The sequence below is a fragment of the Rousettus aegyptiacus genome, unplaced genomic scaffold, assembly GCF_014176215.1.
Source record: "Rousettus aegyptiacus isolate mRouAeg1 unplaced genomic scaffold, mRouAeg1.p scaffold_m13_p_14, whole genome shotgun sequence".
NCBI lineage: Eukaryota > Metazoa > Chordata > Mammalia > Chiroptera > Pteropodidae > Rousettus > Rousettus aegyptiacus.
The window spans coordinates 52549922-52620150 of NW_023416289.1; the positions used below are offsets into that span (position 1 = coordinate 52549922).

The 70229-nt window shown below is 45.4% G+C and overlaps 3 protein-coding genes and 1 long non-coding RNA gene across 12 annotated transcripts in view; 2 read left to right on the forward strand and 2 right to left on the reverse strand.

Annotated features, from left to right (window-relative positions):
- LOC107514183 overlaps positions 1-1512 on the reverse strand; it is a 2685-nt gene extending 1173 nt beyond the window's left edge. The window contains exons 1-3 of the long non-coding RNA XR_001597716.2: positions 1426-1512; positions 1273-1342; positions 711-892 (exon numbers count right to left, since the gene is read on the reverse strand). This is a non-coding gene — a long non-coding RNA (uncharacterized LOC107514183). The remainder of the gene's footprint in view (positions 1-710; positions 893-1272; positions 1343-1425) is intronic.
- A 15517-nt stretch (positions 1513-17029) lies between these two features.
- On the forward strand, positions 17030-51542 carry DET1 (DET1 partner of COP1 E3 ubiquitin ligase). 5 transcript variants are annotated; one of them, XM_016151639.2, is made up of 5 exons: positions 17030-17159; positions 21205-22297; positions 25051-25238; positions 29756-29947; positions 32857-33514. In XM_016151639.2, exons 2-5 carry the CDS (start codon positions 21215-21217, stop codon positions 33044-33046), a joined length of 1653 nt encoding a protein of 550 aa, XP_016007125.1. In that variant the 5' UTR covers positions 17030-17159; positions 21205-21214; the 3' UTR covers positions 33047-33514. The 5 variants fall into 5 exon arrangements, with proteins under 5 accessions (XP_016007125.1, XP_036087864.1, XP_036087863.1 ...); XM_036231971.1 differs by lacking the exon at positions 32857-33514 and adding an exon at positions 48980-51542 and having other exon boundaries at positions 17042-17159; XM_036231970.1 differs by lacking the exon at positions 32857-33514 and adding an exon at positions 43197-45024 and having other exon boundaries at positions 17042-17159.
- A 3975-nt stretch (positions 51543-55517) lies between these two features.
- On the reverse strand, positions 55518-65906 carry MRPS11 (mitochondrial ribosomal protein S11). The gene is made up of 7 exons (XM_016151650.2): positions 65812-65906; positions 65553-65700; positions 65295-65423; positions 59995-60093; positions 57985-58114; positions 56644-56709; positions 55518-55917 (listed from the first exon to the last, which is right to left on the reverse strand). The coding sequence occupies exons 2-7, from the start codon at positions 65615-65617 to the stop codon at positions 55810-55812; spliced, it is 597 nt and encodes a 198-aa protein (XP_016007136.1). The 5' UTR covers positions 65618-65700; positions 65812-65906; the 3' UTR covers positions 55518-55809.
- Positions 65896-70229, forward strand: part of MRPL46 (mitochondrial ribosomal protein L46) — an 8935-nt gene continuing 4601 nt past the window's right edge. The window contains exons 1-4 of one of the 5 annotated variants that reach the window (XM_036231974.1): positions 65896-66231; positions 67535-67721; positions 68957-69037; positions 69143-69316. In XM_036231974.1, coding sequence (XP_036087867.1) covers positions 66004-66231; positions 67535-67721; positions 68957-69037; positions 69143-69316 — 670 coding nt within the window. In that variant the 5' untranslated portion in view covers positions 65896-66003. The remainder of the gene's footprint in view (positions 66232-67534; positions 67722-68956; positions 69038-69142; positions 69317-70229) is intronic. The other 4 variants (XM_036231975.1, XM_036231972.1, XM_036231973.1 and 1 more) reach the window with 4 other exon arrangements.

Consider the following 70229-nt stretch of genomic DNA (forward strand, 5'->3'; position numbering starts at 1 on the left):
GAGGGGTCCTCCCAAGGAGACTAAGACCCTCTTCTCCCCACTCCCCAGTGGGGTGCTGGCTCTTCAACCCTAAGCCACAGGGAGCTGAGGACACCCCCCTAAAAAACAAACAAACAAACAAAACAACCAACCAAAGAAGAGAGAGGAATTTGTCGTCTTTTCTTTCCTTGAAAATAGCAAGAATAATAACTGCTGAGAAAGAGCTGGCACCTCACCCTTGGTGTGTGGCCTCAGACAAAGCCCCGAGTGCTAACACGAGAGAACCAGGCTAACTGAGGTGCAAGGCATTAACCAGCGGGGTTAGGGACCTTAGAATTCCTAGGAAAACACGCCTTCCTCAGGGATCCCTCAGGTAAACTTCACGTGGTGATAGATAAACTACGATGTGTTCCAAAGAGCTTAGAGAGAATCTTGCTGTAAGCTCGCCGCGAGAGCGGGGACCCTTCTGCTCATTCTTCTTTCCCAGGGTCGGGCACAGACACCAGTTGGCAAAGAGGTAGGGTTCAGAGATAGAGTAGGATCTTTTTCATCGGCTCTTTCCTGGCAGGACTTGAGCCTGGCCATAGGCCCCAGTTTTCTAAACTCTCTCTGGGTTGGGGGGAAATCCAAGTAGCAAGAGAGGCTGCTCTAGTCTCAGGGAAACGTACCCCGAACAAAAATGACCTTCCCTTGAGCCCACTGACTCCCTCTTTCCACTTCTAGTTTCTTACCTCTGAATTTAGAGCCATCCCCTTAGCAACGCTCGTTTCCATGGTTTCCGTCCTGACAATGATCTCCAAGCCCCTCCTCTTTCTTTCTGACGGTAATGGGTGATAGGGATCCTCTGGTGTGGCCACTCCACATAACCATGGTAACGATTAACTGGGCCTCCATTTATCTTTTGTGAGGAGAGCTGGGGAACATGAAGCATTTGGAAGGCAGAGGTGGGGGAGGGCCCAGGCTAGAGCCATCACCGTAAAGAGGACCTTAAGAGACGTGTCCCAATACTAGCCGGTAGGAGTCAGTTCAAACATTTGTCGAGCCCTTATTTTAAGCATGACTATGCTTTAGGAGAGCCAAGACATAACCCCTAAAACCGAAGGGCTTATAGTCTAGCACTGAGGCTTATGGTCCCGCTGAAACCCTGGCACACATGGGGCCACTAACGGAGGTGGCTCTTGACAGTATTGTCATGATCAAGTGTCTGCCCACGCCCAGCATCTCCTCCAGCCAAGAACCAAGAACGCACTGACCGGGGGTGGGGGGAGGGGGGGAGGGAAGGTCTGTACTCACTTAAAGCTTCTCCAGGGCTGTCGTTAGAGAGCTTCTGTCTTGGAAGAGAGAGGGCCGTGATGCTCCTTCCCTTGAAAGAAGTGAAGATTAATGCCAGCATCCCTCAACAGGACTGCTTGGTGTAGGGAGAAAGAAAGAAATGGGCCTGCCCACCTCCAGTGCCACGAGGGGCTGCGGTAACCTCCAGTTCCAGAGATCACCATCACCCGCCTGTCACGAGCCTTCCTGGGAAGTGGCTCTTACACTGAATTAGAGGGTCGTCGCCCCCATTCGCCCGGCTTTTCTGCTTGTCACTGAAAATGCGGGCCGAAAGCGTAGCTGTGAAGAATTAAAGTAGAACGACAAACAAGCAAAACTACCAGGGGACACTGGGCAAAGTGAATTCAAAAGCTGAGACATCTTTTTGTCATAGATAACACAGCTCTTCCTTCTTCTAGGTTTTCATCCTCATCCCCAGACATTTTCACCAAACCCCTGAGGGTGGAGACCAGTTCTGTAGTTCTAGGGGAAATGACAAAGGTCCCTGGACCCTTCGAGTGCTCATACCAGTAACCTGCACAAACTTGGAAAGATAATCATGATATATTAAAAAAAAAAACAAACAAAAAACCCAACATAGAGCAATGTATTATTCAGATGTGTTCAAGTAAGCAACAAATAACAAGGTAGCAAATTTTATTCTTGCAAGTCATATGTAATCTGGATTATCCAAAAGAAATCTCAACCTCTGGGTTTTAGAAATCTTGAGTCCCATCTTTTGCTACTGGACAGAACTAAGGCAGAGTCAGTCATCCTGGGTACCCTGCTCGCTCGGCTAGTCAGAAAAAGATAAATGGCATCTTCTGATTGGTGAACAAGGCAATACGCACCAACCAACGACAAAATGATTTTCCCTTTCTGACCAATAAGATCTCAGTTATCTCCTTGAAAAGAAGGTAGACCTTTTGTCTATAAAGAAAATGAGCAGAAAGGGATTACTAATTTTCTTTAAAGTTATGGGACATTATCGATGTAATTGACGATGGCTGCCCCAGAGGATTCATAAATGAGGCCCTTCTTTGGGAAGAAGATTTCAAAAAACATACCAGCGGCCTGGTCTGGACTAAAAAGAAGCTTCTATAGTAACATGAGAGGAAAAAGCATTTTAATGTAAATGCCCCCAAAATGATATCTGGCCTTTGACTTAGATTGAAATTATACTTATTTAATTTTTTTTTTTAATATTAGCAACAGGTGAAAAAATATGTGAATGAGAGAAAAGGAAATAAACATGCTTTTACTGATACAGAGAAACACAAATAAAGCTATGCTAGTCACGGCAGGAAACAGAGGTCTCCTCCAATCCCGTGGCCTCCCGTGATAGCCCCGCTTAAAACAGGGTTTTGTCTGGTAAAGAAAAAAGCTCATGGCTCTTACGTATTCTACACGGAAGAGTGCACGGAACGCGGGTTGTTCTATGGCCTTCTTAGCAAGTTCCTCTAAAACCGTTCTGAGGATGTTACAGTTGCCTTTGGAAAATTAGGGGCAAAATAACTTCCCACCCGGGTATGACAGATGAGCAGCGGCAGGCGGGGCTGACGAGGTAAAAAGCAGAGTCCATGTTTGTCCATCAAGGGAAATGGGAAAGATGGGAGTATTAGCATAAGTGCTGTCTCTGCTCATTAGGAAGGCAGTTCTGGAGAGGAAGGAAAGAGGACCAGATGCAGCGGATGCTAGTGGCTGTTGGCAGAGGGAGCCCCATTTCTACCTGCCCGTGCTTCTGCGTGGTCTGTGGGGAGCAGTAAGAAGGGGTAATCTGGAGTTCAGCGTGCCCCCCCCCACCAAGGGGGGTGTTCAGGGACGGAGGAACTGCTACCAAACCAAGGAGAAAGCCTCTCTTTCCCAGAAAGACCTTTGTTAATTTCCCCATCCCTCTCCTGTTCACCCGCGAAGAGCAAATGTTTTAAGGGTAGCCGCTTCACCCCGCACCTTGACTTAAAAGGAAACATTCCCCCCAGCCGATGTTTTAAAGAATCAAGGTGCTCACGGATAATTAGTGGCCCAAACTCCTCCATTCACTGCAACCAAGGCAACAGGAAGCTGGGGCTGGTTGCCTGGTAACCGCACTCCAGTGCTGGGGTCCTGTCCGCTCTCCTGCTCCCCCACCTCTGTTAGCCCTTTTGTGATGATGTCTCCCTCTCCTCCGCGGCTTCTTTGCTCCGTGGCAGAGCAGTCCTTCTCACACAAAGAGCGATTTGGGCTCCTTTGGCTAAAAATGCGGACCTCGGTGTTCGTTTTGGAAAGGTTTCATCTAGTTATTGCGACCCCGGTGAAATGGGCTTCTTACTTTGGCCCCCGATATCGATCTTCTCCACCCCATGAGTTTCCCTTCATTCAGCCGCATCACGGCGTATGCAGATTGTGGGGAGAGGGGGAGGAAGAAGTGAGGAAGGGAGAACACGACTTGGACGTGGCGCCCTGAGGGGCCCGGTGCATCCACTGTCCGGCTTGCCCCGACGCTCACGCCTTTCACAGGCGTGCTGCTTTTTTCTTTGGCACCAAGTTATAGTTATTCCAACCCGACTCCTAAATCCCTGCTGAAACGGGGAAAATGAGTCCCCCCCTCCACCCCCCGCCTTTTCGACGGATCCTGCCTCACTCACCTCCTGGCCTCCTGCGCGTGGGCCGGGGCCGGCGAGCGCGCAGGGCCGCATCCCAGGCGCTGTCGGGCCGTGGCGCTGTCCAGCCTCTGGTGCTGAAGCTGGAGGTTCGGATTCGCCGTGGAGGGGCCCTGAGGACATTGAGCAGCCACTTCTGACCCGAAGGGCACGCGCTTTGTCCGCCGGTGAGAAAAAGGCGACGCTAGGACGTATCTGCGCCAGATGAGCTTTTTCAGCAGAACTGGCTCCCAAGGGTGCGCAATCCCTTGTGCCTCTCCTTTCCCCTCCCCGGGTTAGAATTATTTGCACCAATAGCAGAGGATAGGAAAAGCTCTTTGCACTGGGCTGCCTACCCAGGTTCTTCCGGGCACTTCTCACGCTTTCTCCTCCGGCGCCGGGCTCCCTGGGCGTCCGCAGGCAGAGATCTGGCGGCGGGTGGTGGCGGTCGAGGCAGGGAGGCAGAGGAGGCCTGGGACACCTGACCGCGCCGCTGTCCCGCACGCAACAGGTCCGCTGCGCCTGGGCTCGGGGAGGCTGTGCGCGGGGAGCGCGCGCTCCCGAGGCCGTGGTGCTGCCCATCTCCGAGCGGGCGCCCGACCGAGCCAGGAAAACGCATCGTCTCGGGGGCGGCTACGAGGACTAGACGCCCCCACAACTCGCGCTGGCGGAGCACCCCACAGGAACGCTCAGGTGCCGGGCTGCGGAGCCGCCCCCTCTCTTCTCAGGCTCCTTCATCACCTTCCCTCCTCCTAGGGACTGTGGCGGCGAACAGGGTGCCCTGGGCAGATGCCAAGCTCGGCTGCCCCCTAAGGGGGCCCTTCAAAACAGCCCCGAGTTTGGCTCCAGTCTGCTGCGCCTCCGGTCCAGAGCCCTTGACCTAGGCGGGGGAGGGTTGGACGAGAGACCCTGGTCGGGACTTTACCTGGCACAGGGGCGCCACAACTCGGAAGGAAGACCTCTGCTCCCCACTTCTTTCTGGAAGAAAGCCCGCTCACCACCCCTCTGCCGGCTCGTCGCGTCTCTTTCCAGAGCTGTAGAGCAGGGGAGGGGGGCGAGGGGCGGGGTGTGGAGACCATTGGGAGTCGAGGAAAATATTTTGTGAAGCACGCCTTGAATACTTGCCTCTCTTGGGCAGTGCTCTGGTCGGAGCAGTGGCCGCGCTGCCAGGACGGGTCTAGAGTCCGGTGTGGTCTCCCTCGTGCAAACAGTCGCCCGGCTGCGGGGCCTGGAGAGGACAGCTGCTTTAAAGCCGAGACCAACTCACAGCTGGCCTATCAGGGCCACTGACGTCCATGACGTCATCCAGAGGGGAAGTGGGGGATGTCACCGGGCTTCACAGCCAAGTCCCCCCGTGGTCATGGCAACAGCTCTGTGAGGTCCGTGGGCTGGCAGCTGGCCGCCTTTTCTCTTTCCTGCCGCGTGGTTGGGCTCCGGGATCTCGAGCTCCTCCGGGGTGGAAGCTGGAGTAAATGCATCATTATTGCTGAAGCCAGCCTTACCTGCAAGGAGGAGGCACTAAAGCTAGTCCTGGGTCCGCCTCTCTGGCCTCATGGCTTTCCTGCTCCTGGGCTGAGCAGGGCAGGAGAGGGTTTGTCTGACTCAAGAAAGACTCCCAGAGGATGAGCATGAAGTAGCCTTTATTTCCACAGGGATGTTTCTTATAGTTCCCCTTCCCTGCCCATCACACTGTGAGAGAGAGAGAAAAAAATCAACCTGTACTTTACACCGTATACAAAAATTTACTGAAAAATGGATCAAAGACTTAAATATAAGAGCTAAAACTACAAACCTAAAAGAAAACATAGGTGTAATTTAAGTCTTCGTGAAATTGGGTTAGGTAAAGGTTTCTAAAGCATGACACTGAGAGTACAAGCAGCCAAAGGAAAAAGTCGATAAATTGGACTTAATCAAAATGAAAAACTTTTGTGTTTCAAAGGACACTACCAAGAAAATGAAGGAAAAAAAAATCCACGGAACGGAAGAAAATATTTGCAAATCATGTATCTGATAAAGGCCTAGGATCCTTAAGGAATTTTTACAACTCAATCATAAAAAAGAACCAAATTTAAAAATGGGCAGGGAATTTGAATATACAGTTCTCCAAAGAAGGCATATGCCAGCAAGCGTATAAATAAATGTTCAACGTTATTAGTCATTAGGGCAATGTAAATCAAAGCCACAATGAGATGTACCCACTAGGATGATTTTATAACTGGACAAAAACGAGTGTGAGCAAAGGTGTGGAGAAATTGGAACCCTCATACATTGCTGTTAGGGGAATAAAATGGTCCAGCTGCTTTGGAAAACAGTTCGGCTCTTTCTCAAGAGCTACCATATAACCCAATAATTCCACACGTAGGTACATACCCAAGATAATTGAAAACGTACGTTCACACACAAAAACTGCACACAAATGTTCATAGCAGCATTATTCATAACAGTCAAAAAGTAGAAACAACCCAAATGTCCCTCGGCTGATAAATAAATAAACAACATATCCACATACATGGATATGTGGTATATCCATATAATGGAATATTATTTGGCCATAAAATGTACAAAAGTATTGATACATGCTACAGCATGGATGGGCCTTGAAAACCTTACGCTAGTGAAATAAGCCATTTGCAAAATAATGTATGATTTCATTTATATGAAACTATTTCCAAAACAGGCAAATTTATAGAGACAAAGAGCAGAGTTGCTGGGGACTACAGGGAGGGCAAAATGGGGAGTGATTGCCAATGGGTGCAGGGTTCCTTTTTGGGGTGATGAAAATGTTCTGGATTTCGATAGTGGTGATGATTGCACAACCCTGAGAATATACCGAAAACCACCTGCACAAAGTTGTTTGATGGTAGGAATTGACGTTTGACCTTGGGGAGCCCTTCAATTTCTACATCTCAGGTTCTCTTTAGTCAAATGGCAATGGCAACCATTTTTTTCTACCTGATAGGGCTCTGGTGAGCCTCGAATACGCTCACACAGGAGAGCACTTTGAAAACTATAAATTTTGCTTAATGCTGATACTATTGTTGTCACATAAAATGAAATGGCAAAAACATAATGAGCTAAGAACGGCTTCACCTGAGATTTACAACTAGAGCACACTCTAATTTTAAATTAGGTTATAGATAAAGAGAAGGTACTCAATTTCCTCTTCATGTGTCTCTGGGGTGTTCTAAGCAGTGCAGATAAAGGCCGCTTGCCCAGGGAGGTGATTGAGAAGGCCCTGGGCTTGACAGTGAGCATCGATCACTCCTCTGGCAGAGTACTGGACTGACTGTCCGTCAGAAGAGCCTCTAAGTGGAAGGTGGCAGAGGAGGCAACTGAAGGCAGCTTATAGAAGCGATCAGTTAGTTTGTCACAGAGGCAAATCATTGGAGAGAGATTACAGGTGAGTTCTTGGCATTCTTGGGACTGGGACAGGAAGTCCTGCCAGGCTCGCTTCTGAGCAGCTTATCTCTTCCTGCCCTTGGGAAGGAAATTGATGAGTTCATTAATATGTAAGGGAGATGCAGCCCTGGCTGCTTCTGATCTCACTATTGTTACTAAAATGATCTGAGCCTTTAGGCTAGAGTGGGAGAAAACAGTTTCCTGGGGGAAATTTCAATAAAATCATTGTTTTCTTATCATCGGTAAAAATCTTGTTAAGTGCTCCAAGGATCTTGATTTTATGGAATTGTGTTCCGAAGCCCCTGGCAGCTGTAGCTAAGATTTCATTCTGAAATAACATTTCCTCCTAGTAAAAAATGTCTCGTTGCTCCAGGCTCTGGGGCTCAACGACCTTCACGAGTTTTTTGAGTCTAGGAGACCCAGGGGTGAAGTGGAGGTTTACAATTTTTGCCAAACACACACACACACACACACACACACACACACACACACACACACACACAATATCTTAGCTGGCCTACAAGATGAATTAGGGACATCTGTTGTGCTGTACATTCTGTGGGTTTTGACAAATCTATAATGACATGGATCTATCACAAAGAATAGTGTTACTACCCCCCAAAATCCTCTGTGCTCCACCTTTTCATCCCTCCCTCCCCACAACACCTAATCTTTTTTACTGTCTCCATAGTTTTGCCTTTTCCAGAATGTCATACAGTGGGAATCATACAGTAGGTAGACCTTTCAGATTGGCTTCTTTTGCTTAATGGTATGGTGAGTAATATTCCGTTACCTGGATGGTCCACAGCTTATTTATCCATTCACCTTCTGAAGGACATCTCGGTTGCTTCCAAGCTTTGTCAATTGTCTGTAAAGCTGCCGTAAACAATCTGTGTGCGGGCTTTTTGTGTGGATAGATGTTAAGTTTTCAACTCATTTGGGTAAATACCACATACCTCACCTTAACTTACATTTTTACTTAAAACACACCTTGGAAGATCATTCCATATTAGTACATAAAGTATCCTCATTAGAACTAGCGATGACGGAGTGCTCCATTGTATGGATTCCATTGGTTTCCACTATTTCATTGGTCCCCTGGTTGATAGATGTTTAGGTAGATCTCGATCTTTTGATCTCTCGATGATGTGACAGTGCATGAGAGCTTCGTGCGGATGCAAGTATTATTTTAAGGTAAATTCCTGGAGGTGGAAATGCTAGCTAGAGGGCATGCGTATTGGTGATTTCCACAGATAATAATAAATCATCTCCCTATTAAGGTTTTATCAATTTGCACTTCCATTATACGAGAGAGCTGCTTTTTTTTCACACTCTTACTAACATAACACATCACCAAATGATTTGATTTGGCACCCTCATAGTGAAAAATTTATACCTCGATGTAGTGGTTTAAAGTAAACATTCCTGACTTTTCACAGACATGCAGCAACGTGTACGACTCATAAGTATCTGTCTCCATTCGTTTTTCACAAAGTGAATTCATCTGCGTAATGGCACCGGGTCCAGAAATAGAATTTCATGAGCCTAGCTCCGCACCCTTCAAGATGATCACCATCCTAACTTGTAACATCTTCAATTAGTCTGGCTGGTTTTTGACATTTATGGAAATGTAATCATCCAGTCCTCTCCGTTAACATCTCAGTGTAGTCTTATTTTGTAATTACTCTTATTGTAAGTGCGATGGACTTTCCCATCCTATGTTTTAAGAGTCATTTCTGAAATTTCCTTTTCTGTGAACTCTTGGTTCATATCCTTTGGTTATGCTTCTCTTCTGCCGTTAGACTGATTCCTACTGGTTTACAGGAGATCTTTATAGAGGAAACTAGCCCTTTGTCGGTAATATAAGTTGCAATTCCCACCCCCCCCCCCCAGTTCATAATTTGCTTTTGGTCGTTTTTGCTGCATAGAATTTTTTAATTCTTAGGTGATTAAGTGTATTGGTCTTTTGGGATTTCTGAGGTTTATGTCATAGTTAGAAAGGCTCTTCTCGTGCCAAAGATTTTTTTAAAAATTACCCATAATTTGTCTAGTTTTTGTTTACATTTAAATCTTTGAACCAAGTGGTTGTCTTTTATTTCTAAATAACTTGTAATTTGATTCATTTTTTTAAACCTAAGACTTATTTAGGAGGATATTTTAATTATTTTTCTTGGCAGATCGTATTTTGGTTATCATTTTAAAATTATTAATCTCGAATATCATTTCATTGTGTTAGGAGACTACGGGCTCTTTATGATTTTAGAGTTTTAGAATTTGTCTGGTTTCCTTCTGTAGCCTAGTGAACTTTTGAGACTGTTTCCTGTATGCTGTGTGTGTGCATAATTATTGGATTTCCTGTGTATTAGTTTGTGTATATGTGTACACATAAATATTTGCATCTGCAATGTACATTTATACATGATCAAGTTTAATGTTATCGAATCTTGTATTTTACAAGATTTGACAGTATCTGATACTGTCAAAACCCTCTGTCACATGGATTAATTAATTTTGCCTTGTTTTTCTATGGATTTTTGCTCCATATATTTTAAAGCCATGCTCTTAAGTGCCTAAGGAATCATGATCTTTATTCACTTTAATTTTGTACACATTAAGACACAAACGAATTCTCATTGTTCAAACACAAGGAATACAGAAAGAGAGGTGAAAAATCACTATTCAGTGTTACATACGTTCAAACAATGAGATGCCAACAGATTGATAAAATGTTACGTTCCTTGATGGCAAGTGTGCAAGAAAGGTAGACACCCTCCCTATTGCGTGTGAAAGTGTAACTAGGAAAAGTTCTTAGAGCATCATCTGGCAGGTGTTAGAAGTACAATAAACGTGGCTTCTTATTGCAAGTGAAATTACTGGGCATGGTATTTTAAAATTCGGTAGATACTATCAAATAGTCCACTTAAAAAGCTCTCATTGCTCTACCTTAAACCCATTCTGCTCCTGGTCTCCACCCATCTTCCGTGAGAGGGAGATGCAATTGAAGGCATGCTTCCTCGCCTGTCCATCAGCATTGTACAAAGCTTCCGGGTTGTGGGAGATGCCGAGACGTCGGGGTGGCCCCTGTGTGGTGCCCCACCTCCCAAGGTCTCCCTTGGTGTCAGGCGTTGTACCGGCTGCCTGCATGGTTCTTTCTCGCCCGGAGGCCCTGGGCGCACATGGATGGGTTCAGAAGCCCTGCAATGCGATTGGGAGCCCAGGTGCTCAGACCCACCTGAAATCACGTTAGGGCCACTGCTAGGGAGCATGTCCAGGTCCTCGAATAGTAGAGGCGGGCAGACACAGACCTCTGTCTCCTGCCTGGACCCCAGTAAACCCTTCTTCCCCGACGTCCCATATCTCCCTTGCCCCTTCCAAGATTTCTCTCATTACCTCTTGTTTCTGCGGCTTCATGTTTTACAGGAGGGGAGAGGCCTTTGCCTACCGGCTATTTCCGCTTTCTGTCCCATTCTGGGGTAAGGAATTGCAGGTACTATTCAGCCACTAGAATTGAGGAAGCAGGAAGGAAAATGGAAGGGTAAACAGGTAAAGTGTGCGATTTCAGAAATTACCCTGCCCCGCTGTAATTATGGTTTCACTCTAAAGACCAGTTCTTTCCCAGTTCGCTTTGCATATGCACCCCCACCACACACACACACACACACACACACACACACACACACACTCCATTTAAAAAGACAGATGGGAGCCCACACCAGCCAGGCCTCTCTCGCATCTCTCCGAGGAGCAGAGACCCACATTCAATAGCCGCTAACTAGGCTCTCTGGCCCTGGCCTCTCTCAAGTTTGCCTTTCCTGTGGGATCATCAAGGTTGCCTGGCAACCATCAGCAGGTCGGCCTCTCGCATGGTTTCCTTAAAGAAAATGGCAAAGCGCTCGTTCCTGTCTCAGGCCAAGTCAGGCCTAATTGGTGTGAACCGGGAAGCAGTCGCAGAGGGGGTTTGCAGCAGTGGTACCGATGGTGGAAAAGGGTGTGAAGATCATAGAAGAGGGCCTGGAACGGGCACTTGGGAGCCCGTGTGGAAACAGCCATCACTTCTTAATTTTATCCCTTACCGCTTCCAGGATGGGACCTGGGGCAGGGATGTTCTGGGATCATGTCTGAGCCGCAGGTGAAGGAATAGAGAATCTTGAATCTGGAGAAGGCACCTTTGGAGCATGGAGACATGGTCGTCTTTAAGTATTTGGAGGCTAAGAGTGCCAAGAAGGGATGAGGCTGGTTCTCATTGGCAGGAGAGGAGAGCAAGTGCAGGGCCATCGTGAAGGGGTGTGTCTCGGGAAGGCGGTGAATTCCCCACAGCTCAGGCGTGCGTGCCGGGGAGTGATGTGCACAGGTGAGTACCGATGTTCTTAGGTGTCCGCCCATGCCTGTGATACCTCACCTTGGACAGGTCTGCATTCCTGAGGAGACAGGAGTAGCTCATGTGTGGGCACTGGGTCTGCCCCCCACCTGTATCCTGGGTCCTGAGAAATGGCTCCCCTTTGGTCTCCACTGGCAAGTGCTGAGTGGGCTGTCAATGTCCTCTTCACTCACCATGGGAAACTCAATCTCTCGAACCCACAGGTAGGGTTGGTGCCGCCCATGTGGCTGGGCTGCTGCTGGGGGCACTGATTGCAGAGTGGAGATTGGGTTGGTCTCGTGCGATGGAGAGCAGAACGGACTGGCCCGCTCATACGGGAACTGGGGACAGCTTAAAGGTTATATAAGCAGGACTTTTGCAGGCTGGGAAATCATGGAGTGCATGAAGAGGAGGCGGAGAGAGAGAGAGAAAGAGAGAGGCTGGTGTCAAGTGATATTGAGCTTCGTTTCCGATGCCGGGTGTGTCAGACTAAGGTGAGGACAGGCAAGCAAGAGAAGCGGGCTCCTGAGAGACCGGCCATTGCACAGTGAGTGACCCGCACTGCTGTTTAGGGAGCCGCTGAGATGTGCCAGGTGCTTTCCATGCAATCGCCTTTCATCATCACAACGACCGACAAGGCGGGGATATTGTCCCCACCTTACAGGTGAGGAAACTGAGGCATAGAGAGGCCGAAATGCCTTGCCCAGAGGGACTTCGGAAATAGCAGAGTCGACATTCAAATATGGGTGTGCCCTCTTCGAAGGCCACCTCTTTCTACCCCCCAGCTACCGTTGTGCACACACAGCCAGGGCTCTGTGGTTGTGGGGTTGTGGGCTGGGGTGTTAAACCTGAGAGCTTAGCATCACTCAGTTGCATGTTTCTTTCTTTTTTTGTGTGTGCGGAATTTTTCTTTTAAGTTTGTAAGTAGAGGGATAACACAGAGAGAGTATGTGCAGAAGGACAGTTAAGCGTACAGCCGGGTGATGTTTTACACATGCGCCCACCTGTATAATCATCGCCCAGGATACAGAACATTTCTAGCAGTCCCAATCGTGATTTTTTTTTTTTAACACCAATCAGAACTCTATTGGAACAGCTAAATATATATATATCGATGGGTCATGTGCCACTAGGTAGAGCCTAACACGATTTGCTCACACAGGTACTGTGTTTTCTCCCCAAATGTTGTGGTTTGTAGAGCCCAGAAGAGGAGGGATGAGGTGATTGCCCGGCAGATAAGCCCCCGCAGCCCACCGTTTGAGATGATTACTGGTCCCCGGGCTGCTGCTCCGGTCCAGTCTGCTATGGAGACTGGACCCGTTCCGGCCCCTGACTCCACTGCTCTGTTAGCGAGGTCAGAATCAATCAGTGTTTAAACTACCGGGAGCCTGAGAGAGGGTCCTCACCCAGCACACGTCATCACTAGAGACGCATCTCTTAACAAAGTCAAAGAGATGTTTCTGAAGCGTTACCTGGAACACGGAATGCTGCCTTACAGCCCTTGGCACCTGGGAGGTTGCATTCTAATCGGCAGGTGTTTGGGACCCCTGCGGCCCCCTGGCTTCCAGGAGGTGGGTGGCCCTGTCAGGAGGATGAAAGTGCCAGATGGCAGGCAGGTGTTCTGGCTGACTTAACAACCTTATCAGATGCCCTGAGGGGCCCAGCCCCCAGTGGCCAGTCCTGCCAAAGTGGCAGGAGAAGGTGTCTCCACCCCTCTCCTCCCTTCTCTTCATCCTGCTCCTTGCTGGTCAGAGGCCATTCTGTGGATCTTAGCTACTGACTGTCACTTTGTCCTCATTGTACCAAGTCCCTAGGATAAGACCTTGGCTATCCCTCAGACTTGCCATTCATGAATGGGCAGGGGAATGGGCTGTGGCAAAGCCCCTCTGGCTGGCCATGTGGAGAGAGATTCCTGTTGGAGTGAAGCGTGACTGATCTCACTGTGGTCACACGGGAGGCTTCCACATCCCCAGACACCCGCATTCCACGTGCTCCGCCCTCCTGTGCTGGGCCTGGGTTTCCAGCCTTTCGTTTTTGTCGAGGGAGGAGAGAGTGACCGGATGGCCTCGACCATGAAAAGGGAAGCCGAACTTCACATCCAGCTACTGTGGTTATTGGTTACATATCACAAATGTCAACCTCCAATTCCAAATGCCCACCCCAGCCATCTTGGGACAGAGCCCAGCTTCTTTATGAATACACCTTAAATTATGTCCTTTTCCTATTTCAACCACTGGGGTCGAGGGATCTACTTTGACATTTGTTTCATCATACACTTATAAAATATTATGACTTAGTTATCATTACCGTTGACTTTGAAAGATGAGTAACATACCCTCAGGGGCTGTACAGAATTTCTTACTGCTGTTGGACATCTTGGCTGTCGATTCGTAATCGTGATTCCTGGTCAGAGTGATGGCACTCTCCTTCAAGTTGTTTATCGTGGTCCTATTGCTTCAGCAAACTCTTTCAAAACCTGCCTCCAGATGTGAAGTGCATTTTCTAGAAGGCATCTCCTGTCTTGTGCTTTCCCACCTACTGTCCCTTTCTTCTGACTCCTTCCCTCCACGGCTGGCCGTGCACCAGACATTGTGATCATGTCTTCTTGAAGACCTTCCCTAACTAAGGAAACACCTGGGCTGTCTGTCACCCGCTGCATCCACCTGGCCCTGTGCTTCCCTAACCAGCACTTTCTGCACCCCATTCTCTCCTACAGTGTGAGTTACTCACCATTGGATCCTCAGAAGGTGAAAGAGATGACAATGGGGGCAAAGGGATGGAAGGGATGCTCTGTTCCTCCCCCACAGATTGCCCCGTGGCTCCTCCCAGGCCTTCTGGTAACCTATATCCTACAGGTAGACAGGAAGGCAATCCTAGCTTAGCCTCCTGCTCTCAGGGAAGGTCCCAGCTCCAAAGTTCTTGAGTCCCCAGACCCTAGGCTCATGGGAGGAGGCTCATGCCTTGTGGGTGGCCAGGCCACCCCCACTCCTCTGGCCATCCCAGCTGCTCCCATTACAGGGCAGCCTGGGTGCGGGGCTAGGAAGGACTGTATGTTCAGCCATCATGACATAGGGGGCGATTACTGGCACTGGAGGTGAGGACCAGCTGTTCCATCTCCCCAGCCAGTCTTGGCCCCCCTAACCTGAGAGCCTCCCCAGGTTTTATTGAATCTTTGTGTCTCTCAATTGCCTCTAATTTCATTGCCTTCCTGGGAAGAAGAGTGCTTTTCTCCGCAGCTAAGATTTTTTATGTTCCTTGGGCTTTGCCTTCTCGGCCCCCAGCCTCTTCCCTTCATTTCCAGCCATTCTCCCTTATCCTGCAGGGCCACTGAAGAGAAAGGAAAACTACTGCTGGGGCAGGGAGCATTTAGCCGAGAGCAGGGAGGGAAGGTATGTCTTCAGATAGTTGATAAGAATTTGAGTTTGAAATCCGAAGGCTGAAGAGCTATAAGCAGAAACCAAGCATTTCCTGCAAATAGCAATAAAGGGCTTATTATGAAGAGGGGAGCCTTGCGAAGCAAATATAGGGTGGGGGTCAAGTGAAACTGAGCCTCAGTTTCTGCATCAGCAAAGTAGGGGTAATAATACCTAATTCACATGGTTATCCGAGGGACGAAATGAGATAGTGTGGGCGAAATGATTGGCGTAGGGTACGGCATACAGTAAATTGGTCCTAAATGGCAATTGCAATTATTTTGATTAAAGGATTGGTGATGATGATATTGACGATGACACTGATGATGATGACGATGATGATGATGATGATGATGGGTGGTCGTGGTATAATACTTAGGATGAGAAATGTCTGCCACAGTATGGAGGTGAAAAGAGCTCTGCCAGCCTCTTCTAGAAAGGGAGAAAGAACAAGAGCCTCTCATGATGCTTTTTCCCCCATCTCCATCTCTCGTGGCTAATGCAGATAGCGAGCAGAGTTGCTAAAAGCCTTGGCAGAAAAGTCACAGGAGGACTGAAGTGAGTGGAGAGAAAGCTCTCAAGTCCTTCAGGTGCTTCCCTCTCACTCCATCACCCCACTAACTTGGGGACCCTGTGTACATGGAGACTCTTGAGAGGGACAAAGGAGGCAGAAGGAGCACGGGGGTGCAGCGACAACTCAGGACTCAGTGTTCTTCCTAGGGCGAGAGGACAGTGGGAGGAATGGAAGGGACTTATAAACGGGAACATCTGAGAAAGCGGGCTGAGGAGCTGTGGAAATAAAATGTGACATCTGCTGTGCTTGAAGATTACCCCACTGAGGCACTGCCCTGCGTGTATAAAAGATTGTCAGCATCCAACTAATCTTTATTGAGTGCCTATGTGCCTGGCATTGTGTTAGCCCTCAGGAATCCATAGCTGCAATACAGAAATGGTTTCTGTTCTTGTGGAGCTGACTTTGAACGTAGCCCAATCTAAATATTCTATAACTTTTTGAGCAAAAGAATTCAGTAACTTAGGCCAAATACTTTGGGACATCTTCGCCTCTCCCCTTCCTTTCTTTCACACTGCTTATGCAATTCATTGGCAAATCCTGTTGACTCCATCTTCAATGTATTCCAAATCTGATCACTTCTCATCCCGTGCACCTTCATCACCCGAATCTAGGCTACCATCATCTCGTGCTTGGACTGGTGCAGTAGGCTCCTGGTTAGTCCCTCATTAGTCCCCTTTCCCTGTGGCAGCCAGAGTAAACTTTTTAAAACATAAGTCAGCTTATGCTATTCCTCTGTTCAAAGCCTTGGCTCTTGATTCATTCTGAATTAAAGGCTCAAACCAGGTAATATTGGATAGTGATGAGTGCTTTGAAGAAACAACGTCATGGCAGTTGACTGAGAGCTGTAACGAAAACCCTCTGAAGAGATGACATTTGCCCTGGGACCAGGAAGCTGAGGTGGGAAAATTGGGGGACAGGCAGTCCAGAAATAGAACAAAGCAGAAGCTTCGAGGGAGGAACCAGGTTGTAAGAGACTGAATGAGTAATGTAAGTGAAAGTCAAGGAAAGGTTATGGGATTAATTTAGTGAAAGAAACTTGCATTGTACATCCACTGTGTGCCGGCAAATGTATTAGGCACTGAGTGCTCAGAGAAAAACACAGTCTTGTCCTTTAAACGTTCACGGTTTCTCAGCTGATTAAATGGCGAATCTAATCAAGAGGTTAAAAATGAATATTTTTGCCAATGTGCCCAGCAGGCGCCTGGACAGTGCGGAGGTGCCCTGTTTAGGGCCCCAGTTAATTTTTTCCTTTGCCGCAAACTGGACCTCTGTGGACCTCTGTGATACCCCCTCCGGACACCAGGGTGCGCTGTAACGTTCCTCAGGGCCGGCGGGACGGCACGACGCTCTCCCCACGTCGTTTCTCGCTGCACCACACTTCCGGTGGCTAGCGGAAGCGGGGGCCGCGGCGCCGGGTCCGGAAGCATGGCGGGGGCGGGGCCGAGGGAGGTGCGCGCCGAGCCGGCCGGGGGGTCCCTCGCCCCCGCCCTTTGAACCCGGACAGACAGGTGAGGACTTCTCCTTCCTTGGCCCATCCTCGAAACCTGTCAAGCCCTCTCCGAAGCCTCCTCAGGTTATCACCGTAGGGCTGCTCCCTCCCCGCTTGACGGCGAGGCCTCGCGGCCCCCGCCCTCCCTCAGAATTTTCTTCCCAGGGAGGCCCCGCCCCGGGCTTTTCTTTCCGGGGGCGCCCTCGTAGGGGTGGTGATGCCCGCCCCTCCGTCTCCTCTATCAGTTTTGGAAACTGTCATAAAGAATTGAGGGATTTGCCCACCCGCCCCTATGGGAAAACAGACCCAGCTAAAGGCAGAGGACTTGCTTAGTACCACAAAACGACTTAGTGGTCCGATTCAGCCAGGCTCTCCGTAAATAACGTCTCAAGCGCATACTATGGGCCAGCTCCAGTGCCAGAATCTTGAGAAAACAGGTGACTTTGGTACAGTTAACTGGAGAAGTTTAATGAGGGAGTCCAACATCAAGCACATAACCATTGCAAGTAAACGTACAAATTCAAATTGCGACAGTTAATTTGTAGAAGACAGAAATGATGATGGGAGGCTAGTTTTAGATAGGGCGGTCAGAGACTTCCTGAAGATGACACTTAAGCTGCAACTTTAGAAGTTATGGCAAAGGCTGGAGAAAATACATCCTAGGCATAGGGAACAGCCCCTTTGGATACCGGTGTTGGCAAAGAATTTGGCATGAGGCAGGTCAGGTGCTGAGGAAAGGAGGCATAAGAAGTGACAAGTACAGTGATGGGCATACAAAATATGTTTGTGGACTGTGCAGGAGCTCACCATCTGTTGTCATAGACATAAGTGAAATGCAGAGACAAAGTTGAAAGCTGTGGTAAGTGCTATGAAAGGAGAGGTATGGTTAGTATATTGGTATTTTCTCCAGTGGGAAGGTGAAGGAAAACTTCTCTGAGAAGGGATAATTAATCTGAAATAGGAATTAACTCAGCAAAGTGAGAGGAGATTGTTTAGAGCGAGGTTAACAGCAAGTGCCAAGTTTCTAAGGCAGGTGATAGGACACCTGTTGAAATAGTTAAGTGGGAAATGAGGCTGGAGAGGCAAAGCTGAGACCTTAGAGCACCAGGTGGGCATCTCAAGGATTTTGATTGTATCATTAAGAGCAATGGGAACATACTGACCTGTCTTAGTTCGTAGCAGGGAGGATATGATCACAAAAGCATTTTAAAAACATCACTCTGGCTTTTGAATGGATCGAAGACGGACAAGAGTGGATTTAGAGAGACCAGGTAGGAAATGGTTGGAGTGATGTAGACATGAAATTGTAAAAATTTTGGGTAAGGGCGCCGGCAGGTCATGATAGAAAGGAGTGAGGATTATAGAACTATCTAGGAGTTAAGATCTCCAGAGTTTGGTGACCGATTGGGTATGGGGGCTGACGTATCAAGGAACACTCCTCAGTTTCCATTTCTGGTTAGCAGATGAGTGGCGGGACTGTTCATTGGAATAGGGAAAGTAGTAGAAGGCCAGTTTTTGGGAAAAAATGTTACTTTTAACTCATCGTAATTCCCACTCTCACTAGGGACCTTCATCGTGTATTTTTAATATATTGTTTGAATTTTTATGAGCATGCATTATAATCAATAAGAACAAGTGGAAAAAGACTTTTAGAATTTCATCATGTCCTCCAAAACGATAATTGTGTAATACAAAATTTTATATAGATAGTGTAGAGATAGAGCATGCTGAGGGAAGTGTTAGGAAATTCTGTGAGGATTTCCTGTGCAATTTGGAGCTAAAGCTAACAACAGGCTTTCCTCTCTACCCACACCATGTCTTCACTCCCTTCACTCCATTGCTGGTTTCTTTGTCTTAAAAAAAGGATAAATCAGAATTTTAGGTGCAACAATTTAAAATGTACATGAATTTTCTTAGAAATAAGCATTTGCTCTGCTTAAAATGATCAATGCCCTTTTCTGGGTTGAACAACTGTTGTATACTTTATCGAATTCAAATGGGGTTAAGTCAGGTAGATGCCCATTCCTTCATGCATGCCTGGGCCTTACCTGCCTCTCTCATCCCATTCTGGTCTCCCTCTCTGACTCCAACCTCCATCTCAGGTTGGCAGAGGTGTCGTGCGCGGAGATCCAATGAGGCGGTTTTGTACATTACTTGGTATTTTAAAATGCTAAAACCTTAATAGTGTGTGTTTTTTAGGCTGTATCAAAATAGCTACGTAACAGTATTACTCTTAAAAGGAGTAGCTGTGTGAAATTCAATATCGTATTAATTCAGGTGTGGAGGACATTGCCCACTGTATCATGCTAAGGTCCTTCGAGAAAACTCATGAGAGAGATTTCTTTTAAATTCCAGTGCTGGAAAGAGCTGTGCTGCTTTTGAGCAGCTATTAAGTTTTTAGCTTACTGGCAGTGCAAATTCTCTAACCAGGGCATTTTCCTCTTTCCCTGTGTCCTGAGGAAGTCAGGACCAAATTAGAAGTTTGATGGTTCTGCAAGTACTTGTGGTTTGTGTTTCTGTCAACCTCTGGCTTCGTCTTACTGGCCTTTATTTTCCCTTTATAAGGATCATTTTCTGATTTAAAACAATTAAGTACAACTAATTAAAGATTTACAAACTTTAAAGAGTAATAGTATGATCAATGCTATTTTAAGAAAAAATATACCTTTGGAGTTACCAGTGTGTCTTCAGCAACCATGCTACTATTCTGAATTTATGTTTATAATTCCCTTGCTTTTCATAATTGCATACCATACATATTAGTATCCTTAAACTAGAAATTGTTCGAAGCTATATAAAGTGAATCACACTATATATTCTGTACCTTTCTTCATTCAACATCGTGTCCTGCGATTCATCTGTGTTGTGTATAACTGTAGTACATTAATTCATTGCTTCATAAGATTCCACTGCATGAATGTACCTGGATAAATTTGTCTAGTCTGCTGTTGATATTTGGACTGTTGTCAGTTTTTGCTGTTGCTAACAGCTCTGCTACAGACACTCTCATGTGTCTCATGTTATATATGTGTATCTGTTTCTCTAGATTAGGGTTTTTCATCCTTAGCACTACTGACATTTTGGGCTGGATGTGAGGTGCTGTCCTCTTTAGTGTAGGATGCTTGGCAGCATCCCTAGCTTCTATTTGTCAGACCCCCATAGCACCTCTCCCTTCCAAGTTATGACAACCAAAAAATGTCTCCAGATATTACAAACTTGCCCTACTTAGAAACCGGTGGTCAAGATCAGGGGTTGGCAAACTTTTTCTGCAGAGGGCTTGATAGGAAATATTTTAGGCCTGCAGGCCATATGGTCTTTGTCTCAACTCATCAGCTATGCTTTTGTAGGGAAAAAACACCATAGGGAATATGTAAATGGACAGGCATAGCTGTGTTCCAATAAAACTTTATAGAAACAGGCAGGCAGGCTAGATTTGGTCTGAGGTCAGTAGTTTGCAGTCTCTTGCTGTAGTGTAGATCAGTAGGAACTATCCTCACACAGTGCATGGAACTCATATAATCGAAACATATTTTCACAAAACAGTGTTTTACTGTGTGTGATTCAGTTTGATACTTTGTATTTTGTTCCATTTTTTAAAATGTCCATCAGTATATCCATTAAATTGGTTCCAAGGCCCTATTAATGAGTTATGACTAGCAGTTTGAGAAACTTGATTTACTCAGTCATAGAGGTAAGCACATCTTTAACTGGACCAGATAATATATATTATATAACACATTTCAGATGCCTTTCAGAAGGAGTCAGACTATAAATGAATACCCTTTTGTGTGTATATTTTTATTTCTAAAACACAGATTGAGTCCATTCACTCCCCTGCTTTAAAACCTGTGATGGCTTGCATGGCATGACGTACAAAATGTTTTCCAGTCTGGTTCCAGTCTGCTACTGAAATGTCAGGGCCACTTCCTGACTCTGATCTGGGAAGGAGGAATGCTGATCACTGTCATCTTCGGGGCTCCTAGGTTCAGGACATAAGGAGGGAAATCCATTTGACTTGTATATGTTTTGGTAACTTTGATTTTCTTCTTTATTTTGCCACGTAGAGATGTGATAATGGATCATCATGTTTCCACCATCAAACCTCGAAGAATCCAGAACCAAAATGTCATTCACCGCTTGGAACACCGGCGGATCAGTTCTGGCAAGGCAGGCACCCACTGGCATCAGGTCCGAGTGTTCCACCAGAACGTGTTCCCCAACTTCACAGTTGTCAATGTCGAAAAGCCTCCTTGTTTCTTGCGTAAATTCTCACCTGATGGACGCTACTTCATTGCCTTCTCTTCAGACCAGACATCCCTTGAGATCTATGAGTACCAGGGCTGCCAGGCAGCCGAGGACCTACTGCAGGGCTACGAGGGGGAGATCCTGTCCAACGGCAATGACCAGCGGTCAGTCAACATTCGCGGCCGGCTCTTTGAACGGTTTTTTGTCCTGTTGCACATCACCAACGTAGCGGCCAACGGCGAGCACCTGAACCGGGAGTGCAGTCTTTTCACTGACGACTGCCGGTGTGTCATCGTGGGCTCGGCTGCCTACCTCCCGGACGAGCCTCACCCTCCTTTTTATGAGGTGTATCGGAACAGTGAGTCCGTGACCCCCAACCCGCGGTCCCCTCTGGAGGACTATTCTCTCCACATCATTGACCTTCACACTGGCCGCTTATGTGACACACGTACCTTCAAGTGTGATAAAGTGGTCCTGTCACACAACCAAGGGCTGTACTTGTATAAAAACATCCTGGCCATCTTGTCCGTGCAGCAGCAGACCATCCATGTCTTCCAGGTGACCCCCGAAGGCACTTTCATCGATGTGAGGACCATTGGCCGCTTCTGCTATGAGGATGACCTGCTCACCGTGTCAGCTGTTTTCCCTGAGGTCCAGCGGGACAGTCAGACAGGCATGGCCAATCCTTTCAGGGATCCCTTCATCAACTCCCTGAAACACCGGCTGCTTGTGTACCTGTGGCGCCGGGCGGAGCAGGACGGGAGCGCCATGGCCAAGAGGCGCTTCTTCCAGTATTTTGACCAACTGCGCCAGCTGCGCATGTGGAAAATGCAGCTTCTGGACGAAAACCATCTGTTTATCAAGTACACTAGTGAGGACGTCGTAACCCTGCGGGTCACAGATCCGTCCCAGGTATGAAGTGCTCTCCTGCCCTTTATCACTCCAGTCTCCTTGGCTGAACGGGCTGGTTCCTCTCTTTGCCAAAGCCAGCCTCTCAGAAGTACATGTTTTGCGTAGTCTCGAATTTCTGCTATCCTAGGGCTCAGTCAAGCTTACAGTAGTTCTGTTTTTTTCTCTGGCCATATGCATTTTTTTTTTTTTTTGGATAAATGGAAGCTAAATCTCAAGCCATTGATACGTAGATAGTCACTTCTGTGGTCGTTACCTTTTTGCCTTCTGCAGGGCATTTTCAGTACCCTCGAAGTGGATAATCCTGCCTTGAATTTGTGAGACTGTGCTTGTTGGTCTGACTGTTTTAGTTCTGGCAATGAGAATGAGCCCACCATAGAAAAAAGAAAATCCTCTCAAAATTTAGCCTTTCTTTCCTGCTTAAATGGTTAATGTCTATAAACTTCTTCCCACAGTTTTCTTTAAAAGGTAACTAATATATAAGTTCATTTGACAGTTGAGTTTTATGACTTTTCCCTGCCCTTGTTCACATGCTGAAAGATAGGTTATAGAGCAGTAAAAGATCGAAAGGAAGCCCACATTTCGGGTCACCCGTGTGGCTCAGCAGGACTGCAGGTCCTGAAGTTTTTTCAGTTTGCCTGAAAGATGTTGGTAAGGGAGACAGGCATTACTCGAATGGGAATAAGGTGGTGGTAAGAGCACAGAAACCTCTGAGACTCTTGCGTTGAAATACCATGTTGAAATTTGGGGTAATCTGGGTGTTTCCCTTTGATCTCCACTTAGTTGATCTCCACTTAGTGTTGACCAACTAAGAGACACCTTTTCTCTATCTTTGCCCCATTCTCCGGTTTCTAGATTGTTTTCTTAGTTGCTAGATTGGAAATTCTGAACAGAGAACAAACCAGTAAACCACATCTTAATCTGGTGTCTCATTGACCTGCTGCTGATTCTGCCATTAAGAGAGACTGTGCATAGCATTGTCTCCTAAAACCTTACCAAGCCATCTGTGGTAAAATGTTTTCCAACTTTTTTTTTCTGAATCATACCTTATGTATTCTTAAAAAAAACGGGGAGTAATATGGTTAAGAGATCACTCTTTTTCTGGATTCTTCTTTCCTGTCAATGATGAAGTCACCCATTTTGCTATCACAGGTGAACATTTAAGTTCATCTAAGTGGCGGTGAAGGCCTTGACTTCTGTACCCTCCTGTCCTGTGTTTCCCATTCTGCCCTGGAGGGAAGATTAGTGAATGTGTATGTAATTCTATATTCACATAATTAGAATGGATCCTGGTGAAGCCCTGATACAATCAAAGTGTTGTCCAGGTCTATAGAAAGGACATGAGCCAATCTTTTATTTAGGTTCGAGCTGTAATTACCTTTTTATTTTGGAGGGAATAAGATGTCTGTGACTGCCGCATTCGAGATTATCTTTTTTTCCTTTTTTAAAACATGACCTATTTATTTCTGGTAGCTGTGATAATTGTAGCTAGAAACGTAACTAGGGCTCTGTGCTTTGCTTAACAGTCTGTAACTTTAAACCCAATCTCTCTGCCCTACTTGTCTTTCCCTTGTTCCTCAGTTTAATTTGATAGGTTCCAATAAGGTTAATGAGTAAAAAGTGCATCCAAAAACAAAGCCTTGCTAATATTAGGGTATTCTCAGGTTACCCTCCAGCCTCTTTAATTTACAGCCAAATTTAATTTCCAGGGGTTCGTAAAAAGTCATGTAATATAAGCTCTGGAAGGACTAATTACTAGTAAAATAGGTGGGCCAAATGGCTCCAGAAATTGGTAAGGAAGATTTAAACTCAATCATAGGAAGGGGACTGCTAATCCCATTGTTCTGACAACTTCTAGGTTCTGTTGGAAACTTGCAGATTGATTCACACTGTCACATTCACTGTGACAAACATTAGGGGTTCTTGGTGCTTCTTCCCTGTTAGGTGGAGCAGTTCCCTCTAAACTGGAGGTTTAGAGGAAGAGGGCCAGCCACCCATGGGCCCATTCAGAAAAAGCAGTAACTGCCACTTATGGCATTTGAATGCTTTTCAAGTTCCCCCTCTGGTTTTAATTGCTACAAATCTCAAATGCTGCAAATGCTCTTGGTTGAAAGAACATTTATAAAAAAATAAATGGAAATATCTCTCTGATTTTTCATTTGTTCAGCAGCAGGTATCCTGCTTGGTTACAACTTGTCTGGGCAGTTTTAGGACACAATGTACTTAAGGCGTTTCACTGCATGTTAGAAATATTAAGAGGAAAAATAAATGCCCCCAAATTGAACTTTCAACTATACGTACACAAGAGAAAATAATTTGTCAACAGGCAGCTTCAGGGTGCAAAATGACTTTCTCAGTGGGAAGGAAAATTAAATCTGGCAATTTAAAAAAGTGTTTTTTATCTCAGGATGGGTTGGGGAGCAAGTAGGGAATAAACACTTGGAAGGAAAAATACTGCACTTGCACAGTTTGATATGGAAGATTGGAAACCTTTTATACATATATGCTGGCCAGTTCGGTAATTCTGGCAGCACAGGCAGAGTGGGAAATCTGGCAGTACTGAAGCCCTTGACTGATAAAGCCCACTGAGGTCTTCTCCTTTCTCAGAACCACTCGGAGCCATGTTTTGGCCCTAGTGCTGGAGCAGAGAGGTTTGCATGTTTCACTTGGGTAGCTTGAATTTTCAGCCAAGTGATTAGTTTGTTAGGCATGGCATTATACCCAGCTGCCCCTTAGCGCTTTCTGTTCTTCTGCAGGCATCTTTCTTTGTGGTGTACAATATGGTGACAACAGAGGTGATCGCTGTGTTTGAGAATACATCGGATGAGCTCTTGGAGCTCTTTGAGAACTTCTGTGATCTCTTCCGTAATGCCACCCTACACAGTGAAGTCCAGTTTCCTTGCTCGGCTTCCAGCAACAATTTTGCAAGGCAGATCCAGCGCCGGTAAGTTGTTCCGCTAGGTCTAACAGGCTTAGTTTTTCTTAAACTTTTCTTAATTTGTTGGTGTTAGGCCAGTAGTCATTTACTTCAGGAAACCATGCTACAATCTTATCCTCCATTTCATATATCTATTCCATCACCCCCACAGAATTGTATTCTAATGTAACATATTTTATTAACCATCTTATCATACTTTGCTGCATTGAAAATTAAAACATTGAAAATGTTTATGTAGATTGAAATTATTTTTTAGTTTTGAGTAACACATGGCTCTACATGCTTAATTTTATAGTCTCCAAAAACCTTTTGGTAAAAAAAAAAAAAATTAAAATGGATCCATTGCAGGTCAGAATAAACGTTTAGGAAAAAATATGGATACCAAGGATCACAAGTCACTTAAGGAAAGCCTTTATCTTGAAAGAGATCAAAATAAACAGAATAAAGAAACAACGTTGCATTCACTGAAATAATTGAAACTATAAGAATAAGAACATTTAGAACAGAGGCATGCTTTAAAAGTTTTAAATTTGTTAGATATAGTTGAACTATCCAAAAAAGTGGTATAAAAAGATGAGGAAAATGGTAGAGAAAAAATGAAAAAAAAAATTAGAAGATTTACCCAGGAGTCCCAAAATCTGACTAATGCCAGAGGAGCAATAGGGAAAAATGAAGGGGAGGAAGCAGCGTAGGGCAGTTCCCAGTGCTGAAGGCCATGTTTCTAGATTGGTAAGACCATTTAGAGGCGTGATCAAGCTTGGTTGTGGTGACTCATGTGAGCCAATGTTAAACTTATTGCAAGCCGATTACTAAACACAGCCATTATTAAAAATTAGTCATTTCCTAATTATTTCACTACTCTTTATGCTCTTGAGGTTATTCGTATTTGTTTGCATGGTGAAAATACTATATATTGATGTTCATTTCTGGACAGCTCCACATTAGTGATGTCACACTGGTACCTTGAAATCGACCACAGCAGCAGGAGTTACACCACAGAAATTGGCAAGTGCTGCAGATCATAACTTTTTTCCCTTGGAGAAATAATGATTAAACCTTTGTCAGTACAGTACTGGATCCATCAAGCATCCACTGCAGTCAATGAGAAAAAGACCCACACTGAGGCATATATAGCATCATGATATTTTAGAACATTGGGGATAAAAAGAAAATTGTAAAAACTTTTAGAAAAACCTGCATTTCACATATTAAAAATTAATTCATCAGAATGGTATTGGACTTATCAATAACAACATTGAAAGCTTGAAGCCATTAACATCAGATGTCTCTGATAAAAATGATTCCTAACCTAGAATTCTATATCTAAATAATAGGTGGAACAAAGACATTTTCAGACATGTGAGATCTCAAAAAAATTACCTCCCATGTCACTTTTCTAAGGAAGCATCTGGAAGATATATTTTACTAATAATGCACAAAAGGATGGTACAGGAAATAGTCTGACACTGGAGAGACGCCAAGAGAATTCCAAGGACCATGGTAAAGGGAAGTTCCAGGGTGACGGACCACTGGCTGGACCAGGTTGAAGCAGGAGGGGTGGAGGTTTCCAAGAAGGATGTATCCAAGGAAAAATTAAAATCATTAGAACACTTGGCGGTTTTGAGTGCATTAACAGGAGACTGTCAGTTATGTTCCAGCAGGGTCGCCAGGACAGGCAAAGCTTTGGAAGGAGGTCAGGAGAGAGTTGCGGGAATATCAGGAGGAGGAAAAACCAGCAAAGGGATTATTCAGTCTAAAGGTCCTGAGGTGGATCTCGTGCATTTGAGGAGCACCAGGGAGGTCAGTGCGGCTGGGCTGGGGTGAGCAGGAGACAGAGTGGCTAGAGATGGGGCCAGACACAGGGGCCGTTCTGAGGCTTCGGCTTTGACTGTAGATGAGATTGTATTTTAGTGGTCTCACGTTTAAACAGGATCACTCTGCTTGCCGTGTTAACACTAGACTGTGGAGGTAGGGTGGAAGCGCAGGCACCATTTAGGAGACTGTTGCAATGATCCAGTAAAATTATTGCATGTTGTTTCCTGCTACTAGAATTTAAGTTCTTTTTTGTTCACTTGTAATATCCTAAACACCTAGAAGAGTGCCTGGGAAAAGAGGGGAAAGAATTAGTTAAGTATATGAGTGGGCATGGGATCTAGTGCCCAAACTGGGGGTTGGCCTTGCATGGGGGTGTAGACAGCTACATAGGCGCAGATGTGCTCACAGGAGCTTTAAAAAGGTCTCTTCTCATTACTTCTATTTTTCAGTAACAGAATAGGCAATGCGATTAGGTTAGGGTCAACACGGAGGAGAGGGACGAGATAGTTACTGAAGAATGTGGGAGGCTCACCAGACTGGGAATGTAGCACCAGTGCCTGAGACAGTAAGGGCCCCATGAGGTTCGTGGTTGTAAATTCAAAGTGAGCATCGCCATGTTTTTCTCAGCTGTGGAGATAACTGAGTAGACACAGGCATGGAATAGACAGAGTTGAGCTTAACGAGGGGTGTGGTTTTTCCGAGTACCACAAAGCAGGAGAAGACAGGTTGTTGAGGACGTATGTGGTGGAGTGATTGTGGAATTTAAGCTGACTAAGGAAGGGAGGACACGATGAGGTTGTAGGGTGACAAAATGTTGGTAGAATCGATGGATGGCACCATGTAATCAATTCGAGTTGAAGGATTGTTGAAACTGGGTTGAGTAGAGAGAGTGAGCTGGAGAGAGGAGAGGTGGTTGGAGAGTGTGGTGCTCCATCCTGAGGGTACAGGGGGTTGCAGTCATTGGTGATGGTGAGATGACTGTGGGGTCGAGCAGCTGAGACAGAGAGGAGGTCTAGGAACTAGGAGGCCATAGTGTTCGAAGGATCATCTCTGAGAATTTTGAAATCACAGATTCAGAGAGGCATAGATGGGCAGAGTGCGAGTGAGCCAAGAGCTAAACAAGTGAAGAGTCAGAGGGATGACTGCTTCATCATTTAGTCAGCGGGGGAGCACGGAGGTTGGAGGTGGTGAGTGCTGCTGGGGAACAGGAACTGCTTTAGCCTATAGATTTTCATGGAGGCTTGGCTTTGTAATCATCACAAGCCTGGGCCAGCCCCCATCATTTTACCTTTTGAAGCCACCGAGCCTGACAGGGTTGGAGTGTAGATTATGACATGCAGTCTTGGATCTTTGCTGGAAAAGGGTTGAAAACCAAAGAGCCCACGATCTTTGATGCCAGCTAAAGTGAAAGGGAAAAAAATAAGTTCTTTTTGGCTCAAGGTTTAATTTTGTGATTTACACTGAGGCTGTGAAAATTACTGTCAAGACTAATGGACAAGCCGTGTTGATAGCTAGGGAAACTGTGAAGTGTTAATGTCCATCTAGCACTACAGGTTAACAGAGAAACAAAAATTAAAACCCATCTATCTAATCAGTCTTTCTGATCTTACCAAATTTAGGAACATTCAGTTTTTTTATTTAATTAGTTTTTATTCCATTATTTCAGGGGTGAGTCGATATATCATTTTCCCCCCAGACTAAAAAAAATTATTTATTTTCCCTTTGATGGGTGAACTAAATGATATGCTTTGATGTAGAGATTAAAAAATGGCTAGACAATTGACGTTCTAAGAAACTATAGGAAAGTGAAAATGAGGGGAGGAAATCCATTAATGTTTGATGTATTTCTACTACTCTTTTTTTAGGCACAATTTTTTTCGCATGTGTTTTTAATCATACTATATAGACAGAATGTAGCCTACTTTTTAAATTTACCATTATATAAACATTTCCCTTGTTACGTTATAATATTTGAAAATTATAGTTTTCCATTTGGTTTTTAATTTTTCAACTTTTCATTGTTGTAAATCATGATATATTAAATGTACATGGAGAGTTCTCTGTATATGAGATTGTTTCTTCAGGGTAAATTTCAAGAAGAACAGGAGTACTTGGTTAAAGGATTTTAAATTTAGTATTTGTTACGATCGTGAGAAATAACCACTCCATTATTATTTATTGTTAAACATAAGTCAGATGTGTACTGTGTCCATGTTATTATTTTTCTAGACACTGATATTTCTGCAGGTTATATGTAGCTACTCTCAAAGTTTATTTAAACAAAGAGTGAGTAATTTGTCAAAAGGTTTAATGAAAGTTTGCTGATATCTGATTCTAAGAACAAAGGGGCTGCTTTATTCAGGATTCTCTGCTCTTCCTACCTCTTTCCTGATGCAGTCTGAGGCTGTTATTTAGGGAGAGTAAATTCAAGTAGAAATAATTGTCATAGATCAGTTATACTCACTTTAAACTTGTTTGTAGAGTCTATGTTAACTTTTATAATGTTTCCCATTTCTATTCCGTTTTCTCTTTTTTGAGAGTATTTGTAGCTAGCTAGACTTGTGATGTGTGTGAGGTCTGACTTCAGTCAATATCTGGGTTTTTATTTACAGAATGAGTTGTTTTTAGACATACGTTTGTCAGTTTGAAATCCAAGGCAGCTTCGTGTGTCCGCTAACACAGCCTTCTTCACTGGTGCTTTATTTTAGGTTTAAAGACACTATTGTAAATGCCAAGTATGGAGGGCACACGGAGGCGGTACGCCGACTGCTGGGTCAGCTCCCCATCAGTGCCCAGTCGTACAGTGGTAGCCCATACCTTGATTTGTCTCTCTTCAGCTACGATGACAAGTGGGTGTCAGTCATGGAGCGTCCTAAGACTTGCGGAGATCACCCTATCAGGTAACCATTTCCGCTTCAGCTGCAAACCTCCTCAGGGCTGGTGACGACCTGCTTCCTCTTTCTCTTTTTCTTGGACATCGTTTCACTGTGACTGTGTCCACTCGTAATCATGGGTTGAATTGAAAGGGCAGCTCTTCTATAATGTGGCGGGTGCTTTGATCATTTAGGCAATAGTCTCATAAATTAACAACCTCTACTCTTTGCTTCTCATCAAAACATCCAGTTCAGGTAAGCGTTGTTTCCTTTTAAAGGTATCCAGGGAAGGAAACTGTACTTCTCCATTTAGTAATCTAATAACATTTCATAGGTTTTCTCTAGCTCAAATTATTTTATTTTCCCATGTTACCCAGTAGAAAAGATAGCAGAGATAATTTGGGGGAACAGGTGGTTTTGGAGAAATCATGCATCCTTACTTGGACAATTTTGGAATGTAGACTCCTGTATTATTGCTGGAACCTTGAAACTAATCTCTTACAGTCAGTCCCTCCCTCGCAGGTGTCCAGTTCACAGACTCACCTGTCTCTCCATGTCAGGAGCTTGAATTGTCCCGCGTGCTGTAATAGGTACTAGGGAAAGGAACTGGCGTTGTTGTCACTAGTGGGGTTATTTCAAAGGAGGCAGATGTGTTCTTAGAACCCTGGGCTGGAGCATGGGTCTTTTCCTCATAGACTCAGCGATGGTTAGTATTTCATAATCCAGCTTCATTGTAAATTGAATTGACTTGTCAATCACCATAATGTTTCCTTTGGGAAATTATAGTCAAGTTCCAAAAACCAGTTAAATTTTTTTTACTTGGAAAATTATAAAAGCAGAAGAGCAAACCTCCATGTATCCATCACCCTGCTTTAGTAGTTATCGACTCATGGTCAGTGTTGTTCTCTCTTTCTGCCACAACCACTACCCTCCACCCCCACTGCCACTCTGGATTAATCTGAAGCAAATCCCAAGTATCATCGCATTTTACTTGTAAATTTATCAGTATGAATTTCTAAAAGATAAGGACATAAAAAATATAATCTCAGTACCATTATTTCACCTGGCAAAAACAAACTTTATTAAGACCACCAAATATCTAATCAGCTTTTAAATTTTTCTATTGTCTTATAAATATTCTTTTCGTAGTTTGTTTCAAATTGGGATCTAAACGAGGTTCCTATGTTGCATTTGGTCACTATTTCCTTAAGTCTTTTTTAGTCTCTAGGTTGTTTCCCTCTTACTTTCGTTGCAATGAAATGTTGAACCCAGGTAGTTCCCCACGTTCTAGATTCCACTCGTTGTATCCCTGGAGTAGTGTTTCTTGTCTTTCTCATTTCGCCATACTTCCTGTACACTGGTAGTTATATTTAGAGGCTCAAACAGCTCACTTTAAATTACAAGCCCTTTGTGTGTTGCAGACTATATGAGTAAAGTAAATGTGTTTTCCACACATAAAAGCATATAATGGGCCTCATTTGATATTGTCAGGCAGCTCGAGATACATTTCTCTCCTTTTTGATTTCCCTGCCTTTCTCATTTGAAAATTTTAACCCAATTAACACATCTGGAAATGCCATAGTCCCTGGCTAAAGGGGTTTTTCCTGTAATTCTTATTTTTAATTTAAAATGGGAAATGTAAGGATAATAGAGTAGTGCCATTACTCTTAACACCTCTGTTGTATATCCCGTTCTAGTCTATGTCAGTATGCATGTTTACATTTACATTTACGCAGCTACAGTTCTGGTACTCTGTGGTCTGCTTTTATTTTATAAACACTTTCCATGTTACATATTCCTCATAGTTACAGTCTTAATGAGGGCATATTATTCTATCAAGCAGATGTACTATATATATTTTGTTTAACCATTCTGTTATTACTGGGCATTTATTCTCTTTCTGCTTTTTTCTATTAGAGCTAGTGCTATAGTAGCCATCTTTATTCATGTCACTTTTTACTTCATTTAAATTAAATTCTGAGGATGTAAATTCTTGGAAATGGGATTATAGAGTCAAAGGTTATGAATATCTTTATATCTACTTTTATGTTTGCTTTCTGAAAGGGAAATTATCAAGCTGTTTAATTCAGGCTCTTCATTTTGTAGGACTTCCCCAGTTTCATCCCCAACCCTGCTGATCTTCTGTAGTTCTCAGAACCACAGGGTACCAATTTTGCATGTGGGAAAAGATATTTAAGTACTTAGGTGGATGGAAGCATCTTTAGTCTTACTATTTTGGATTAAGAATGAAAAACTACTTAGTCTTTTGTGTATGAAAAAAACCTTCTCAAAGAATTCTTAAAAATGAAAAAACTCAAATATGGGCCTAGATCTACACTGTCAACTAGCCACATGTGGTTGTTGAGCTTTTAAAATATGACTAGTCTAAGTTGACGTGTGCTCAGGTGTCGCATACACATCAAAGTTCAAGGGCTTGACAGAAAAAAGAATGTGAGCTATCTCATTAATATTTTTATATTGACTGTAGATTGAAATGATAATATATTGGACACTGATATTGGATTAAATAAAATATATTATTAAAATTAATTACACCTTAAAAATGTTTTTTTAAACATGGCTACCTGAAAAATTTATATATGTGGCTTACGTTTCATTTTTAGGCCTGGCCTAGACAGTTTTGGGGCAGGTAGTTTCTAGAAAGGGGCGGCGTTAATTAAGGCTGTAACTAAGGGCTCTCCTGGGATAGAGAAAAGACCCAGTGATTCAAGACAACATAGTGAAGTTCCTAATCACCCCGCCCCTAAAATTGGCTGATAAGATGAAGGTGATTTCACAGTTCTGACAGCTTGGGGCTGATATAAGAGGGGGTTTCATAAGGTAGAATAACGAGTCGTTCCATTCCCCTGCTGTGCATATTTCAAGATGGTGGTGACTATCTACACTGTCCTCTCTCTCTTTCTTGTTCTGTTTAGGTTCTATGCCCGGGACTCTGGTCTGCTCAAGTTTGAGATCCAGGCAGGCTTACTGGGCCGCCCCATCAACCACACAGTGCGACGCCTTGTTGCCTTTACCTTTCACCCTTTCGAGCCCTTTGCTATTTCTGTGCAGAGGACTAATGCCGAGTATGTAGTCAACTTCCACATGCGACACTGCTGCACGTAGGGGCCTCACCAGAGCCAAATTTTCTGGTCTTCCAAGGCTTTTCCCCTCCTTTCCTCATGGACTCTAAAGCAAAAGCTCTTGACTGCCAGCTTTGTTGGTTCCAGACTGGTATACCTCAGACGGGGAGAGCTGGGGAAAGGAGTGAGGGTGGCGGGCCTGGTGGACTTTTTTATTGTATACAGAAAAACTACTGATTAAAGTCCTCTCGCCTTTTCCCCGTGGTAATGCCCAGCATTAATTAAGTCCATTTAATTTTTGTTTTATTTTGCATTTTTATTGCTATGAAGATGAGAGCATTACACCTTTACCCCCTTCGTATCACTTCTTTGGCATTATGGTATACAGCCTGAAGCAGGAAAATCTTGTTTACTCATGAGAACTGTATACGTCCTTTCTACTTAGCCAACAAGCAGGGCTGTCTTTTTAAGAAAACAAAATAAAGCCTTGGTATTTTCTTACTTAAATATATCCTGTTTGATGACTGCCTTATGTTCTGATCTCACCAACTGCTTTTCGAATACGTGAGTTCCAGGAAGGACTGTGAAAGAGACTAGAGGCCATGGATTTAGCAGCTGCTCCTGGGAGAACTAAGTGGTGTGTGCCAGCATGGAAGACAGTTATCTGCCAGGATTGTTTCCTCCCTTGGGTTTTCTCCTGGTAATTGTTACCGCTGGAGGAACTGGGCATAATTGCACGTTCTCATGTGGAAGCATGCTCCCATCTGTCCCATCTGTGTCATGCAGGTGGCCCTAGCGGAAACAAACACTGTTTAGCACGTACTGCAATTTGGGTAGGGGGAGCAGGCAAGCTCCAGGTGTCCCTAAAGACATTAGACTGGTTGTTCCTGGATGGTTGAGCCATCACAGCTATCCCACAAACACCTGCCCGCCCCCAGCCGGCATCCTTCTGTCACATTCTCAGCTAGTCTTCTCCAGAGAGCTTGTCAGTCTGTTACGTTTCACCTTCATAATGTTCCCACCATTTATGTAGTAAGCTTGTTTAGTAACATCTGACTTTGAAGGCGGCTTTGAAATGTTGGGTTTCAGAACAGGCTATAAAAGGAGCCATGGATGCGGACAGCTGGATCCTGGATCCTCCTATATCCAGACTGACTTCCCTTGGGAACATAAGAAGTATGATATGAGATGTGAAGACCCACCAAAAACAATTCAGCGAATCTCATCATTTTCTATTTTGAACAGCAAAATTCATTCTCATTTAGCATTCACAAGATTCAAGCACCTACCTGCTATGAGTCAAGTAGATGCTGTGTCAAAATGTTAAGGATGAGGAGAGAAATAGGCAAATAAAGAGTATTATAATGCAAAACAGTAAAAGCTCCAATACTGTGTATCCAGGAACAGTGGAGGGGGATGAAGGAGAGTTGGAGAAGGAAAGCCATGCTAGGGAAGGGACACTGGAACGAGATAAATGGGAGTGTGTTGTGTGAATCAGGGCAAAGGACATTTCAAGAAGAGGTCCAGCATGTTAAAAGACACGGAAGCGTGAAAAGGTCTGTCAAGTTGTGAAATGGCAAATAATCGAATATGGCTACAGCATCAGCCGTGTGAGGGGCCAGGGGAAATGTGATTGGTTATGTAGAGAAGTCTTTGCACGCTGCTAGGGTTTTATGGAAGGCATGGTGTGAATTTCATAGAGGTAACTTTCCACAGTCTGAAAGATGGCTTGGAGGGAATGGAGCCTAGAGGTAGGGAGGCCAGACGAGTCAATGGTGGTAATCCAGAGGAGAATGGGAGGGCTTGCAGGACATCACTGGGCATTGGGACGGGTGAAATACTGAGGCATTCTAGATTGTTTGTAGGTCGTGACAAAATCAGGGTCCCAAAGCTGTCACATGTTTGTGGGGCCGAACTGACCTTTCTTTGTGGAAGCACTTCACCTGCACCTTTTTCTCTGTACTGGGTTTGCTTGATTGTACCTAAGGGCTTGGCAGACTGGGAAGCGCGTAGAGTGTGAAGTCACGTGGGCTTCAGCGTGAATCCTGGCCCTTCGCTCATTAGCCGTGGAACCATGGGCTGATTTCCTAACCATTCTGAGGCTTAATTTTCATCTCCCTCCACTCTAGCTACACAGTTCCTTGGTCATATTTTATTTAGATCTTTTCGTCACCTCTAACTACCATCTCTGAAGTCCCAGTTTCATGCAGCCCCATCTGACCACCCCTTGTAGCCTTTCACCTTACTCACTTTTCTACCTCCACAGATGATCTTTGACCTCATGGAAGCCTCCAGTCCCTTGACCAACTGGGATTAGTTACGGTGACAAACTGCCGTAACTAAAGCACCCCACAATGCAGTGCTTAAAAAACATAGTTGTTTTTTCTCTCAGGTAACAGCACAGAGCAGATGTTCATAGTCAATGAGTGGTTCTGCCAAACACAGCCATTCAGGGACCCAAGGCCCTTTCATCTTGGCCCCCTGTGACATTGTCCTGGATTGAGCTGGGGAGAGAGTGAAATGGTGTAGAGGAGGCCCTGCCTGGTCTTAAGGCACCTGTCCATTAGGGCACATGTCGCTGCCACTCATGTTGTAAGGATCTTAAACACATGGCCACATGTAATAAGCGAGAGAGCCTGGGAAATGTAAGTGATTGGCCAGCTAGGTGACAGGCACTCTTGTATTTGTAAGAAGCGGAAATGGGTTTTGGCAAACAGCCAGCTGTCACTGGGACACTGGTGTCTTCACTAGCTGTTACTTCCCCTCTGGTCCTCTCCCCTTTCCTTATTCAGCCTTCGTTGCGTAGTCTGTAATCACACCCTTGCAGTTACCTGTAAACTTCCTTGCTGCTGCTCCTCCATGATAATTTAGAAAAACCTCAACTCTGTGCATGCCTGTGTCTGAACAGCTGACAATTACTGCAGAAAAACCATATCTGTTCTTAAATTCATGACCACAAGCCTAAAGTGGGTACGCAAGACTACTAAGAATCCGTGTGTACTTTTCTTGTCTACTTTCCCGCCCCCTGAAATCACTGTTTCACACCTTCACCTCTTTTGAAAACCCTCTTCCCATTTCTCACTTAACACCCTTGCCACCTACTTCATGGCAGAAATAGAAACCATCAGGTGAGCATGTCCTTTTCTTTACCATACTAACCACGTGACATGCATCTGTGCTCATTCTCTGCCTTTCCTCCTGAGAGATCCCTGTTTCTTAGCCAGCTCCTCCACCAGTGTGCCGAGTCCCGGCTCCTCTTGACTTCGCAAGGTCTTTGCTCTGCAGTTATTTCTCCTACATCATCTGTCTCTTGATAAGTCATTCCCATTAACCTATAGATATGCTCTAGGATCTTCTTCTTTGAATAAAAACTCCTGCGTTGGTCCCCAAATCCCCTTCAGTTACTGCTCGTTTCTCTGCTACCCTTCCCAGACAAAATTCTCAAAAGAGTTCTCTAAATGAAGTGTCTTCACGTCCCCACATTCCATTTTTCGTCAATCCACTCCAGGTAGGTTTCTGTTCCCACTACTCTGCTGAAGCTGCAGTTGTCCAGGTTACCAGTGATTCCATGTTGCCACTGCAGTGCTCGCCTATTGTCCCTTTTCTTATTCAGTCTCCCAACATAGGACATAGTCGATTTCTCTCTATCAAGAAACACTTGCTTCTCTTGATTTCTAGGACAGTGCATGTTTCTGGTTTTTTCTTCCTGCTTTACTGATTGTTGTGTCTTGGTCCCTTTCTTGGCGTCTCCTCTGCTTTATCTGCAGATGTTGGAGTGCCCTAGCCCTTTGCCTTGGATTCTCACCTCTTTTTCTCTATATGTCTTGTCTTTAATTGATTTCATCTGTTCCCATGGTTTTAAAATCTAGTTATATGCTGATTACTCTCAGTTATAACTCCAGCTCCGACCCCTTCCTTGAGCTCTGAATCCATATAGCCTGTGGATTATTTGGCATCTCAGTTTGGATTCTAAGAGTCATTTCCAGCATGTTTAACACGATGCTCCTGATACCCACCCCTACCTCCACCCTGTTTTTCCTCAAAGATTTCCCACATGGCTTCAGTATCTACCCATTAACTTGAGCCAAAAACTTAGGAATTATTCTTTCTCTTTTTCCTATCCTTCTTCTTCCCCTCCACCACCCACATATCTGACTTCACTCCAGGGTGTTCCCTGAGCAGTCCGAACCAATTTTGATAGTCCTGCACTCCTTGCTAATGACCAGAAGTAGCACTAGGCCAAAAACAGAATAGGGGGTTCGTTTAGGAATCGTGTGACCTAGTTCGGGTCAGTGCTACCATGAGGTAAAGCTTTCTGGAACTTTTGGGGGAACATTTTCTCTTTTGACAATGTTGGTGAGGACACTTAAGCCCACATTTCCACTGTCTAAAACCCAGTGGTCATACTCAGGGACAATCAGCCTTAGGATGAAGCCGCCCCGGATGGCAGAATGAAGAGGAAAGAACCTGGATTATAGATGACATAGGTGGCCGACTAGATCATACAACCTTGAAACCCGCCTTGCATCTGGATTTCCAGTTTCTGTGAGAAAATACATTTCCCTACTATTTAAGCCATTTCAAATTGGGTTTTCTGTTTATTGCAGTTCAAAGCAAATTAATAGGCACAGAGGGGGAAAGGCAGGTCCCCTGTAGAGGGTCATGAAATTCCTCTTGGCTTGGTACCTATTTGGTTCCTGTTTCTGATTCCTATTCTTGGATTTTTGTAAGATTTTTTTGTAAGATTTTTGTAAGATTCTTGTCCTTGGATTTTTGTAAGATTTTTTGTAACATTTTTGTAATATTCCTATTCTTGGATTTTTGTATGATTTTTGACTCCTATAGTCCCTCTGCAGTCTCCTGAGCTGGCCTGGCAGTTTCTTGTAACTAAAAGGACTTAACTAAAATGAGAGATAAAGCATTCAGCCTATTGAGCACTTGATCCATGTTAAGTTCTCAACCCCTATGTGTTTGTTTAGATCAGATTTGTTTCTGAAGGTATAAAGCGGCTCTCAGTAAATCTAGTGTCTTGTGTCCACAAATGTCCAATGAATCATAAGAATCTTTGGAGAAACAAGTTCTCCAGAACCAGAATGCTTAAGAAAAGCAGAGACTTTGGGGGAGATATATATATATATATATATATATATATATATATATATATATATATATATATATATATATATTTCAGATATGTATTTTTCCCAGAACCTCTCTCCTCTCATCTCTGCTCTTCAGGGAACTGACATGTCAGTGATCCAGCTGAAGCTTCTCTGGACCTTTGAGAGAAAGATTCCATTCAAATTTAGCAAAACTCCCTTCATAGTCCTTGCAGAGGACCAGTATATAACAGTGGAAAATCTAAATTAGATAATTTTTAAAAGAATGGTAGCTTCATTATTTTCAAGTACACAGAGTAGCTCCCATCTCAGCCCTGAGTGTTCCTTTGTAGAAGCCCTGTGGGACTTTCCTTAATGAGTAGATTATAATTATTGATAATCAGTGTAACGGTTCTCTGCGACACGTGCTTCAAAAGCAGTTGAGCATATTAAGTGTTTTGATGTTCCAGGGGGCAGTTTTGTTTATAACATTAGTCTGCTCAGTGTATATCCTTTATAGCTATAATCCTCTGTCATTTTTTTAAAAAAATCTAAAGTCTCCATCATACAACATTTGATTTCCAGAGGCAGGAATAATGTAGGAGGCAGAGAGTATGACTCAGATTTTTTACCCATGGTGTTCTGATAGAATTGTGGGAACAGCTCAGGCTTGCAAGTGAGGCCTTCTGCAAACCCTGGCTCTGTCACCTACTAGCTGTACTACCCTGGGCTTGATAACGAGAACTTCACTGAGACTCAGTTTCTCCTCTATAAAAGTGGGATAACTTCTGCTTTGCAGGATTAATATGAGCACCGACTGAGCGTTAATTACAGTTAATACAGTAAATAATGCTAGCCGCCTCTCCTCTCTAGATCTTTTGGCCTGTGTGGGTGGCTCACCTGCCTCTGTAGTGTCACAGAGACTGCACCCAACCCTCGTAGTGCCTCTTTATTCCCTGATGACCAAGCGCTATGATCTTGCCCCTTCTCCAGGCTCAGCCCGTGCTCACCCAACAGAGGCTGGTGGCATCTGTGGTGGTACCATTCTGCTGCTGAAGCCTCTGTCCCCGGTGTAGCCAGGTCTGAGAAGACCAACATTTTCCTAACCCTCTTTGCTGCCAAACACGCTGGATGGAATGAGCTTTTTTGCTGAGAGTTTGTTGTTGTCGTTGTTGACTATGAACATTCATTAAAAGCTGGCGATGGACCGGAAACTGTGCTCAGCATCTTATGTGTCAGTTCATCATTTCTGAGATGCAATTTTCAAAATTGAAGTGTATCTAAAACCGACATCTTATCAGTGTCAGCCAGGCAGCAGTTGTGACATCACTGCTGTCATCGCTTGTGTATGTGCAAATTGAGCATCCTCTTCATATTGTTATCATTCCTGTTGAGTGATACATGTTGTAATTCTACATGTATTAAATGTACACGCTGCTTAAGATGTCTTCAAAAAGGTTATACTCTGATTTTGTATTGCCTCTTTTTGGCTCACCCACCCTACTGTCAAGCTACTGGTTATCCAGTCTTTGAGTGTGGAGTCAGGAAGAAAGAGCTGAGTGGTGGCTGCTTTTTTGTGGGAGCGCACTGCTTCTGCATGTAATGTTTCATTGACTCTTTGATGATGAAGGCCTGTCTGTCCCCTGCGGGGAGAATTTACAGCATCCCAGGAGAACTGTCTGAAACTGCTGTGAGGTGGTGGCTCATGTTACGTCTAACAGCAGAAGCAGGGTCCTAGGCCCCATGCCGCACAGTCAAGCAGCTCTTCTTGGCCCCACTTGCTTCTCTGAGGCCAGAAATCCAACTACTGTTTCTCTTCCAAGAATTAGTAATTAACTTTCCAGGATTAGAGGAAGAGACTGTCTCTTAGCTTTAATGAATTGTTGAAAGAATAGAGAGGTTTCCTTTAAAAAAAAAACAATTTGGTATCATTTTTATTGGGAAAATGAGAGCAATGCATTAAGTTTTCACATTACAAACTGGAGAGTTTGAAAAAAATTCTGTCTGATGAGGATATTCATTCAGAGGAACAGGGTTTAATAACTGAGACACACACCCTCAAAATCTTAGAGCAACAGTAGATTCTCCTGGTTATCAAGTAAGGCAATGAGATTTAGAAGGCCGAAAAGTGTTGTATTAGAGAAATGTAGAGTTTCCCAAAAAGGCAGAATGGGGAAAGCTGGAGTAGGACTTGGGAACATTTCTGTGGATTCATGAAGAGAGGATTCAGGGAGTGACAGGCAGCAAGTGCCAAGGTCAGAGAAAGATGAGTCATAATTGCCAAGGTTTGCTGTTGTCTAGATTTCTGTTTATAATTTTGCAGTAAGTCCCTTCAAGGATGGAAAATAATCCCGTAAAATTGAACACATAAAATGAAAACTTACACATGGCAAAAAAATATCAAAACAAAATCAGATGACAAATGACAACACATTTATCAAAGGGTAGGTAGATTTCCTTCGTATAAAATGTTTTAGAAAATAATAAAAAGATGAACAATCCCAAAGAAAAAAAATTGGTAAAGGGTATTGCTAGCAGGAAATTTACAGAAAAAAATAAATATACATGATCAGCAACTATATGAAAAAATGCTTATATTTTCATCCATCAGATTAGCAAAGGTTAAAATTGTTTGATAACTCAGTATTGTCAAGAATGTAGGGCGCTCTCATCCACTGTTGCTGGGAGAGTAAGTTGATTCAGATTCTTGAAAGCCAAAGAGAATGCCTTAATATGCATATCTTTTTTTTTTTTTAAGGCGAGGCAACCCGTGGTTGACCTCACAGTTTGCAAGGATCTTGTCAGCTTACAATCCCTTATTTTTTATTTTTCACGCCTATAGCAGCACCCGGTCTTCTTAGTACTTCCTAGTACTTGGTGGTCTCCCATCCAAGTACTAACCAGGCCTGACCCTGCTTAGCTTCTGAGATCAGACGGGATTGGGCTTGTTCAGGGTGGGATGGCTGTAGACTGCATATCTTTTAACTCAGTTAAGTTCTATGTATCAAGGCAAAGCATTTGCATATGTGAGCAAAACATATGCACAAGTCTATTTCGTTGCAACTTTTTCATTATGAAAAAGTGGAAAGTACAATAGAGGGCAAATTATGAAATGGCCATTAATAGAATCTGATAACAGCTGTTTAATGAGGCAGATGTGTACATACTGATTTGGAAAGCTCTGTAAGACAGTAATTGAAAAACTGTTTAGTGTAATGCTATATTTTGTTAAAAAAGACTGCAGTCTGTACTGAAATTGAAGCCAGTTTGGATGTAAATACATACACACTTGTAGAGTCATAGAGCACTTTGAAAGCATACAGAAGCTGCTGTTGATGACGATTACCTTTGGAGACTGGACCCAGGAGTGAGGGAACATGAGCATTTATTTTTTAGTTTATTCTCTTTCTCTTTGTAATGCTTTTACTGTGAACATGTGTTGTTTAAAGTTTTTTTAGTGAGTTTTTTTATTTGTAATTGTGATAACATATTTACCATCTTAATTATTCCTAAGTATACAGTTCAGTAGCGTTAAGTATATTCACATTCTTATGCAACCAGTCTGTACAACTTGTTCCTCTTGCAGAACTGAAACTTTATACCCATTGAACAATTCCCCATTTGCCCCCTAGCCAAGACCCTGGTAATCACCATTCTATTTTCTGGTTCTATAAATTCGACTACTTTCATTACCTCATAAAGTGGAATCGTAAAATATTTGCCTTGTTTCTTTTATTTCACTTAGCATAATGTCCTCAAGGTTCATCTGTGGTGTAGCATGTGTCAGAATTTCCTTCCTTTTTAAAGTTGAATGATACTTCATTGTCGTATAGACCACGTTTTGTTTATCGGTTCATTTGTTGATGGTCAGTTGGGTTGTTTCCACCTCTTGGCTGTTGTGAAGTGTGTCTGTGAACATGAGTGTGCAAATATCTCTTTGAGACCCTTTCAGTTCTTTTGGATATATACCCAGAAGTGGGCTTTAAAGAGGTCTTTAAGAAGTGTTTAACCAATGAATTCACCTGTAGTAACAGAAGTGGTATTAGGTAGACACTCTGTGAACTAGTTGAGCTGAGTAGTCTGAGGCCAGGGTTTTCTTTACCAGCCTCCTGAGGGCTTAGCAGTTTCATTCCTGCCCCCTGAGCCTTTCCTTTGCACAGTCAGGAGGGGCCTTAGCAGGTTTGTGAACCCGCTGCTCCCTGCCTGCTCCTGCCTGCATTAATTCAGCACATTTCTCTGGCTCCCTGAAGGAAGAGGTGCTGTGGCAGCATTTAATTAGCCACCGTGAGCATGCTTTCCCAAGGACATGACTTATTTCTCAGCCAGCTGTTGCCAGTTGCTTCCTAGCAACATGCAGCGCCCACATCTGATTGCTTCTCTCCAGACAAGGGGAGTGACTGGTCCACCTGCTGTCATAGCTGGGGAGGGACAAGGGTGGGGGTGTGACCCTGGGCCTAGGACTTATTCTTCAGAGAAAATGAATGTTCTGAACCTGTTATTCCTGCAGAGCCAGATATGGTTCTAAAACCTTTTGACTCTTGAACTACCTACCCTACCCCTCTCTTTCAAGTTTATGATTAGAGCAGACAGAAAGAATGTCACCATCTATAACACAGACAGAGCAACATGGTCCAGAAAAGTCCTCTGGGATTGTGAGGTACACTTGACAGCCTTTGGGGAAGAGAGAATGATCTCACCCCAGAGTAGGTAGAGCCTACCTTTCAGAATGAGGGTGTGTGTGGGGGGCCCCGCGAGCGCCCTGTCTTGGGCAAAGGGAAAGGAAAGTCTCATTTTGAGTGGCTCGCTAACTGGTCTGTGTTTCTGAGGGCTTTGGGAAAAGAAAGAGGGAAAGAAGAAAGCAGCAGCAGCCAGCACCCTGAATCTGAACTTGCCATTCCTCAAGGGCTCTGGGAAATGGGTGCTCAGGGACCAGACATCAGACTCCAATTCTTTGCAAATGATGCTTCTGCAGGGGTTGCAAACTGGACATTTTGAGATGAGGTGCTGCTCAGTGACATGTTGTGTTTGGCATACATGGTGTTCTCATAGTGTTGAAGATCTGTAAAATATCCTGCTTTTTTGTGTTGCTGTCAGGAGACCCACATTCTCACACTGGGGTCCATTTGGATTGGGTGTGTGTGCCTCTGGCTTGTATAAGCCCACTTCATTCATCCAGGGCCATGTTGGATGTATGGCCCCTTCTACATCCACCGTGGTAAGTGTATTTACTCATTCATTCGTTCCATAAGTAGTTCTTGAGCTTCTTCCGAGTATCAGAGCCTGAGTTATTGAAAGACCAATAGGGTGTGTCTTTGCAGCCCTGAGTTATGGACCAGGTGCAGAGGCAGATAAGGAAACAGGCTGAGGGGTTCACTGAGAGACGGTGATAGACAGTGTGCAAGGGGCCAAGGGAGCAGAGAACCCAGGCACCTGACCTAGACTGGTAGGTTCACAGAAGGCTTCTGACAGAAACGTCGCCTTAGAGGGATTCTGAAGAACAATGAGAGGCGTTTACCTGGCGATACGAGTGGAAAGGAATGGCAAAGGGAAGGGAAGGGGCCTCCATCCAGAGGCGTGGAGGCTGAGAGTTTGGCATCCCTGGGGACTGGCAAGCAGGACCTCAGCTGCCTGAGGCCGAGAGCTCCAGGGGGCGGCCTTCTGAGAGTTTGCATTGAGGGAACCCCTGAGGAGTTTCATCTGAGAAGCCGCTTGTCAGATTTGTGTTTTCAGGTCACTCTGGCTCCAGAATGGATTTGATATGGCATGGGCAGTCAGGAATCAGGGAGGGGCTAGCAAAGAGGCCGTTGTGGTGACGCAAGAAGTGAACTGTCTGTGTAGATATACCTGTGAGGAGCACTTTGAGCTCCTCCCTCCCACACCCCAGGCAGGGAGCAGGCCTGCTCCTGAGGTGTGGAGAGGGCTCCAGGTCGGGCTTCCTGCTCTCTGCATCCTGCCTGCGCTCTCACCGCCTCCTCTGCCCCCACTTTTTCCTGCCTTCTCCTACCTGGACCGGCTCCTTAGAACTGGCAGCTGGACTCTCCTGTAAGTGGGGACTTGGCCTGGTGCTGGCAGTCAGTGCTCAGTAAGTTACAGCTATTGCTGGTTCAAATCTCAGCTTTCCAACCTGCTGCGTCTCAGATGGTGCTCTTAGCACTGTGAGCACCATTGCCTGTGGCCCATCACAGCCTAGGTAATAGGCCATACCACATCTGACCAGGCCTCAGTGCCCTGTGGCCCATGGGGGATGGTCAGGAGTGCTGGTGCCTGGCAGTGGCCAGGAGATGGAGACGGGAGGGATGGAGAGGAGGTGAGCACTTGTACGTGGGGGATGAGGGAAGGACAATTAAGGATGAGACAAGTGGGGAAAGTGGTACCCAAGCAATACTGAGGACCCAGGAAGAGGCTGATGTGGAAGGGGAGGTGCCAGGCATGGTTGGTCGGTAGCGCTCATGAGGTGTCTGGTGAGGGGATTCACGGGAGAGGTGGGTACTGAGCCTGGAGGGCTGGAGCTCCAGCCGGAGTTCAGGACTGAGGGGCTGGAGAGGGGCCAGCATCACCCAGGGGAGTGTTTGGTTTGAGGAGAAAATAACTCCTGAAATTCTTCACAACCTCATGAAACTATTATGATCGGCACATTGAAGACCAGAAAGTGGGGACAGGAGAGATTTCTGGATGAGCAGCCATGGGCCCTGGGTTATTGAGTGGAAGAGCTGGGATGTGAGCCTAAGTGGGCTGCTTCCAAAGCGTCTGTGGAGAACCCTCAGGCACCTCAGTACCTGGTTCCCTGGGCCCTTAGCCGAGGGGTCATTGTATATTTCTTTTAGTCTAAACCGCAGCTCCGTGAGAAGGGTAATAACATTTCTGCCTTCAAATGAGCACATTGAGGCCCAGAGACTAACTTGCCCTAAATAACTACACCGTGGATTGGAAAGTCAAGATTGCAGTTCGGTTCTCTCTGATTCTGATGCTCGAACTGCTATTCTCAGCACATCCTGCTTTTAGGGCTGGGCCATAAGATGAGGGAGGCGAGGAGCCCCACACTGGCCCGAGGTGGAGGGTTCAAGGCGCCAGATGCCTGAGTGAAGCAGAGAGCAAGAGGGGGAAGAGGGTGGGCGGGGCAGAATCCATTAAGCTCTCACTGAGACAGGGCATCTAGTGAGCAGCTGAGAGTTCGGTCTCTAGAATTCTGACTCCATACCATCTTGGTCTCTGACCCTATTGTGTCGCCTCACGGAGCCTTTTTTCTTCATCTGTGAATAGGCATAATAATACTGCCTCCTGAGAGTAGATGTAAGGAAGAAATAAGAGACTGCACGTCTGGCCCTCAACTGACATGTTGTTAGTAGTCAATACACATGGTAGAAAGCTCTGGTCAAGTGCCAGGCTAGGCAGCTTCTCCCTGGGTCTAAGTGGGTGCGAATGAGCATCTGAAGGGTTAACTTGGCATTTTCAAGTCAGTCTACCCATGGCAAGAAAGGAATAGCTTTTCCCGTTTCTGGAGAGAGCAGGGGAAATGATGGCCTTGGTTCTGGCTTCCTTTCCAGCTGCTTTTTATTGATGAAGTGAAAATAGGAAGCTCCCACCTCTCGGTTCTCCCACTGTGTGGGCAGAGGCCAGCTTGTCTCAGCCTGCAGACACCTTCTAGGTGTGTGTTTCATATTGTATGAGCCACACAACCACAGGAAGCCTAGCTTGGGTGGCAGTGCAGAGGAAGGCTGTGGAAGATTGTGTCCTCTCCGTACCTTCTCTAGAAAGTAAAAAGTTTGGCTGAACTCGGGCCACTTGATGCTGCAAATGTCACAGAACTGAGGGCAGTCTAACACTGCACCATCACCACTTTGAGGCCGAACTTGAAAGGGTGTTAGAGGACACTTAATTCAGAGGCTCCCAACAGTTTCCAGTTCAAGGCCTTTTCACCCTTACAGTGACATTAGTGGTCTCACCCCCACAGTTCTACTTTTCATCCCCACTGAGTGACCTCGTCATTTGTTTGATCTCCCAGCATTCGAACCTCTTTCTGGGTTTGTGGGACTCTACATTTTATGAGTTTGAACAGGGAGTAAAGACCAGCTCCCGCTATAGGAGCATCACAGCTGACGCTCTGCCAGTCAGCCCCCCATGCCGGGCTTCCGGCGCCAGCCGTGCCAGAGGCATGGTGTGGGAGCTTCCTCTGTAGGGCAGTGGCCCCTAAATACTAATACTTTAGTATCAAAACCACATTTTCTAAATACAGTTATTTTCTAGATACAGGTATTCTTGAGATTCTATTGCAGGAGTAGTGAGGATTAGGCAAAATGATTTCCATTTTATGGAATAGGAAACCAACTAAGAGAACAAGAATAAGGGAGTCACGGACAGGGCCTGTATTAGTCTGCAGGCCTTTACTTTTTCGACTACATTCTTCAGGTCCATTCATAGGTTTCAGGACGCTTCTGAAGAGGGTTATAAAGGTGCTTCTTGGTCTCCTTATCAGACTGCAGACAGAGTGGAAGGCCCTGCTTGAGTTAAAGGGGAGGTCTGCTGCCCAGGTCGCCTTCTGGACGGTCAGGGGAATGAAAGGGAACTAAAAAGAGCTTATATTTCTTGGGCACTTGAGCCAGACCCTGTAAAATTCTTTATGTATTTTAACTAATTGAATCCTCTCGGCTCTTTGAAGTGCCTATATTGTTGTCTGTCTTATGTACGAAAAAGGAACTCAGGCACTTACTCAGAGACTAAGTAACTTGCCAGAGGTCGCAAAACTGGTGCCAGAATTCAAATCCAATGTTAGAGCCTGTGGCTCAGCCTGGTGAGGAGCCCTGGGGAAGGACTTGGGATAGAGGAGGGCAGATGGCATACCTGGGGCTCGCATTGCTAGCATTGGCCCTGTGGGTGGTTTGGAAAATCCCCATCTGAACCACAGATGCACACCAGGGAGAATGAGGGGAGATGGTCTGTGGGATAAGGGCTGTCTTAGAGACACCTGCATCTCTGGCCAGGAGAGTGTGTGGCAGATGGGCAGCCACGGAGCCCAGCCCTGACCAGCTGTTGTTTGCAGAGGAGAGCGAATGCATGGTGACAGCTGGATTAGGTGTACCCGGCAACCTCAGTGACCACTGGGCGGAGATGCACAGTAGGCCCTTCTGGCCCTTCCAAGCCCTGGGAGCTTAGTGCTTGCTAATCTCTATCCCCATGGTAGTAGGAGGTGACAAGGCTGTGGAATCTCCCACTTCTCCATGGCCAGGAAGCATTTCCAAATGATCAGAGAACCTCCCTCTTCCAGAAAGTAGGATGTAAAACTAGGATGATGGGCCCAGAGTCTGTAACTGGAATGAACAGTCTTTCTCTCTCTTGTCCTACTCTCGATTCTCTCTTCCCCATCTTCTGTATCCCCTTGGATTTGGGTCTCCTGATTTCATTTGTTTTGTCTGCCCTCTGTTTGTTTCCTGCCTCATTTCATAAAGAATTTGAAGCAGCTCTCAAAAATACATTCAAAATAATAGGACGACAAAATAACTTTTTTAAAAGTTTGGGGCCAGAGGTATATGAGTAAGTGACCAGAATTATATGGAAAGCTAGAATTCCTTGGTGACCTCTTTTCAGAATACCACTTCTGGAACCATTCTAATCTGTCTTATACTTTATAGCTTAGAATGAGATTCTGGGCATATTTTCTTTTTCATATTATATGAGCAGTTAGCGTACCTGTCGGCCAGGGAGAGAGGTGTCTCATACCCAGCCTGGAAGTGTACGGAACTGCAGAGAACCTGTGAGCCTGCTCCACACCACCTCTAAAGCGGAGTCTGATCAGAGATCTTGGGAGCAGAACATTGATGGTATCTCATGGAGCTGGGTGGAGCTTAAATACATGAACGTAGGGAATGGTGCTTGCTTCCTGCCAGCAGAACCCTGGAGGTGGGAGGCTGGCAGAGCAGGGCAAGGAGAGAGGGGCAGCACTAGAGTGAGCCCTTCTGCTGGCATCTGATGGGGCACGGATAAGCGGGGCCTTCTCCAAGGTTCCTGCATCTCAGTAGACACTGCAGAGCCAACATTGCTGGTACCTCACCCATCTAATGGGGCTCAGGAGTCCCTTCAGTAGGCTGGGTGCGATGGCCCACAGGGCCAGGAACTGGGATGTGTGGAGGGAGGTCAGCCACAGAGTCCACACGCTTATTGCTGAAGGGGTCATGTTTGGGTTCTCCAGGGAACAGACCATGACAGTCCTATGTACAGGGTGTTTATTAGGGCGTGGCCCAGGACAGATGCCTGTGGGAGGGGAGGCAGCAGGGTTGGGCAGAGAGAAGGCAAACAGTGGTACAGGCCCAGTAGTCTAAACCAATCGCAGGGTTCAGCTGGTGCCGAAAGTGCCTGTCAGAGCTGGCCCCTGTTGGTTGAAGTGGCCAGGCCCCCACCCAGGCCTCAGGCAGCCATTGGGCGGGCTTTGGCAGGGGTGTGACTGGTACAAGGCAGCTCTCTGTAGCTGTCCCTGGGGCTGACAGCGCTCCTGCAGCTAGGCAACAGGCCCTTCCTTGAGGGGGGTCTGGGCAGCACAACTCCATCTACCACAGAAAGGTCCAGGGCAGAGGTCCCTGTGTGGATGGGTAGGAACTAGTCTCCAGTGACCCCCTCATGGGCCCATGCAAGAGCCTGCCTGTCATAATGGAGGTGTCATGGCCATTGTTGGCCAAGAGAGCCTACGGACAAGAGGACAAGCTTTGTATTTCCCCCTAGTTCCAACTTCCCCGTCCCACCCCCGGAAGAGCAAAGGTGGAGACTGCAGATGGAGAAGGGGGAGGCTTCGAACTGGCAGTGATATTGAAGTTTTGTTACAGATTTGAGTGGACATTTAGATTCCTGAAAGAGAGTTGCAACTATTAACATGGGACTTATTCTTACAGTGAAAAGTGACCAGAAAGCCTTGGACTCTCCTTGAGATGGACGTTTGCGGGGAATGGAAAGGCTGACATAGTTGATGAGAGGCAGTGATAGGAGAAAAATGAAGTGGGATCCCATTAGTAAGTACTCCAAGTTCAGCGTGCTTCCTGAACTTGTCCCTCACCCAGGGGAAGCACAGAGCTGCTTATGTCCTGGGGCACAGGAGAGGTGGGCCTGCATGCTGCTTGTCACATTCTGGAAGGCTGTGAGCCTACATGGTGACCCAGTTTCCTGCCTCTGTCTGAGCGACGTGTTTCTGATTATAGGGGGTGCGAGGGCCCCGAATGACTGCAAAGTACTTTTCATTCAGACAGAACATGGTGAGAAATGCATTTTCGTTAATGCCCCAATTATCCCAGTCCCAACTAGGACAAAAAAAAATGTGTTTTGCCTGCTCCCAGGGACGTGCTATCCGGATCCCCTGTTTGTCCTCTCCTGGAAGTAGCTTTGTGATCTGCTCGCACAGCCGAGGGGCTGGACTGGGGTCCTTGCAATGGCTGAGGTTTGTCTGCCTCCTTCATAGGGCCCAGGATGCAAAGCCCAGGAAGGAGCGCTGTCTGTTGCTCAGAGGCTGGCACACCCTTCCCAGGGCTCCTGTGAAGAGCTAGGGCTGCTGCAGGCCCACAGTCCCTCTGTTAGACACACCCTGTAGCTTCTTGGCCCTCTTCAACCCTAAAACAGCATTTTTGCCTCCTAAACCTCTCTTGGGTGGGCCCTGCGCAACAGTCCTGATTACTGCTGTTCTCCATCTGACTCTCAGGTGGTCCTTGGCTTGTGGCTGCATTACTCCATTCTTTGCCCATGTAGTCACGTGGCCTTCTCTTTTTGTCAGTGGAGTCGTATCTCCTGCTCCTTCCATCCCCTTTGCTGGAAACATCCCACATCGCCCCTTGTCCTGCACATTTGCCTCGTAATGCTTACTTTTACTTTGAGCTCAGGCATCATCTTCTCCAGGAAGTGTTTCTTGATTCCTCTTCTCATCACTACCGTCTCTCTCTCTCATCCTCTCTCCCTGCCACCCCTCCCCCCACCCACACCCAGGTGCCCTAGTTCAGTGGTAGCACAGGTGGCATTAAAATGGAGTTTTTCTGTATTTTTCTCTAATTAGCCTCTAAGATACTTAGGGCAGTTACCAGGTTTTAGACATATTGTATTTGAATGTTAATAGATTTTTGAAGAAGGAGGCAGGGGGAAAGATTCTTGAGGAATAGATTGAGTCATTTGGCTTTTTAACTTAATTTTTGGCTGCAAATTTTAACAATCTGGCTTAATCTGCAGTTGGCTGGATTTAAGGGTGTAGGAGGACAGGTGATTTAATCAGAACATTTTCTGATTAAAATAACAGGAAAAAAGCAAGTACTAATAAATGATAATAATAATAATGATGATGATGTAACCATACAATGGGCACGCATCTGCATTCATAGTGTTTTCCCCGCCAGGACACCATAGACTGGAGCTGAAGGGAAGAGTGTGAGAGATGCGCTGGATGAGCACCAGCTGTATACAGCAGAGTAGTGTATATACAGTTTTCTTGGACAATGCCCATAACAGCCCTGTGGAGGTGGGAGTAGCTGAGGTTCAGGTTGATGCAGAGCTGGGATACCAACCCAGCCCCCTTTTTCCTCCCCCTGTCCCCCGCCCCCACCCAGTAGGCTAGGAGGAGTGGTTGCCCAGGGAAAGCCCTGCTAAGGGCCCAGAGAACAAGAGCTTCTCACATTTCCTGGGCACCCAGTCAGGCCCACCCTGAGGGTCTCCCCCACTGTGGGCACTAATGCCCAAGGACCTGGGCTTTCCTCCCAGCCATGCATGAGCTATGAGCCCCTAGGGGGACAGAGCCCCATCCCACTCAACCTCCTCTTTGTCCTGAAGGGAAAACTGACATCCCATGGGGGAAGGGTAGTGTGGCCTGATACCTAGTGTCTGTGCTCATTTGGGTCAAGACAGCAGGTGTCGTATAGGCCAGGGCCCCCTGTGACACCACACTGCCCCTCAGCTGACATTTACTTTCGGTTGAAGGGGATTACGCAAATCCAAGGTGGCTAAGCTGCCACAGGGCACTATGGAAATGAGCACTGTGTTCTGTCTGTCCCCTCCCTCCAGCCAAGCAGTAAGGACACCAGGAGGCCAGGCTGACTTTTTCTGGTGCGACTTGTTTGGCCGAATCACAGAGCATGTGCACAATTTAATTTGAACCTGAGTGGGTAAGGGGAGAAGCCAGATTAATTACCAGAACCAATTTCTAAGCCAAGTCAGATGACCGCCCCCCAAATCCTGGACCACCAGCAGGGCGGTGGTGGGGTAGGGGGGTGTTACAAGGTCCACATGTGTCACATGTCTATTAAAATGTTGTGTGCGCACTTTAGTCGATAATTTACATAATGCCTGACTGCAGCTTCAGTACATTTTTATAAACCAGTTCTTTATTTTTATTTTAATCAGTTCATTAATTGTTCTGACTAAGCAACAACAATGTGTATAGCGCCCTTTCTTACAGGTGAAAAAAGTAAAAAGTTGTATTCTTTCTGCCTGTTTCCTAGTCACTCAGTTTCAGCCCCTGGAGAGAATGCTACCATTTCGGGGTATGTCTTTCCAGATATTCAATGCACATACATTTATGTACACATGTCCTGCCATTTTCTACAGAACTTGGTGACTATACTATGTACATTGTCTTCCCGCTGCCTTTATTTCTCACTCAGCAGTACATCTTGGCTTGTGTCAGGGCTGACATTCCATTATGACATTCCGTAATGTCTTTGACTAGCACCCTGTAGATGGACATTTAGGTTTCACTCTTCACCATTACTCACAGAGCCTCAGTGAGTGTGTATTTTTGTATACTTGTTACACACATGATAGAATATCTAAGCAGCACTCTCCAGCATATTAGCTACCAGCCACATGTTGCTATTTATGTTTAAATTAATTTGAATTAAATAAACTTGAGATCCAGTTCCTCAGTCATGCTAGCCACATCTCAAGTGCCAAAGAGTCACGCGGGCTTGCGGCCGCTTTGGCGGCAGGTCTAGAGCATTTCCATTGTCGGACAGCGCTGCCCTGAACGATAAGTTCCTGAAAGGGAATTTTGAAGCCAGAGGTCTGTACATCTTCAGTGTTGCCATGAATTGCCAACTTTCCCTCTGAAGAGGCTTTTGCTATTTATACCCCCACCCCCACCTCCTAAGTAAGAGCTCGGGGAGGGAGAGCACATTTATTTCAAAACAATTATATGGAATGTTAGGGGAAAAAAGAAATGTTCCCAGTACTGACGCAAGGACATTCTGTTTCTGTGGTCAGTGCCCACATCGTTCAAGTCAGACACTGCTGTTCCTCACTTAAAATGGGGACACCTGTCACAGGGAGCCCCAAACCGGCTGTCTCTGTCTGAGGCTTGGCCTCCTGTCACCTTGCTGAGATTGCTTCTCCCCAGCTCTCAGCCTCTTCCCTCCCCTCTCCCTGAGGTCCAGGGCTCCTCCACAGCCGACTCCTGGCCCCCCACCCCATCTCGGGGGAGAGTGCCGTGCCCCGCATACATTTCCTGTTGCCATGACCCAGCCTTCACCGGAAGACTCGGCATCAGCCGAGTCTCCTTCCCCTCACCTCGCGCTCTCTCCACCCTCCCTCCTTTGGGTGAGTGGTGACCTCCACGTTGCCAAAGCCAGTGGGCGTTGCCTGGTCCTCATCTTGCTTGAGCTCCTAGCTGACCTCTCGGCCACAGTCTGCACTTTGTCCCTTCCTACTGGAAGTGCTTGAATTTTGGCTTCTGAGAGGCTGTGCCTGCACTCACTCCGTCCCCGTCACCTTGGCGGTATTGTCTTCCTCATTCTTTGCTTTTTTCCTGGACAGTCTCATCCCCATCTGACTTTGATTAGCATCATTTGGGGAATGGTGACCATGTATTTTAATTCCCATTTCCTTGATTAGTAGGAAGATGGAGCATCTTTTCATGGTTTGCCAGTTTCCAATCCTAAGGACACCTGTTGATCCATTTGGTTGTCTTGCCTGCCACCTCCTTTACAAAGCCTTCCCTTCATTCCTTAAAACGAGGGGATCATTCTTTCACTCATGTACCAATTCGTGCATATCTCATGGAACTTTTTAATTCAGCCACATGCCTGTCTAGCCTCCTTCAGCTGTGAGCTTGAGGGGAGTAGTGACAGGGCCATATCTCTGTTCCCTGAGTGTCCAGCCTGTGTTTGTGCAATAACCTGTTTGCTCAGTCTGGTCGAATGGACAATTTCTGCTGTGGTAGTAACTGCTCCATCACTTTGGGCTGATAATACTGAGATTTAAAAAGCAATGTGTGTACCCAGAATGGGGTGGGGGGGGGGAATAAAGGAGCCCCGGGGAAAGGTATATATGCATTTTTTTGATGGATGTGTCAGAGCCAGGTTGCAGGCAGAGGCAGCGTCGTTTCTCCCAATGTGCTGAGTGATATTCTGTCAGCATCTAGGTGCTTCAGTATTAAACAGGCTTATTTGGGGGCTGACAGTACATCTTGGCGTCAGGTGATGCCTTGGTTGAAAGAAGGGAAAACACTGTCTACATTGAAAGGAAGAAATTGTATTTGTCTTTTTGACCGCAGAGGAGAGGAGACGAGGGGAGGCTTCCCTCACATAGCCAGTCCTGTGCCACCAGCTTAGAGCTGGTAGAAGCAAAACTGCAGATGCACCTCGAAATAATCTGAGGCCCTGCTGCCAGGAAGCAAGGCGGCTTGTTATGCAGCCGATGCCAACACTCCGCACGTGCCTGTAACCGGGACCCAGTGCTAGGCGCTGCCTCTTCTCTGCCTTTGGGAAGTGCAAGCGCACGGCCCTCCAGTGTTCTCAGGAACGAGAGGCTGGCTGCTGAGAGGGCTTGTGGCAGCAGGGATGGGACAGCTGGAATTTTACATAAACAGTAACTACTTTAATTGGTCAGCCTTTGGTGAAGGCGCCTTAGTCTCCCTGAGGAGGAGCCAGTCTTTGTGGGGCCGAGACCTAACAACGGAGAAAACCACCTGTGCTTACTGTTCTCCACGTGCTCCTTTGGGTCCGTTCTGCTGACCCTTCAAGCACACCACCCGGTTCCCCTGCCTTCTTCTTGTTGGGTTCAGGCACTGGGGACACCAGGAGGTGATCAGAGGCAGGGCTGGTCAGGGCAATTCTAGCCTATCCCTCTGCCAGGCCCTGGTTTTGGCAGAGGCTGGGTCCCTGTCAGGTTCTGGGAGCTCTTCCTGCAGGCCATGGGTGGTAAAGGCTTCCTGCTCTTGCTAGCCCTGGAGTGCTCGACAGCCTGCCTGTTGCCCTAGCCTTGCCCAGACTTCTGTGAAGAACCTTCATTAAATCTCTTTTAAACCTTGGAACCTTCTTTTTTCACACAGGCCCTGACAAACTGTCTACCCAAAGGCCAAACCAAATCACAGAGCAATTCTCAAGAGCCCGTGGTTCTTACGCATCATGTTTTCATGCAGTTTTACGGTGAAATAGTGATTAACTTCTTCCGGCAGTGGCTTTAACACAGCAGCCTCCAGTTGGAGTTTTTCAGTCATTGCTCCCAAGTTAACCTTCATTGGCCCTGCCAAGATTGGAAGAGAAAGTAGGGAAATATTTTTTCTTCTAAAATTCTTGTCCAGGTCATGGTCTCTTCCCCCTTCTCTAACCCTAACACAGCCACTTCCCTATTTAGGAGGGCATTTGTGGGTTGACTTGCATTGAGTTCAGGCAGATCACACTATACCTGGCTGAACACAGAAGGGAACCCCACAGTACCTTCCCTTGGGGGGTCAGCCGACCCTTCCTGTACTCATCCGGGAGGAACAGCGCCTTTGTGCACAGGCACCCCCCTTTCATCTCCCGGTGATGTTCTCTTCCTGGGCTGTGTGTGGTAACCCTGAACTCCAGAGCCCTGACTGACGAGCAGTCACGTCTGCCTGGGGCCCTGGGGCTGAGTCCACTTGTGTCCGTACCATCCAGGTTCCAAACCTGCTGTTTTCTTCATTTTTCAGTTTGGGCTCTACTCTCACCCACCCCTACATCCACCCTTTCTAGAGAATCCTGTCTTACACCGCTCTACCCTCCCCACTCCCAGGTCACTCAGTCTTGGGTGCGGGGACTGTTGAAGCCCTGAGTGTGTAACAGATGATGCCACTCCACAGCAGGGAGCCCCACTCTTAGATGATCCAGACTGAGGACAGTCCACGCACATTGTTAGGGCAAACTTTAACTGTGCTCCCAAAGGTGAAGTCTCCTGTTATGAGAATGCTCCAGAACAGGCAGGCGAAAAACTCTCCATTTGGGGCCAAGCTGTTAATAATAAAAGTTGCTAAGAGAAGCTCTTGAAACCTTGGTTAATGGGCTAAAAAATATCTGAAAGCAGAAGGGAAGGGGTCTGGTGAATAGCAGCTCACACTGACACTTTGACCCTTCAATCTAGGGTTTCATCTCAGTTCACAATTTTTTTGCAGGAGAAAGTGGGAATTACTGTTTGTAAATGTGGAAGCAAAAAACTCACAGCTTACTAGAGATGATACAGATATTTATTTTTTAGAGCAGGAAGCATTTACTGGTTGGAATCTGGGCCACAGCTGCCCCTGTGGTTCCCCTTGTGTCCAAGAGAGGCAGAGGCACAGCCTCACTTCTGGGCATGCCAATCTCTAGTCAAAAGTACCACAGAGGCCACCATGTAAGGAGGCAGTACTCTCCCTCAGCGTCTGAAGGAACCTCTGGAGAGAACTCTGACAGTGTGCTTTCTACGAGGTCCAGATGGAGGTGGAGCTTGAAGTCAGGTTCAGGTGCAGGCTTCCTTTCCATCACAGCCTGCGAGCCTTCCTGGGGCGGCAGCCGTTGTGTGGGATGGGGGTGTTGTCTGTGATCGAGATCACTTCCAGGCCCCCCATGGTTAGTCCCTTGATGGCAGACTGGAAGGAGCAGAAGGAACAGTAGAATGGCATGGTCCCGGAAATGATGACGCAGCGTGCCCAGACAGGGTGCCGAGGGAGAGGGTGGGGTAGGGAGGAGAGTAGAAACGCTCGTTGGCTTTGATACCTGTGATCCCAACCCTCTTCTGGTCTCACAGAGGTCTTCCAACCAGACCTCTTCCCCAGGTCCTCAGTGCTGTCCACGTTTCTAGTCACACCCGCCATTTCCCACCTTGTGCTTTACAATCAGAGAACTAAGGCTACCTATAAACCTTGACATAACTTAGTATTACACTTCTGTATCTTTACTTAAGCAGTTTCCTTGGCCTAGAATGTCCCCCCTCTCCTCTCAAACCTGGCAAACAACTCGTTATTTTCAAGTCAGTAGAGATGTCACCTCTTTGAGGAAGCTTCTCTGATCATACCCAATGGGCTCCCAGCACCCTGGGCACAAGCTTTGCCACTGTACCCAGTCTGTACTGAGGGATCCATTTGTGATAGTCCCCCATGGACCACCTTTCTATTCCCAGTACCTGGCACATAGCACACACTTATTGAACTCTGATAAATTAAACTAAAGTGGTCTAGGCTTAGCAGGTCATAAGAACAATAGAAACTTCAAGCCCTCCTGGAAATCCACTACAGGGTCCTGTTCCACTCTCCCTACCCTGCTCTCAAGCCCCACTGCTCTCACTACCTAAAGAAGCAAGAACGGCAGCCACTTACCAAGCGCCCTGGCCCCAGGCCTTTCACCACCACTCTGATGTGGGTCACGCCCTTCCCCGTGGCTTTCTGGAGAAGAGCAGACACTGGTCAGTGCTCCCCGCAAAACAGCTACATCCGTCTCTTGCTATTGCCGCCTGGAGCAACAGGGTTTTGAGCTCCAGGGAAAAGTCACCCACAAATAAAAAGAGACAGGAAGGAAGCATGGGATAGATGGCCACAGTGCAGGGCAACACCAGCAGAGAGCACAGAACTTGTCAAGTCATAGATTTAAAGTCAACTGTGATCTCGTTTTGCCCAGGACAGCACTGCCACCTACTGGAAATTTCTAAATATCGCTCCAATTTTTCTCAGGTGGGTAAATGCAAAATTTCAGATCATGAAGAGCTGCCCTGTTCTTCAAGGCTGACCTTAAATACTCATTTAAAGATTATCATTTAAAATCTTTAGTAATAGTTAAATTTCTCTTTCTTGATTATAAAGGCAGTTCATGATAGAAAGTCTGGAAAACACACAGAAGTCACTCAACCTACCCTACAGAAGCTACTTTAAACACTGACATATTCGAGTATATATAATCTGTCCATTGTGAACCTTTAGCACTTTTTTATGATCATGAATACAAAGTAATCAATATTTTGGGGTATTGGGCTTTATTTGAGGTCAAGATTTTCCTCAAATACTTCTGGTTTGGCAGAACCAGTGCGAACCTTTGTAAGGCCTGTGCTACAGCACACAGTGCATGGGCTTTGGCCCCAGAATGATCTGGGTTCAGTTCAGGGAACTAAACTGGCTGCATGGCTCTGAGCCAGTCACACGCTCTGTATCTCAGCTAGCTCTGAACGTGGGTAGTATCAAGCATCTGAGTATTTAAGATAATGAGTGTAAGGTGTCTGGCGTATAGTAGAGGCTCAATAAATATGCCAGTAGCAGCACACTGCCAATTTCTTTTCAGAAAGGTCTGCAGCAGTTCACACTCAACCTGGTATTGCACAAGTGTTTTCACCACACTGCATCTTCCCAAATAGACTATCATCACCAATCCCAACCCCACCTCACTGGTCTTTACTTTGAGGAGGCTTTGGTAAGCCTTCAGCACCTGGTTTGTACGTCTTCTAGAATGAACCAACAAGTGTTTCCCTTCAGTGGAAGCTAAGAGAAAGAAGAGAGTAGGATTTTCACACAGGCCTCTTCAAACCACTTCTGATGTTCGGATATCAAACAAGATTTGGCAAATAGCCCATTGCTTCTGAACGGCCAGTTCACGGAGATTTTCTCCTCACAGTGATCAGCCATGCATAAAGGGGAGCACACCACACAGGGAGCCAGAAAGAACACACTTACCGCCGCGGCAGCTATGCCCGCTGTTTGTGCTGCGATGCCCGTGCCCTTCTTGGCGTTCCGAAACCCCTCTGTGCCACAGGAAGCACGGGCAAGGGGCTGGTTCATGGCAGAGACTACCTGGATCTGTGTGCTGGGAAAGCAGGGGAAGCACAGATGTGAGGACTGTTTAGGGACATAAGAGAGCACTAACCTATGCCCTTACAAGTCCGAGTGCCAAAGAAAAAGCTGCTTTCACTTTGAGCTTACTAGCTGAAGGTTTTTTGAACTCCTATAGGAGGTGCCAGGAAAGGTCAGAATCATCCCCTAAACCTCAATGAATACTGACAAGCCATAGAATCTAAAGAGACCTCCATTATGGACTGAATGTTATGTACCCCCAAAGTTCCTGTTGAAATCCTAACCCTGAATATGATGGTGTTTGGGGGTGGGGCCCTTAGGAGGTGATTAGGTCATGAGGGTGGAGCCCTCATAGATGGGATTCATGTCCTTATAAAAGGGACTCCAGAGAGCTCCCTCTCCCCTTCCACCATGTGAGGACACAATGAGAAGGTGGCCATCTGCAGCTTGGAAGAGGGTCCTTACCAGAGCCCACCACGCTGGCACTCTGCTCTTGGACTTCCAGCCTCCCGAGCTATGAGAAATAAACGCCTGTTGTTTAAGCCACCTAGTCTGTGGTACTTTGTTATGGCAGCCTGAGCCAACTAAGACAAGCTCCGTAGTCAGGGTGGTTAAGTGTCATCCAGGAGAAGGGCAGCACATTTTTCCCTAGTGCCTTCCCTGTAGCCAGTGTTTAAGTTAAATGTGCTATCCTTGTCTGGCTTTTTTCCCCTAAAAATTTAGATGTTTCACATCAGATAATTTAAAAAAAAAAAAAGACTTTTCATTAAGGAAAGTTTCAAATATGCATGAGAGTGAACAGAATAGTATATGAACTCCCATGGACCCATTACCCAGCTTCGACAATTAAGTCATGTCCAATTTAACCTCATCTATAAACCCTGTTTTCACTCCCCCCTTTTTACCACTAATGAATTATTTTGAAGCAAATTCCAGACCCATTATTTCATCTGTAACTATTTTAGTATGGAACACTAAAATATAAGAACTCCTTAAAAAAAAAAAAAAACATAAAACCATTATACCTAAAAAAAAAGCTAGCAATGGTACCATACTGTATAATTTTAATGTTTATGACATTTCCATTTCATGATCAATGTTTCTTAAATAAGTGGAGCATTTTTTTTTTCTAAGCATCTCTTAACTTTAAAAGTTAAGAATGACTTTAGAAATCTCTAGATTCTAAATTTCTAGATTTGCCCCTTGGTTGTTATCACCCTGTCTTCTCGTCTGCAGAACTCTCTGACAACTTAGTAGAGAAGGAAGTGGAAAAGCAGATATGGGGAGACCTTCCAGAGCCAGCTCTGAGCGGAGGCCATCTCCTTGCTGACCTGGCTATGGCTGCCATTTCCCTACTAGGGCTTCTTGGGTTTTCTGTGCTGGACAGATGCACAAGAGAAAAAAAAAAAACCTCTTGTCCTCGAGACAGAGCTATAGAGTACGCCCTCGATGCTTATAATGCTGAATGAATCTCACGGCATCTCGCCTGTGCCCCACACTCTATCTGTGACTAAGTCTCTTGTATTGTTCTCTAAATTGCTTCGTGGGCAAGTTGCGACCAAACACCGACCCATCTCCAAGTGGGGGCTGGCCTACAAAGCTGTCACTAATATCAACGAGGCTTCCACTGCTAACATGCAGTTGGGAATTCTCTTGACGCCGGAGTGTAGGAAAGCAAATCTTGTCGATATATTACCCAACCCAGTTCACATTTTCATGAAATCTGAATTAATGTTATAAAGATAGCTGGTTTCCTAAAACAAGGGGGGAAGCCTGGAACGACTGGAGAACACAGTGCCCTGATTCCCAGCCCAAGCTCAGGGCCCCCTCGCCTTCCCCCAGGATGGGGAAGCAGCCCACCTAGACCGGCCCCGTGCTTCCCTTCCTGCTTACTTGTTGTAGGACGCTTTAATGTGTGCGATTGGGATCTCCTCAAATTTCTTTCCTGCCCACCTCAGAGAGCTCTCCTGTCCTGGAATTGGAGGGTAAATGCTGCAATTAAAAGAAACATTTATGTAAAATTGCTGATTTTAGAAATCCATCACATAGTTAAAAAAAAAAATCTGATAGTACAGACAAACTCATAATGAAAAACAGCAGCCCTCTGCCCCAACCTGCTCCTGAGGTAGCCTCCACAACCACCGCTTTTCAGCCCTGGTGCTGCTGCCCTGTCTGTGAACACTGTGCTTACTTGGCTGTTTCTTGAATTGTTGATTCTAGATACACCGAATGACTTTCTGCTAGAAGAAAAGAGAATTGGTATTCCCCATATTCCCTTATGGTATAGTCTGATCACTATTTTCATTTCTTGATAGACTCTACTTTGTGTAATTTAAAAAATATAGTCAAACCTCTCTGTCTTCTTTCATTATACAGATATCTTGACTCGATAAAAAAGGGCAACAAAATTTTAATAATACTTATCATTACTACAGAAAAATCTAGTTATCCTCTAGAAGAGAGGTTGGCAGATTTTTTCTGTAAGGGCCAGAGAGTTAAATATTTTAGGCTTTGCTGGCCCTGAAGTTTCTGTTGCAACTCTGGCCCTGTAGTGCAGAAATGGCCACAGACAACAGTACATAAATGGGTGTGGCTGGTGTCCCAATAAAACTTTATTCCAACAGGCCAGATCTGGCCCATGGGATGCAGTTTGCCAACCCCTAACCTAGACCAGTGGTTTCCATACTGGCTGACAGCAGAATCACCTGTTGCTGTGATGTGTAAGTTCTGCTCTAGACCTCTGGATGAGGCCTGGGAATCTTATTTCTAAAATGCCCCAGGTGAATGACAGGTGAACTCAGGGTTGAGAACACTGGCCTAGACACTGTGATGAGTTCAGGATCTTTTGCCATCTTAGACCATCTTTTCTCTGGCTGTCCCAGGTCAGTACAGTCATCTTCAGGTAGAGCAACAGGTACAAATCGGGGAACAGAGTTAGCTGGGAAGCAAGGCCTTGGGCCTAGGAGACCTGATTTAGTTCAGAGTTCTGCTCATCATGTACTTTCTTTTATTCAAACACACATAGAATCGTCATTAAGCATAGGAGATCTGAGTTAACCTGCCTGTGTGTGCAAATCAGATCCATGTGTGTATCCCACAGTCATTTGAAATACAACAGATTCTGGTTTAGAAAATGCACTATTATCTGAGCACCATCAGCCCAGCCCTACTTGCTTTCTTAGAAATAGTTTTAAAAGCAAAACATCATAATGGTATTCAAAAGTTACAAGTGTATTCTTTCCTGGTAGGCCTGATCTTAAGAGATGATTTAGCACCTCAGCAGGTTGCTGGCTTATCAGCTTACACACTGAGATGGAAAGTGGACAAGGCTCTGAGATGACAGTGTTTAAAACATCATCAATTTCCAGTTGATAATCCCTCTATTAACTTGGGGGTCAAAAAAACTAAGCCTACTAAACTATGAATATACTAGTATAATACCTTACATATAAAGCAAGGTTTTTGAACAAGGAAGAACTCAGAACCATTTACTTGAAGGTTTGGACAAGGTCAGGCCTTTAAACTTCACAGGTCCACTGTACAAACAAATAAGTGGCTCATCACCAGCAAGCCCAGGAAAAGGGAAGACAAAGCTTTCCAGCACCACCAGTCTGCTGCCTCTTCATAACCATCCTCAGACCAGGGCCAGTGCACATGCCATCTCTTCTGCACGGCCAAAGGGGGCTGAAAGCAGCAGCTGTTCTTCACTGTGGAGGGTCCTAAAGGAGGGCTGACTTCTGCTGTGTGTACTTCAGGCATGAGAATTTGCTGATTCCTGGACAAAACCAACCCAAATGGACCCTGACACAAATGTGGCAGATGTTGGAATCTTGGCTGGGTAAACTGCAGTTCTACTTCCAAACAGAGAAGGCCTTGCCTCATGGTCTTCAACCCATTTTCTAATTGTGACTACAAAAATATTTTGGAAAATAAATGTAGAAAAATTCAAAGATTATAGTTCCTGGCCCACTACTCCTGTCATATGTGATTTTGGTAAGAGCTTTCCAGCACCTGGCTTATGTTTCTTGACCTCTTTTTTCTCCTGCCATTCTGTATTCTCTCTCCTACCCTGGCTACTTCTGTTGTCAGACCTAGCACTTGTCATTAACCCTATCATAACCTTGGTTCCAAGAACCTCTGCCCACCACCTCCTGGCACACCCACTGGCTCCCTCTACTACCTTTACTCTAGTAAGCCTTCAGTCCCACTGATCTTACCAGCTGTACACTCACCCTCTGGCTTCTCTCTTGACGTCAAGTAAATTCCATGGCCAGTCATTACAGTCACTCCCTTACACACACCCTCAGTTCTCTGCCCTCCTCTTAGTTGACTGTACTCTCCTGTCAACTCCTAACCCTGGTTATAGCCATCTCTCCAGGCCCTCTGAGCCTGTGCGTACACTGCACAGTTGGCTAGAGAAGAACACACAGCAATGCCAGCTGGCCTCTTTATTAGTTTCTCAGCCTCAGCACTATTGACATTTTGGATAAGATGTTTCATTGTTGTGTGTGTGTGGGGGGGTGGAGCGCTGTGTTATATGCTGTAGGGTGTTTAGCAGCGTCCACTAGATACTGTCCCCCAAGACAACCAAAAATGTCTTCAGACATTGCTGAAAGTCCCCTTGGAGGCAAAAGTGCCCCAGGTTGAGAACCACTGCTTTATTTTAATGACTTCTGAGATCAAGTGGGCCCTCGGCACTGCCAGGCAATCGTACAGTACATCCCCAGTTCAATTATCCTGCCATTTTCCTGGATGACTATTTATTGCCTTCTTTTGTCTCCTCAAACTTCCAGTTCTTTCCTGCTTGCTTACTGCCAGCTGATGACCTTCACAGAGAAATAGAAGCAATCAGAATTTCTTCCAGCTCCTACTACCAAACATCTGAGTCCGCAATCTTTGCATTCTCTTCTGTTATGTTCCAGCTGCGTGTTAGCCTGGCAAGGGCATCACTCCAGTAATGTACCCGCATCAGCATCATCGTTCTTTCCCCTCTATAGCATCATTCCCATCAGCAAAACACGCTCATTTCCACAATCTAAAAACAATCCATCTCTTGACCCCAAAGCCTCCTTGAACTAGTGCACATTTCTCTATTGCCCCTTACAGCAGAATCCCCCTAAAGAACTGACTGTACTTGCTGTTTCTGTCTTCTATTCTCCTCAAATGCACTCCAATCAGATTTTAGTCCTTACCCTGTACACCAAATTGCTGTTCCCTATCCACTCCACCAAAAATGCTCTAGTCCAAGTCACCAACAAACGCATAATGTTAAATCCAATTAGCCGTTCTGTCATCAGCCTATTGATCTGCCTTATCAGCAGCATTCTCTGTCCTTCAACCACATTAAAAAACAAACAAACAAAAAAACTCCTAGGTTTTCTTATTACCTCTTTGGAGGTCTCTTCTGTCTCTTTTGCTAATTCTTCCTCATCTTCCAAATCTCTAAATGTCAGAAGGCTCCAAGGTTTAGTCCTTTATCTGTACTTACTCTTTTGGTGATCTTGTAGTCTTGTGGTTTTAAACATCATCTATATGAGTATCTCTAGTTCAGTATTCTCTGAACTCCATTTCTATCAACCAACACTGTATCTCCACTTGGATGTTAATAAAGCATCTCAAACTTCCCATCTTAACAATTATTCAGGCCCCCAATTTTAGTATACCTTCATTCCTCTCCTTTTCTCACACTTTAAAAAATCCTGTTTGTTCTTTCTAAATATATCAGTCCAACTATTCATATCATCTCCATAGCTGTCACTCTGGTCCAAGCCACTGTTATTCCTTGCCTTGATTATTTCAGTAGTCTGCTAACTGCCTAGAAGACTTCTGGCTTCCACCCTTGCTTCTCTACAGTTCAATATCAACACAATAGCCAAAGGGACTTTGAAAATGTAGGCATGATTGTGTCAGTCCTCATTCAGAATTCTCCAGTGGCTTCCCATCTCACTCAAGAGTAAAAGCTGAAGTCCTGATGACTGTGTACAGGCCATACAGGACGTAGCCCTGTGTGCCTGCTGCACTCCTCGACCCCGTCTTCTATATTTACTCCTCATTCCACATCGGCCACCTTATTATGGCTTACAAACATTAGACACACTTCTACCATCTGTCATATTCCCATGTTTTACTTGTTTAATAATTGCTGTCCTCTATTCACTAGAATTTAAGTTCTATGAGGGCAAGGATTTTGTGTGTTTCCCAGTGTATCCCAGTACCTTGAACAGTTCCTGGCAAAGGTGAATGACCACAATAGAATCTTGACCTAAACTCCTTTAGAAGTGCCCCTCTGCCTACAGTGGGGACAGTGTTCAAAGCCCCACTTGTTACAGACAAGGTTCTCAGCATTCTGATGCCTTCTTTTCTTGTTGGCCTCATCTGCAATCACACACTCACCTGACTATACCATGTACTTTCATACCACATGCCTTTACACAGACTCTTAGTTTTGCCTAAAATGATCCCTTTCATTTTGTACAGCTGAATGCCCATTCAATTCACTTCCTAGCTCTAGAGTCTTACTTGATTTCCTCAGGAGTTGGACACTCATTCTTTCATACTGACCTCCAGTATACTATTGATCAGTTTATGGTGAGAATATTTGCACATTTGTCTTCCTTGGTAGACTATGAACTACTTGTGGGGAAGAACAATCTTCTGTATTGGTATTCCCAGCATCTAGCATGGTGCCTGGCATATAGTAGATTCTCAGTAAATGTTTATAAGTACACATAGCATACAGAGATGGTGGCACTGATGGGAGACAAGATGCCATGCCCTAGGGCTGAGCACAAAAACCTCCGAAGAATTTAGACCAACTCTAAAAGAGTGCACAATAAGCATTGCCCCTCAATCCCCTCCGATTTTGGGTCCTACGCTCAGGGAAGGTTGTTATTCTGACCTGATCTTCCTCTCAGGGGAAAGAAAGCTGATATTTACTATACACCTCCAATATTCATTCATTCATTCATTCATCAAATATTCACTGAACATTCACTTTATGCCAAAGGCTCATCAATTTGATTCTCATAACTTCTCTCTGCATTATATCCCTTTTTTGGCAGGAAAACTGAGGCTCAGAAATTAATTTTCATAATGTCCCACAGATGGCAAATGACAGAGTTGGGAATTCACTGGTTCTCTGACTCTGGAGGGTTGTGCGGGTCTCCTGGGGTCTGGACCTAAGTGGCCCTCACCTGAAGCTGCTCTGGCTCGGAGCTGAAGCTGGAGCCGCTGTCTTCCCCTCAATTTCTTGCTTGGCGGCGCCGTCTTGCAGCAGCTGGGCGCCCGTATGGATGGTGGAGGCCGGCGTCCAGGCCACGACCCTGCAGGGAAGGAAAGTTCAGTAAGGACCCCAGACTTAACGGCCACTGGAGTTCAGCTGGTTCCTGGGATACACGCAGGAGCGCAGTCTCGGGGGTAGCCGTGGGATCGGAGTGGATAATCATTCTTACCTGTTCGTCGGTATCCAAGCCCATGACCGCGAAAGCCAAGACCCTGTGTTTCTCGCAACCTGCATGATTGGACTTGACCCCAATCAGCTCCCGTCCGCGTCGTCCACGGAGCCTGGCGTAACTGGAGCGGCGACAGCACCATGACCGCCTGTGGGGGAGAGTACAGAGGAAAAGTCATTTAATTCCTCCTCTTAAGGCCGATTAAAGATTTTTGTCTCAATTTAGATATCCTATAATAACTCTAGCTGCGATATTTCACCTGGGAGTTTCCCACTTTTCCCCTACTCTTCTAACATGAGCTCTTCGTCCACCCCTCTACGTTGGAATGGTTCGTTCTAGTTGTTCCCGGTACTGGGCTCTTCCCTACATGCCGTTCCCGCGCTGCCTTGTGGGAACATAGGATTGGCCCAGGACCGCTGAGCGCCGCATTGCACTGTGGGAAGGCAGAAAGATGGCGGTCGGGGGGTTGCGGGCTCTGTTAGGGGTGGCGAGGGGCTGGCGGCGGCTTGAGGGGCGCAGGGCCGGTGGCCTTGGTTCTCGCAGCCTGACTCTTGCGGCCGGACACTTGAACAGCAGGTCTGCGTGGCGCCTTTTGGGCGCGGTGTGCCTGCAGCGGCCACCGCTGGTCTCGAAGGCGCTGACCCCTTTGCAGGAAGAGATGGCGGCACTACTACAGCAGGTAGGTTGGAGCGGCAAGTCATGGCTTCAGGGTGCTGTTGGGGAACCAATAAAAGCACGCAGGCCTAGGTTTGATTCCGACTCTGGCACCACTTTCTTTGTGTGACTTTGGCCAAGTCACTTTACCTCAGAACTTCATTCACTACGCTCACCTGCAGAATGGTACCTACTTTACTGAGTTGGTTTGGTACATAGTAGGCCTTCGATAAAAGGTACTTTGTTTTCATTGACTGTCTTTATTGTTACCTTAGGCAATTCTTTGGAAACGCTCTCCTTTTTTACTCAACGCGCGAGGGAAGCGGTGGTAAACAAGAAGGACTCAGTCCCTATTATAGGTATTTGATAGTTTGGAGAGGAAAAAGTCTTGGTGATGAGATGAATGTTAGAAGAAGGTAGTGGATACGTCTGTAAGATGCCTGTGGTAAAGTCAGCTCTGTTTTGTCTCCCAGGACTATTTGTGTGAGGGGCAAGTGAAGAAACGGGCAAAACTGGGAGTAGTGGCTCTGAGGGTCTTTAGACCTCACAGATATTAATCAAAGGGCAATATGTTTCTTTAAAGTCAGATGTTTTTGTCTCAGCTACTGAGAGCTATAAGCTGCTTTTCTGCGTTTTTTCTTTGGTTTATTAATTTACTCTGCAATTATTAATAATTACAGGTTATTGAGCACTTACCTTGTAGAGACATTGTGCTAAAATGCTGGGGATGCAGTGGTGAATAAGATAGACATAACTCTAGTTCTCATAATACTTTAGCTTAGTAGAGGGGGTCTAATCAAAAACCAAATAATAATGTGAGAGTATAATTGCAGATTCTGGTAAGTATAAAGGGAAACACACAGTACTGTGAGAGGATTTACTAGGGGCATCTAATTTTGAGAAGTGTCAATATCTCTCCAAGAAAATGAGATTTAAATTGAGATCTGAAGGACAAGTAGGAACTCTCTCAGGACAAAAATGGGAGGGAAACCATTCTAGGAAGAAGAAACAGCATCTGTAAACTCCTGAGATAGGAACCAGTGAGTGAGATTGTGATCAAAGACTGGCATGACTGGAGCATGGTAAGTGGGCAGGCATTGCCTGTCCCATCCTCTGTTTTTAGCCATCTTGACCTCCAATCATATTTTAGCAAGTGTAATTCAGGCCCAAACTGTAGGTGACCTTTTTTCTATATCAGTTTTCCTTTTTTCCCCCCTGTACTGTTTTGCTTATACGTCTGGCTATGTTGGGTGGTAAACTTCTGAGTCTGTCAAGTGTGCTATAGCTGTTTTATTCCACTTGTTTTTGTGTCCTCTTAATTTTCTCAGATCGAGATAGAGAGAAGCCTGTATTCAGACCATGAGCTTCGTGCTTTGGATGAAGCCCAGCGTCTAGCAAAGAGGAAAGCTGACCTCTATGATGAAGAAGATGACCAGAATATATTGCTGGTACAAGATTTGGAAGATATGTGGGAGCAGAAATTCCTGCAGTTCAAACCTGGAGCTCGCATCACAGGTTTGTGGTCTTTTCAAGCTAGTAAGAGGAAAGGGAAAGGGGTATTCTGATTCCTAAAGAAAGGACAGTTGCTAAGCTATTCTTTGCCTTTTAAGTAATAATTGCAAATGACAATGTTTTTTTTTGGGTGGGAGAAAAGTAAATTCTTTCCCCTTTTTTTGGTATCTGCCCTAGTATAAGTTTCCCCTAAATTAATAACTAATATTTTTTAAGGTTTATGTTATTTTTGAGTAGGAGGTGAGGCTATTGAGATAGCCTTTTCTCTCTGTTAAACTTAATGAACGTTATATGAGTTTAACTCCTAGTTTGGACTGAGAGAGGGGGAAAGTAATCCTTTCTAAGTAGTTTCCTGTGCTTTATCTGAAACCCCTCCGAAAGCAGGGAGTTTTCTTTGTCTCACAAAGGAAGACTGAAGAGAAAGCGAGGGGCAGTTAAATCAATAATAGTGTCAAAACCAAGTACTAGTGTTTGAATTAGTGTGAGTATTGTTTTTTTTTGCAAAGACTCAAAGTACTTTATGGTTTGCTCTTCAAGGAAAAAGTTGAGCTTTTGGTGTCCTCATCCTATATTTTAGTTTCCTCAAGATTGTGAGACTTTACCTTGAAAGAAGTCAGAGAGATGGGTCAGGGTTGTAATTTGATTATAGTAGTGCCCCTTTTCTGCAGGGAATACACTTCAAGACCCCCAATGGGTGCCTATAACTGAAGATAGCACTGAACCCTGTAATGCTGTGTATTTTCATATGCATACACATCTATGATAAAGTTTACTTTAAAAAGTAGCACAGTAAGAGATTAACAACAATAACTAATAATGAAATAGAGTAATTATAGCAATAAATTATAATAAAAGTTATGTGAATGTGGTCTCTCTCTCAAAATAGCTTATCGTACTGTACTCACCTTGTCACTTAAAGCACTTTATGGCCTTTCCTTGGCCTCCTGCATTGCCACCATTAGTACTTCTGTGCTTTGGGGCCATGATTCAGTAAAATGAGGATTATATGAACACAAGCACTGTGATACTGAGACACTCAATCTGATAACTGATGTGGCTACTAAGTGACTATCGGGCTGGGAATGTACACAGCATGGAGACCCTGGAGAAAGGGATGATTTATGTCCTGAGTGAAACTGAGTGGGATGGTGAGCAATTGCATCATGCTCTTCAGAATAGTGTGCTATTTAAAACTTCCGAATAGTGTATTTCTGGACTTTTCCATTTACTATTTTCAGAACACGGTTGTCTGCAGGTATCTGAAACCACGGGAAGGAAAACCATGGATAACAGGGATCTACTTTCCAAGTTCTTTGAAGGCAAGGATTGTGGCTCTACCTTAAAGGAAGGCTGCGAAACTCTAATCTCTTTCATTCTGGTAGATCACAGTTATCTAGTTTTCTCTGACCCCATTTTCTTCCCAGAAGCCGATAAAAAGAATGACCGAACCTCACTGCACCGGAAGCTAGACAGGAACCTTGTTCTGTTGGTCAAAGAGAAGCTCGGGGATGAGGATGTTTGGATGCTGCCCCAGGCAGAGTGGCGGCCTGGGGAGACCCTCCGAGGAACAGCCGAGCGAACCTTGGCCACTCTCTCAGGTGAGTCCTCTGCCACTGGCTAAAGCCCACGATTGTTACTTCAGACTCAGCCAGAGGATTTAGAGGCTGACTGTGAGGATGAGATTAAGAGTAGGGGTTGGGAAGTTTAATGAAAACTTCTATATTTATAAAAATAGCTAGAAAAAATCCAGGTAAGGATTTTCCTTAGATCAGGTGAGAGTCTTTGACTGAGATTTTAAAATTTAGTATAGTTGACCCTTGAGCAACACAGGTTTGAACTGCACAGGTCCACTTATACATAGATATTTTTCAGTACATACATGCAGCACTGTAAATGTATTTCTTCTCCCTTACTGATTTTTTTTAACACTTTTTTTCCCTCTAGCTTTATTGTGAGAATACAGTGTATAATAGATATGCATACCAAATATGTCTTTATTGACTGTCTTTGTTATTGGTAAGGCTCCTGGTCAATGGTATTGTTAAGTTTTGGGGGAGTTAAAAGTTATACATGTATTTGTGATTGTAGGGGATCAGCACTCCTAACCCCTGCCTTGATCAAGGGACAACTATACATTCAAAACATGTTCATGTTACTGTCTCAGACCACTTTTCTTATCCTTATTTATCGGCACCATCGCTTACCCATTCACCTAACTTGAAACCTCAGAGTTACCCTTGACCTCATTCTGACACGTGTAAATTCTTGAGTCCTACGTGGTCTGCTCCAAATATCTCCCTCTTTATTCCCACAGCTTCTTCACTTCTCACTGGACCAGGGTTTCTCAACCTTGGCACTACTGACATTTTGGGGCAGTGAATTCCTTTGTGGGCACTGTTCTGTGCATTGTAAGATGTTTAGTAGCATTTCCAGCTTCTTCTCACTAGATACCAATAGCACTAACCCATCCCCATCCCTTCTGGTATGGCAACCAAAAATGTTTAGACTTTG

Bases quoted from the DNA above. Each gene is read 5' to 3' on its own strand.
- DET1 (XM_016151639.2), top strand. From the start codon at position 21,215: ATGGATCATCATGTTTCCACCATCAAACCTCGAAGAATCCAGAACCAA. The intron at 22,298-25,050 runs GTATGAAGTGCT...GTTCTTCTGCAG, and splicing joins GGGTCACAGATCCGTCCCAG to GCATCTTTCTTTGTGGTGTA. The intron at 25,239-29,755 runs GTAAGTTGTTCC...GCTTTATTTTAG, and splicing joins GCAAGGCAGATCCAGCGCCG to GTTTAAAGACACTATTGTAA.
- MRPS11 (XM_016151650.2), bottom strand. From the start codon at position 65,617: ATGCAGGTTGCGAGAAACACAGGGTCTTGGCTTTCGCGGTCATGGGCT. The intron at 58,115-59,994 runs GTAAGCAGGAAG...CTGCTTTCCCAG, and splicing joins ATTAAAGCGTCCTACAACAA to CACACAGATCCAGGTAGTCT. The intron at 56,710-57,984 runs GTAAGTGTGTTC...GCTCTTCTCCAG, and splicing joins CGGGCATAGCTGCCGCGGCG to AAAGCCACGGGGAAGGGCGT.